Below are 60,948 nucleotides of genomic sequence, written 5' to 3' on the forward strand. Positions count from 1 at the left end.
AAGTTCTAACCTACTACAATCCAAGCAGAGACTCGATACGCATATACATTCTAACCAACTCAACAATAACTAAATAGTCCGTAGATATGTATATTCACACTACATGACCCTCACTGGACTATGGAGAGGGTCTCAACCTGAATAGAAGGCAACATGCGAAAACGCACCCATATGTGAGCATGAGTACCTAGACCTAACAGGGTACACCTCAACCTCTCATATCCAGCTACGCATCCTACTGCATATACGCACCCTAACCGTCGGGTCTGAGACTCAAGCTCATCTCGTGGTACCATAAAAATATATTTAAAATCTATACATATCCATCCACAGGAAATCCAATAAATCGTTCAGCTTATTCAGCTGCACAGACTTATACAAGAGATCCCATAAGTCGTTCAGTTTATTCAACCACACAGACTTAAATATAAGGAGAATTATGTTTTTATAATTCGCACCCTTATTCCAAAATAGGTAGGACTGAGTATTTTGAATCAGTCGGTCCCTAGTATGCCACCATCCCATACCGGTGCATACAATCCACAAAATCCATATAATTGATAGAATAGGTAAAACTGTTCACCAATTAAAATCCATAAGGTAGGAATTAGCGTTTTGAGCTAAACCATATCTAGTATGTCGCCGTCCCATACCGGTGCATACAATCCTCCATATCTGTGTAAATTACAATATATAAATTATAAGCAAGTAATTTACAGTCCTAAACCAAATATTCATACCATTGCAGAAAATTAATTAAAATTTCAGCAATTTAAATCTAAGATCTAAACCATGTATTTGCAAGAAACGGTTTAATAGTTCAACAACCAGCATCCAGAGCATGCATAGATCAGTTTTACTAAATCAACAACTCTATCATGCATTTAAACCAGTTTTATAATCATGTTATAATCCAAACAATTACTAAATTATTTTAAGCAATTTGGTTCTTTCCATCCGGTAACAGCGTACTAAGTGTCATACTCGTATTCTGTTTTATCCTTTAACACGGAGCGATACCCTATGCCCCAAGTCCAATTTGTTAATTAAAAGACTCCACCGTGCATCTAAAACCTAATTTAGAATCATGTTATAGCATCTTCAATTGTCAAATTTAACTAGATAATTAATTGCCTTCTAGTCGTTAACCGTACGCATAGTTGTTAAATAGCTCATTATTAATTCCATTATGCAATTAAAGACCTTGATTACAGGTTAAACTAATTAATGAAAACCCCATTAAAATTCTAAAACTGTTCAAGAACCCCAAGTGCCAAAACAGTAGCTAAAAACATTACAGTACGCGTCAAATTCCATCAAATTGGAAAGAGCCTGCTCTTGGCAAAGTAGAGCAGGCTCCAAAACAGCCTAGAGCTGGCTCCATACAACCTTGGAGCCGGTTCTAATCAGGTGGGAGCCGGCTCTTGGCATTCCAAAGCCGGCTCTCCTTCCCCCTGTGAGCCTTCTCTCCGTTCTGCTCTGTTTCATCTTCTCTGCTCCTTCACCGGATCATTCCTATCTCTCTATTGGTTTTTAAAACTAATCATAGGAGTCTAATTTACACCCAATAGCATCCCATCAGGTTGTTATAGCAGTAGGAATTTAATACGACATCAAAACAACAATCGACTTAACATGCCTTTATGCTCAAAACTGAAACGAGTTAAGTTCTATATAACAGTTAATCCATAGCTAGCAATAATTAAAGCTTAGGCATACTTGTTCCTAACACAGTTCCATGTTTAACATGGTGTAACCATCCTTAGTAATCTGCTAGATTAGATTAAAGGCAATTAAACCTCTACATCTCCAAAAACGGTAACCCGATTTGCCTCTAACAATTTATGCATTGTTTTACTATAAACACTAGTGTTTTAATCCAGTTAACCAACCCTTAGAAACTTTAATATGGCCTTAGAACATACTAAAAACCCCAATTATAACTTCTAACAGGATCTGAAATTTCCAAAATCCAACCCTCGTAGCCCAAACGGTCGCCGAAACATCAAAAAACTGGAAAAACCTTGAAGGAGCCTGCTCTTCTGAAAGAAGAGCCTGCTCTCCTTTGCTAGGATCCGGCTCTCCTAGTCTTGGAACCGGCTCCAAGTCCCCTAAGAGCCGGCTCTTTAATTTTAAGAGCCTGCTCTTTGTTTCCAAAGAACCTGCTCTTTAAACTTTGAGCCGTCTCTCTTCCTGTGTGTTCATCGTCTCCACGTCCGGTGAATTTCTGAGGAACTGTCTTCCAATCCTAAGGTTCTTAGATGTTTAAACTAAGTTTCCACATGTTCCAGAATCTATTGAATTCTCCGTTCAATTACCAAACTCAATTTAATACATGAATTTTGCAAAAAGAATTTAATACGAGCAGTTTAAGCATTCTTGAGCATCGACTGTTGTAGCAAATCAAACTTGCAACCTAAATTAATTCTAGTGCTTCCCAACATGTTATAGAACTAATTAGAATCATTACTCATTAGATTACACAAATTAAACAGAAGTTACACAAGGAAGAAAAATTAAAACAACCAGTACACACATTACAACTATAATCAGTTTTAAAACAACAGAGGTACAATAAATCCAGTTTAATTTTAGTCCTTAACAGTTCCCTGGAGTTGTGTTAGACATGCAAAGAACACGAATCAACGGGATAGAGTTAGGATTAGAACTTGCCTTACACCGACGTCGTCCTAAAGTCTCCGACCAACCCTCTGTTTCTTTCCTCTCTGTTGCTTCCCAGACTTCTTCCAAATTGCTTCTACCTTTTCTATATCGTTAATACAACCCTTAACCCTAGGCAGAACATCACTGGTATATTTATAGACCACCAATTCTAGGTTCCATTAAACCCTAAATGATTTATCCGGCCCATCGACCAACCTATATTATACTAACGTCGGCTGCATAATTGAAGGTGATAATAACACTAAAACCCTAACCTAATCCTACCATAGTGGAAATTAAATACAACAAATACAAATTCACAATTTAATTAATTCAAATAATTCACATAAAACAATTAAATCCATTTAATTCAAATCGCAAATAATAAATGCAAATCAATGATCAATTATTGTAATTAAACCCATCAACACCTAGCCACGTAAGCACCTCAAACATAATTAAAAATAAATACTGAAAACAATAAAATAAATAATAAAATTTTGATTATATCCTTTTTAAGTTTTAGGGGTATTACAAGATTTGACATTTGTCATCCTATAGTAGTTGTGGATTTAGAGCAAGTATTATGTGGTTACAAACTACTTGTGCATGGGATGTGGTTTCGTATATATATAAGTTGTTAACTTATTTATTTTGGAGTCACTTAGGACATGGTTACTATGATATGGCTAAAGTTCGGCTTTAGTGCAGGAGGTATGAGTTCTCCCCAATTGAGATAGTGCGCACTTAGGGTGGTTTTCCCTGCGGGTTAGTGCCTGGAACAACATTGATCTCGGCAGAATTCCGAGTCTAGATGTCCAAGTCTTCTATTATTTATTTTTGCATTCAATTCCAAGTTAGCAATCATGTTTATATTGTGACTTGTGGTTTTGGATATTGGCGATTTTGATGTTGTTAAGTACATCCATGTTTTATAATCTTTGTAGATTTTGATGTTGCCAAGTACATCCATATTTTATGATTTTAATAAATCATTTTAAATGTTGTTAAGTACATTCATGTTCATGGTTTTTAATAAATCATTGTGAGCTTTTAATGTTGTTAAGTACATTCTTGTTTTATAATTTTAATGAATCATTATAATCTTTTGATGTTGTCAAGTACATTCATGTTGTGTTGTTCAAATGTAAAGTAGGAATGATCTTATAGATTCATTTGGAACATAAACGTTAGGTGGCATGATCACTTATGTCGTTTTCGTTCTTTAGATTTCAAATCGATGACTTTGAGAATCTATGTTAGTTGCTTTGTGTAAGCATGACCCTATGTTGCTAAAATTGTATGAATGAGGTGATTGATGCTAGAAATGATCTTAGATAGCTAGGATGCTCCTTGAGTCTCACTTTGACATAGACGTTAGGTGGAATGAACCACAATAATTAATTATGCAAACTTGTAAAACGTAGGTCGATGCATGCTCATTTCCTACGAGTAACTTTATGTTACTCACCCCTACGATACTGGGGCATATTTCAGGTACAGGATTCAAGGTTAGAGATTCTTGCCATGTTTGGATGATTTGGGAACTTGAAGGGTTCAATTCTTGTGAAGGTTGGCTTGAAAAGCCATTTGTAACCTTGTATGTCAAATGTGTATATTTGCTACTAGACTTGTAATGTGTACCTAAGCACACTTTTTGATTCTCATTTTATGTATATGACATGAGGCCAATGGCCAAACTCCTTTGAAATTACATTTATGTCATGGATGTTAATTTTTGCCTTCAATGAGAAACATATGGAAAATCATGCGTTTTAGTATGCTATTTTGCATCGGAGCCTGCATTGTGTATGAACTTCTTCCATTAGCATTCATTTAACATGCATGAAGTGTGGCCAAGGGCCAAACGGCATTTCGAAATCATTTCATGATTTTAGGTTTCAAGTTTTCATTCCAAACTTCATTTTGTCATTTTGGCCGTTGGGGGGTCAAATTTTGTATCAGCCATATTTTTGAGCCTTAGACCATTGTAGCACATCATATTAGGTAAGTTACGTTTGCATGCATGGTCGTTTCCGGGCAAAGCTTCTTCTTTGGTGAAATCAGCCTCCAACGGACTCATTTTACACTTTTGTTGTATATTCTGACCTAAGGGTATTTTTGGAATTTTTTTTGGAAAATAAATTCCGTTCTTCACATGTTCACTTAGAAAATGTGATTTTAGGGGGGGTTTCTTCTTCGTGTTTTTTCAGGAAATGTCGTCTTGGCATCGGAAATCGATCCCGAAGTTCAGCTCTCAGTTTTTAAATTTAGCAACTTTTTGGACCCTCTGGACCAGTTTTCTTGGGAGGACATTTTGGGCATTTGACAGTACGTATTTTTCGATTTTCCTCTTACGTCACATAGAAAACTGAATTTTGAGGGTGGGTTTCTTCTTTGTTTTTTTCCAGAAAATGTCATCTAGGCCCTCAAATTTCCATTTTTTCCCGAAAAACCCCTGCTGCCAGGTTTTTGGGTCGCACCTTTACTGCCCCTTCACATCTAAACGTTTAGATGGGGTCTCGTAACCGGTTAGATCAGTGTGGGTAGTGTATTTCTCGTGATTTTTGGCCTCCTAACTGGTTAGGAAGGACTCCTAACCGGTTAGATGATTTAGGGTTTGCACTTTTTGACCGTTTTGCCCCTTCTTCTTCCGTTAACCATATCTTCTTCATTCGGACTCCCAATCAAGTGATTCTTGAATCTAAATTCATTAATTTTTCGTTGTCTTTTTGTTTGTTTTTGAAACGTTGTTTCTGCATTTGATTCTTTTGGGTTCCGTGACCTCGTTGAGGGTCACATTGGCATCTTAGAGTCATGTTGTATCTCTAGAGACCATTGTTTGTCTTTTGCTTCCGCATTTCGGATCCATTATCGGGTCATCTTTCGATTCATCACTGACGCACCGGGTTGAAAAACTTGGGCTGTCACAAAATCTGACATGTTATGGAAGGCTCGAGCTTTAGGAACAAAAGCTCGAGCTTTAAGGTTCAAGTTCGAGCTTCCCTGGATTGATGCTCGAGCTCCAAGAATTGGTGCTCGATCTTCACTTTTACACTTAGAATATTTCCTTCAACTATTTTCCGAAGCGTTTTTTTCTTCAATATTTGGAATATTTTTGGGATTGTAATCATTTAATATTACTCGATCCAAGCTTCATGGGCTCGAGCACAAAGTACTAGGCTCGAGCTTAGGTACTCAAGGCTCGAGCCTTAAATAATACTGCTCGATCCTGGAGGTGAGGCACTAGACTTGGGAGCATGGCCTTTCAATTAAATTCAACTCTTCAACTTTCGATGCCTCATGCTCGAGCTTGAGGGTCAAGCCTTGAGCACCCTAGGTTGGGGCTCAAGCACCAAGGTACAAGGCTCGAGCTTCAATGCCTTGTTGACTTTTTTTCTTTTCTTTGTTGCAAGGCTCGAGCCTCAACACTTGGGCTTAAGTTCTGGGGCTTGAATTTCTTCAAAGTTCACCATTTAAGCTCTCGGGTTGCTCTGAATGACTAGCAACAACTCTGTAAGCTTCGATATCATCATAAAGTTCCGGTTTTAACCATTTCTCTAGGAAAGTACCTATAAACACACATTAAACATAAATCAGTCTAACTATGGATAGAAGTATCACTTTAGGCCTTAACATACATATATGTAGGGGCTCGAATATGCATATATTCAGCGCTTATCACACCCCCAAACTTACATATTGCTAGTCCCTTAGCAATACAAAACTAAAAAGCCACTTTTGTGGGAATCAAGGTTGCATTTAGCCTATGCAACAAGCCTTTAAACACCTAGGTAACCCCTAGTGGATGAGTTGTAGTCTCGTGAGGGTTTCCAGTGAAGATACCCACAAACTTCTCAAAGTAGTGCCTTAATTGCACAGTAAGCTAATTCAAGCCTATTTTCAAATCATATCATCCCTGCAGTTCATTAATCAGTTAAATACAACAAGTATACCAATCATGTAATCAGAATAACTTTCAACTTCTAATTTCAATTAAGCAATCATGGTCCCCACATATCAGTTTAATCATTCATTCAACAATCTTAATCTTTAAAACATTTGTTTAAAGTGATTTTACAATCCAACGCGTGGTTTACTGTCCATCCTTGTATTTATTCCTTGCTATTCCTCAATTCACATGTATACTTTTTCAAATTCCAACTCCCAAGGCATTTTTAGTTTTTTCTATAAGTATGCATTATTAAAAAAAGATACTATGCAATGTTCAGGTTTATTAAGCTTTCTAAATCACCCATGTAATGAACTTTTAGCCAATGACTCCCAGACCAGATGGTCTTAAGGTATTAAATGTTGAAACACCCCTAAGGACTTAATTGTTCAAGCAATCTAGGCACCCTAAACCCCTTATGTAACAAGCTTTCAGCCAATGACTCCCAGACCAGATGATCTTAGGGAATTAGGTATCAGAACACACCCCTAAAGACTTAATCACTCAAGCAATCTAAGTACAAACCTGAACTTGATGCTTTTCTACTTTTTGTCATCAATTTTTTTTTTTTTTCTTTTTCATTCACATTGGTGAAGTATTCTTTCTTTTATTGTATTACATACATACCAAACTATTTTTCTTTTTTTTTTTTTAATTTTTTTTTATGCATTGGTCATCAAAATTATCAACTCTACCTGCTCATCTCAGTCTAACTCAAAACAAAGCAAGACTTCCAATTTGTACCCTACAGAATTCATGTAAGTGTGAATATATGCAAAGTGTAGTATCTCAGAGATCAACATTATTAAATAATAACCAATATAACAAAGTGGACCACAGGCCACCAACTGATTTCAATTTTTTTCAAGGAATCCCTTTCACAGTATTTTAGCATACAAACCATTTTTAACCAACATCAGACTGTAAACAGAGTATATGACCATCAATAGACTCAAATTCATGCTCATAACATCAACTAACAAATCATGTCCTTGCGTAAGCAAAAATTGAAAATATCCCAACACAACCTTACCCCCAAACTTAGTGTGCACATTGTCGTCAATGTGTGAGAGCAAAAGAGAGTGAGAAAGATATTACCATACAAGCAGACTAGCAAAGATATGACAAATTAATGCATAGACATGTAAAAATGAGTTTCCAGCATCGTCTCCTTCAACATAGTGGTTCCTCTCAAAACCACCCAATGGTGCTTCCCGTCAAATTAACCCCAAATTTAATCTGTAGTATCTAACAAAATCAATAAACTCCAACACACATCAGAGTATCAAGTATATGGAGTAAGCATAGAGAAATATCACAATAAATTGAAATATCAACACAAGGAGAATATAATCAAAAAGCATGTATATATATCAGAAATCAGTACAATGCTTTTGAAAGAAAGACTTAAGGCAGATAGATATCATATAGAAATATATACATCAAAAATACTACCTGAGTCAACAAAAATACAGAAAAGCCCTAGAAAGCTAATCCGTAGAAGGTAGTGGTGGATCAAAAGAAGTAGATGGAGCAGACGGAGTACGGCATAATAACTCTTCCAATATGCTCTGCTGCGCAGTCAGCATCTGCCGCAGCACCGTCTAGCCATCCTGTAACTCAGCCACCCTTGCCTGTAAAGCTCTAATCTCAGCCTGAGAAGAACTCTCAGGCTGGGCTGCTAGAGCGGGGCTCCTCCTAAGTGAGGGCTGGATATCGAAGAGATCCATTCTTTCATTCCAAACTGTGCCGGCATATGTTTCCACACCTTATCCCATTCCTTCATTCCAAACTGTGGCGACTCATTACAAGATTCCTCCTGGTGACCTATCACAAAACCCTGCAGCTCTAATAGCCTGGTAATCATATATGGAAAAGGTAACACATGTGTAGGAATATTCTAATGTGGCCCATTCTCGGACCAAAACTCTAGTAGCTGGCAGAAAATCATCCTAGGGAACGAATACCAGTGCTCAAACTGAATAGCATAAAGTGCTCGGAGAAAATCAATATTCCTAATATTCTTATGCCCAAAAGAATGAACATTAGCTGAGATAATAGAATCTAGAATCCACAACCTCTTTGGAACTTTTGCCTTAGTAGTACTACTATGTTTTTTCTTGGCAAATCGGCCATCACACAGCTTTTGAATTAAATTCTTTGCAATTGGTACCCTAGGAAAAGTTGTGAAAATAGGATAGCTACGCCTCTCATCTACTACCTCAGGAAGTGTATGATAACATTTTAAAGCTGCAGTGATAGCATCAGGATTAATAATCAACTCATACCCATCAATCTTAGTCCTAAGCTCCCAAGGGTCATCCTCACTATAAATAAGATTGAGGTAAAATAGTCGAATAAGACGAGGATAAGCAATCTGAGTGACAGGGACCATAAGATGAAGAAGATGCCTATAACTGAAAGACTTCATAGCCCATCTAGTGTGAGGATCATTGATGAATGCCTGATAATCAAAGGTCATTTCATAAGAAATTGGAATCATCTTCCAAGCACTCGGCAGAACATCTTTAATCACCCTAGCACACTTAGCAGGAGTAGGACAAGCCATCCTCAAGAAACGCCTTAAAATCTCCCAAAATTCTCCAGTTTCTGTAATATGCTAACTGAGGCTCGAGCTTAATCTTTTGGGCTCGAGCTTCAACCAATGCTTGAGCTTAAACTTGCAGAGCTCGAGCTTCTCCTGAACTTCACCAATCAGATCGCAGAACTTAGTTCAATAATCAATCAAGAGTTGATCTAAATGACTAATCTCTGTGGATGATGTAGAGACAAAATCCAAAGAATCATGTATTCAAAGAATAACTCATACTCTCCTTCTTTAGATCTAGAAAATTAATGAACTAAGGAAAAACCAATGGAAAGAGGATGAAGAAAGAGAAGTTTACCTCTATATTTCCTGCAAATCTGGGACGAGATTGTGAAGGATCACCGAATATAAATATTGAGAGAACTTGGAGAGCCTATATAGAGAATGAATGTCCTTTATGTTGTAGGAGACGGAGTACTCAATTTCATGATTTTAAAACTTTTAGAACCTCAGGCTCGAGCTTTAAGGGTATGAACTCGAGCCTGCCACCACCAATCCCTAAAGTCACGATGATGGAGGGCTCGAGCTTAGCGTATGCACGCTCGAGCTTTTAGCTGCTGATGCTCGAGCCCCAACTTTCAGGCTCGAGCATGGAGACAAATTTTTGGATTTTTTCAATTTTTTATTTTCTTTTTCTTATTTAACCTAAAACTAAACCAATAAACCAAAAAATACTAAAACCTAGAAAAATAACTAATTAAAACACGCACGAAAATAACTAAAAATAAAAATGAAACAAAACTAAGGTACAACATACAAATGCTAAGTTTAACATCGACAGCTCGACAACATGCTAAGTTTAACGTCGATAGCTTGACGTAAACTGACTCTCTAGTCCAAATAAATAGGATTATGAAGTTCTACTGCCTCCACTGTGCCTCTCTGAACACTACCCTCTATGTAGGGTTTAAGTCTCTGTCCATTGATCTTGGACAATTATCTAATCTTGTAATCTTGTATCTCTATTGCACCGTAAGGTGTAATAGAAATAACCATGTATAGACCTTCCCAACGTGACTTTAACTTTTCGAGAAAAAGTTTCAGTCGTGTATTAAACAACCAAACCTTCTTCCCAAGCTCAAAAGTCTTACGCAAGATATGCTTATCTTGAAATGCCTTAGTCTTTGATTTGTAAACCTTAGCACTCTCGTGTATTGATATGCTTCCTGTTAGAACCAGCAGATGTCATATCAAAATTATGCTTTTTAATGGCCCAGAAAACTCTGTGTTCTAACTCTACAGGAAGATGACACCCTTTACCATAGACTAGATGGTAAGGTAATATACCAATCGGAGTGTTAAAAGCAGTACGGTAAGCCCACAAAGCATCATTCAGTCTATAAGACCAATCTTTACGATATGGCTTAACCGTTTTCTCAAGGATTCTCTTAATTTCACGATTAGATATTTCTACTTGGCCACTTGTTTGGGGATGATAGGCAGAAACAACTTTATGAGTGATAGAGTATCTTTATACCATGGTACGGAAATACCTATTATAGAAATGAGCACACCCATCACTAATAATAGCTCGTGGCATACCAAACCGACTAAAAATGTTCATTTAAATGAACTCAATCACGACTGCGTCATCGACGGTTTTAGTAGCTACTGCTTCAACCCATTTAGACACATAGTCAATAGCCACAAGAATTTATTCATTTTTATTGGACTGAACAAAAGGATCAATAAAATCAATACCCCAAACATCAAAAACCTCAATGATTAAGAATGGAGTTAAGGGCATCATGTTCCTTCTGGAAATTGATCCTAACTGCTAACATCTAAGGCATGATCTACAGAACAAGTATGCATCCCGAAAGAGTGAAGGCTAAAAGAAACCACACTGAAGAATTTTAGCGGCAATTTTCTTTTCACTGAAATGACCTTCACATACCAAACTGTGACAGAAGGTCAGAATATTATGAAACTCACTCTCAGGAACACATCTATGAATGATTTGATCTGCACAATATTTGAATAGTTGGGGATCTTCCCAATCGTACAACCTAATTTGGGAAAAGAATCGATCTTTTTCCTGCTTTGACCAAGACAAAGGAATTTGCCTATTGCAAGGTAATTCACAATATCAGCAAACCAAGGCAAATCCTTATGAGAAACCTCAAATAGTTGTTCATCCGAGAAAGAATCACAAACGGGAAGTGAAGTTGAGGTATCCTCAATTAGAATTCTAGAAAGATGGTCAGCTACAACATTCTCTTACCCTTTCTTATCCCGGATTTTGTAATCAAACTCTTGAGGCAAGAGAATCCATCGAATCAAATAGGGTTTGGTTTCCTTTTTGGAAAGTAGATGTTTCAAAGTGGAATGATCAGAATAGACTACGACTTTGAAACCTAATAGATACAATCTGAATGTATCCAAAGCAAAGATAACTGCAGGTAACTCTTTTTCAGTAGTGGTATAATTCAATTATGCATCTGAAAGAGTTTTACTCGCATAGTAGATAACATGAGGAAGCTTATCCACTCGTTGTCCCAAGACAACACCTATAGCATAATCAGATGCGTCACACATAATCTTAAATGGAAGAGCCTAGTCCGGAGGATTCATGATAGGGGATGAAGAAAGAAGAGAGCGAAGCCTTTGCAAAGCTTCTAGACATGATTCATCAAAGACAAAAGGAGCGTCCTTTGCAAGTAGATTACATAAAGGAAGGGAAATTTTGCTAAAATCTTTAATGAAGTGTCGATAGAACTCGGCGTGCCCAACAAAATAATTGCACTCCCCTTACGGAGGTAGGAGGAGGCAATTTAGAGATCAAATCTACTTTATCTCTATCAACTTCAATACCTCTCTCTGAAATGATATGGCCTAACACAATTCCTTCTTGAACCATAAAATGGCTCTTCTCCCAACTAAGAATAAGATTGGTTTCCCTACAACGCTGAAGCACTAGGGAAAGATTTTAGAGACAGTTTTCAAATGTGGACCCAAAAATAGAGAAGTCATCCATAAAGACTTTGAGAAACTTTTTAACCATGTCTGAAAAGATAGACATCATACACCTCTGGAATGTTGCTGGCGCATTACATACTCTGAAAGGCATCTGTCTATATGCAAACGTACTGAATGGACAAGTGAAAGTAGTTTTCTCTTGATCCTTAGGATCAATGGCCACTTGATTATAGCTAGAATATCCGTCTAAAAAGCAATAATAGCTCTGGCCAGCCAATCGCTCTAGAATCTGATTAATAAATGGGAGTGGAAAATTATCTTTTCTAGTAGTAGAGTTAAGTTTCTGGTAATCAATACACACACACACACCATCCAGTGATGGTGCGTTGTGGAATTAATTCACCCTCGAAATTCTCAACTACTGTAATACCTGTCTTTTTAGGTACTAACTGAGTAGGACTCACCTACTTGCTATCTGAGATGCGGTAGATTATTCCCGCATCTACCAACTTCACAACTTCTTTCAAAACTACCTCCTTTATATTAGGATTCAATCTTCGTTAGAGTTCCCGAGATGTTTGAGAATCTTCTTCTAAATGAATCTGATGCATGCAAATTGTGGAGCTAATTCCTTTTAAATCAGCCACACTCCACCCAATAGCCTCTTTATTTTGTTTAAGAATTTTTAAGAGACTACTTTCTTGAGAACTTGTAAGATTGGAAGCAATGATCATCGGGAGGGTGTCATTTAAACCCAAGAAAGTATACTTAAGCTTTTTCGGTAGTGGCTTAAGCTCAAGCTTAGGTGGAGACTCTAGGGAAAGAATAGGTGGAGTACTAGAAAGTGGTAGAAGAGGCTCTAACCTAGATTTCCATGGAGGAAAATCTATAATAGGAGTGGAATTGAGCAAAGAATTCACTTCAGCTATTGAAGAATCGATATCGAAATCTTCATAATTAAAGTGATTCAGACAAGCTTCTAAAGAATCCTTGGATAAAATAGTTGAGAGTGATTCCTCAACCAACTCATTAATTACATCAAGAAATAAGCATTTACTATTATCGTGGGGATGATAAATAGCATTGAAGATGTTTAGTTTGACTTTCATATTTTCGAAAGATAAATCCATGGCTCCAGTCCTACAGTTAATGCAAGCATTTGCTGTGGCTAGAAAAAGACGCCCAATAATAACTGGAATATACTTTTTGGAATCATGGACGGGTTCTGTATTAAGAACTAGAAAATCGATCGAAAAATAGAACTTGTCCACTTTTATGAGTACATCTTCAACAATACCTCGTAGTTGTTTGACAGAATGGTCAGCAAGCTGTAGAACAACCAACATAGGTTTTAACTCTCCCAAACCTAATTTCTTGTACACCGAGTAAGGAATAAGATTAACACTTGCTCTAAGATCAAAAAGTGCTCGCTTTATCACATTGTTCCCAATGACGTAAGAAATTGTAGGAACCCCAGGATCTTTAACCTTTAGAGGAGTGTTATACTTAAAAATAGCACTAACTTGCTCGGTGAGACAAATTTACTTAGAAACTTGGCTTTTGGATTTTCTTTTAAGAGTGCACAAGTCATTTAAAAATTTGGAGTAGGCTGGAATTTGCTTTATAGCATCAAGCAGAGGAAGATTGATTTTGACCTGTTTAACGACCTCTATCATATCTTAAATTTTCTCCCCTTGTTTACTAAAGTGAGAGGGTTCCTTGATACATTCAGGATAAGGCGCTTTTGGCTCATAAGCTGTCTTTGGGTTAGGAGTAGATGAAGAAGTGACTCCACCTTTAACTCCTCTTATGGATTATGGAATAGAACTTGAGGAAACATCCTTGGGATGTGGATTATGAATGATAGGAACAATGGGAATCCTAAGTTGTTCTTTTTCCTCCTGTCCTTTTTCAACTTGGTTATCAACCACTTTACCACTCCTCAATGTAGTGATAGCCTGAACTTGCTCATGATGAATACCTAAGGAATTGGTTTCATCAATCATGTAAGTCTACCCTTTCGGGTTGGCTATTGGTTGACTAGGCAGCTTTCCATCATCTCTTCAAGATAGAGTACTCGCTATTTGCCCAACTTGTGCCTCTAACTTCGCTATGGCTTGAGAATGAGAATTAAGAAGTTGGGTATTGGCTTTAAGATTAATTAGAGCATTGAGTACTTGATCCTCAAAAGCAGAATTTCTAAGAGGAGGTGAAAGATTAGGAGCTTGAGTGGGTTGATTCCTAAATTGAGGTGGACGGTAAATACCAGATTGGTTGAAAGAATTATTTTGTGGCATATGATTGGATGAATTTTGATACTACCTTGTGATTGAGGAATAGTGGTTCCTTGATTTTGATTATGCCATGATAGATTGGGATGATCTCTTTAACCAGGATTATATGTAGAAGAATATGAATTATAAGCTGGTCTAGAGAATGCAGCATTCACTTACTCCTGTGGGATCTCAGATAATTGTCCTAACATAGTGCAAGTGTCAACAAAATGATTGGGATTAACATAGATTGAACAAACTTCCTTAGGTAAGGCAGTTTGTGGATTAGCAACAAGAGTAAATTTAGATGATAAGATTTGGTCGAACCTACGGTTCAAGGCTTCTATTTGAGCGGCTAACTCACTAGATTTATCTACCTCATAAAATTTTTCAACCTTATGCATTCCAGGTGAAGACCTAGACCTAGAGGAAGAAATATGTTGCACTGAGTTTTCACTTAGGGCCTCAAACAGTTCCCAAGCGTCAGCCGGACTCTTATGTAAAAAAAACTCCATTACTGGAAGCATCAACCATGTTTTTATAAGAATCTGTAAAACTATCATAGAAAATCTGTATTAAGTGCCATTGAGCAATATCATGGTATGGACACTTTCTCAGAAGATTATTATATCTTTCCCATGCATCATGGAGTTGTTCTCCCGGGATTTGGGAAAATGCCATGATTTCTCTTCTCATTTGTGTGGTTTTACCCACAGTGTAGTATTTCTTCAAGAACTCCTATTATAATATATCCCATGTAGATATGGAATTTGTTGGAAGGGACTGTAACCAAGTTCTTGCTTTATCCTTGAGAGAGAATTGGAAGAGACACATTCTAAATGAATCGTTGGTAAGAGTGTTCAACTTGGTAGTCGAACATAATTCCAAGAATACATCCACGTGCATATAAGGATCCTCTGTTGCAAACCCATGGAAGGTAGGAAGCATTTGGATCATAGCAGGCTTGATCTCAAAATGGGTTGCATCAACATCCAGAAAAACAAAGCACGAAGGGGAAGTGTACGTGGTAGGAATAACGTGATCTCTCAATTGTGGGTGTGTGGAGGAATAGGTGGAACTAGGGGTGGCAAGAATTGACATGACATGCTAACATGGCACGAACACGACACGAGTTAAATGGGTTTGGGTTTGGGTTAATCGTGTTCATGTCGTAATCGTGTCGACACGAAATGACCCGCCAACTAATCATGTCGTGTTCGTGTTTGAACCTGCTAACCCGATTATGACACGATTAACCCGATTAAATATACGTGTCATGTCGTGTTAACATGGATAAGACCCATTTAGACATGTTTACACATTAACACATTTATACCCATATTTACACAATAACACATTTATACCCATATTGACACGTTAAATTATAATGTAATATTATAAAAGATAAATGGGTAGTTTTGTAAATTCATTGAAAGATGCCCTAACCTAATGCTTCCTATTTAAGTGTTGTTAACTATTTTGAGCCTTAGAACTTCATAAGTCAGAAATACAAAAGTAACAAAACCAAGAGGCGTGCTTAGCAAATCGTCTCTGAGTCTCTCATTTGTCATTTAATCTTCTACGATTCCGAGCAAAAAACACTTGGTTGATCGGCGATTGTGATACATCACTACTCTCTAGTCACTCTAGATTCTCCTTGTCTCAAATTGGAAGGCAAGTTAAATCATAATTCGTAACCCTAATATATATATATATATATATATATATATATATATATATTTTTTTTTTTCTGATTAATCTCATATCTATCCATGTTTGATGTTTCTTTTTTCTTCTATGGACATCAAATTGGACCCTATTTGTTTTAATTTTTTTTAAAAAAATTTTGTTCACCTTCAAACCGTAATTTTAATTTCTTAAACTAATTTTTTTTTTTTTTTTTACCCTTCATTGATTGATTTATTTTTTGAATCCATGTTTGATATTTCTTTTTTCTTCTATGGACATCAAATTGGACCCTATTTGTTTTAATTTTTTTTTTAAAATTTTTTTTTCACCTTCAAACCGTAATTTTAATTTCTTAAACTGATTTTTTTTTTTTCTCTTTTTTATTTTTTAATTTGTTCTACCCTTCGTTGATTGATTTATGTTTTGAATCCATGTTTGATGTTTCTTTTTTCTTCTATGGACATCAAACTGGACCCTATTTGTTTATATTTTTTTTAAAATTTTTTTTTGTTCAACCTTCAAAGATGCCGCTTCCTCCAGCATCTCCATCAGTTCTTCCATCCTAAAGAAAATCCCAGGCTAGGGACACTTTTTGTTGAGAATTAGCTTCATAAAACAGACCTTCTATCGGAATGGTGAGCACTTACAGCTTCAAAATTCTCTTTTGAAAGCTTACCTTGAAAGTACATCATGCACTTCACCAAACCGATAACGTAATTTTAATTTCTTAAACTGATATTTTTTTATTTTTATTTTTATTTTTATTTTATTTGTTCTGCCCTTCATTAATCGATTTATTTTTTGTTGTACTGATTTTTTTTTCTCTCTTTTTTATTTTATTTTATTTGTTCTGCTCTTCATTGATCAATTTATTTTTTGTTGTTCTTTGAGGAGGTTCTATAATCTGATTACCTTGAGGAGGTTCTATAATCTGATTTGTGGCTTGTGAACCATGTGGCTTGTGAACAAATCTCTGAGGTATTATATCTGTGGGTTATTACTTCTGCGGCATATTATTATTTTTATTCTGTTATTGTGATTTTTATTTTTCTTACTTTAGTTTTATTTTTTATTTTTTATTTTTTATTTATAGATGGATTCAAATGATGTTCTAGAAAACTTAAAAACTCTTGATGGAATCAATGATGAAGATGATGTGGTGGAAGTAGATACTGCAGACGTGAAATCAAAGAAAGGAAAAGGAAAAAAAAAATGCAACCGGAGACTCACTTCTCCAGTTTGGTTGTTTTTTGATTTCCTTCCTTTAGGTGCAGACAAGATACTAAAGTGCAAGTGCAAAGAGTGTGGAGTAGTTTATGTTGCTGAAAGCAAGTATGGAACTGGTAATATGAAGAGACACATTAATTCATGTGTTAGGAGGGACATACACAACGCAGGTCAGCTTCTTTTATCTCAATCATCTGGTGCTATTACCATGCAATCAACTAAATTTGATCCTGCAAAATTTCGTGACATCTTAGTTGCTGGTCTAATAATGCATGATTTGCCTTTTCAATTTGTTGAGTATGAGGGCATTAGAGCAGCATTTCGTTACTTAAATGAGAATTATCAACCTATCTGTAGGAATACTGCTAAGGCTGATATCTTGAAAATGTACAAAAATGAAAAGGGTAGAATTCGACATTTGTTAGGATTAGTGCAAGGTAGATTTTGCCTAACATCTGATATGTGGTCATCTATGACCACAGATGGGTATTTATGTTTCATGGCACATTTTATTGATGAAAATTGGAACTTGCAAAAAAGAATTGTGAACTTTTCGTACATGCCAGCTCCACACAATGGTGTATCCATAACTAAAAAGATTTATTCTTTGTTGAATGAGTGGGGGATTGAAAAAAGGCCGTTTTCAATTACTTTGGATAATGCTTCTTCAAATCTTGCAATTGTTGACTTGTTGAGGTCCCAATTGAATTTGAGTGGTGCATTGCTAAGTGGTGGTATGTTTTTTTCACATTCGTTGTTGTGCTCATATTTTGAATTTAATTGTGCAAGATGGGTTAAAAGAAATTGATGAATCTGTTCAAAAATTCGTGAGAGTGTTAAATATGTTAAAGGATATCCAGCAAGAAAATAGAAGTTTGTAGAATGTATTACTCAGGTTTCTTTAGATATTAAGAAAGGTTTGAGGCAAGATGTTCCTATAAGGTGGAATGCTACCTTTCTTATGCTTGAGACTGCCATCTATTTTTGTCATGTTTTTTGTCACTTGGAATTGAGTGATTCAAACTACGAGTGTTACCCAACTCAAGAGGAGTGGACCAAAGCGGGAAAAATTTGTAGTTTTTTGGAAGAATTTTACACTGCTACAAAAATATTTTTTGGAACAAAGTATCCCAAAGCAAATCTATACTTTCCGCTTGTGTTTTTAGTTCAAAGAAAATTGGTAACGTAATTGAAAAGCAAGGATGCATTTGTGCGCAAAATGGCAGGTCAAATGTATTTAAAGTTTGAAAAGTATTGGTCGGAATTTAGCACAATCCTTGCTTTTGCTGTCATTTTAGATCCTCGCTACAAGTTTGCATTTGTGGCTTTTGCTATAAGAAGATTCATGGTAGTGATTCTAATGAGGGAGAGGAAGTCCGTGAGAAGTTGTTTTATCTTTTTAATGAATACATGGTTGATTCTCCTATATCTGCTAACACATCAACTTCTTCACAACAAGTTGGAAGTAGCTCTCATGAAATGGTTGAGGAATAATTTTTAAAAGCAAGTAGGGATGTTACGGAGGTAATTTGCTGCTACTTTATTCATATTTTTATGTTGTTCTACTTTGTAGCATTACAAAACATTCTTTGACTAATTACTTGCTTTCATTTATATATATATATATATTTTAATATTTAGGAATATGATACTTTTCAAAGTGGTGGGTTCCTTAATACTGCCCAAAAAATAGAATTGGAATTGTATTTGGATGAACCAAATATTGATAGGAAGGCAAACCTTGATATACTTTCATATTGGAAAGGTAACCAATATAGGTATCCAATACGTGCTCGCATGGCTCGTGATATCTTGATTATTCCAGTGTCTATGGTTGTTTCTGAAGTTGCTTTTAGTGTTGGTGGTCTAGTTCTTGACCAATATCATACTTCTCTTTTGCCCGAAAATATGGAAGCTTTGGTATGCACTAGAGATTTTAATTTGAAAGGTAAATAATTCATACTTACAATGACTGAAATGAATTTGGTTATAAATTATTTTGATTTGTTCTAATCAACATTTTTTTTTTTTTTTTTGTCTAAATGAAGAGAGTTCGGAACTTGAATTGGAAAAGCTTATTGTGGATCTTGAAAATGTTAATATCAGCAAAGGGGATCCTACTTCAACTGAATGTTCCAACGCTGTTAATATGGTGGAGTAGTGCCCAGTGAGGTATCATTATATTTAGTCTCATGGCATATTTGATTCCTTTAATTAGGCTTTTATATTTTCTTCCATAAGTTTTGTTGATTTACATTGTGGCTGAATGGGTATTGTTTTCTAGGTGTTTGATTGTTTGTGCTTTTGTTTTTTTTTTTTGTTTTTCGCTTTGATTTTTATTTTACAAGTTTGTTGCCTTTCTCTATTATGTATAACCATTTTTTTTTTATTTCCTTTTTTTAAGCTTAATCTTTATTAAAGTATTTCTGTGCTTGGGTTCATTGCAGACAACAAATACTTTTGGGTAATGTTGCAACTTAAGGAATGCTAGTTTTTGGGTAATGTTGCTGCTTAAGGAATGATAATTTTTGGGTAATGTTACAGCTTGAAAAATGTTATAATTATATTATGTTCAGAGTACAACACACAATTTGATTATCTTGTGTCATTTTTTTTTGTATACATTTCAATTTAATTTACTATTAGATTATTTACTCTTTTCTGGTTTTTCTTTTCCAGTTTCTCCAATGGTGAAAGGTTGACATTTGACAATAGTAGATGATGATGCTAGGATGTTCACAACTATCCCCAGATGTTCTTTAGCTTCTTTTGTGACTTTAAGATATTTTGGTTTATTTTGTTATGGGATTGTATTTGTGAATTTCTTACTGAAGGACTTGTAATTTCTGTTGGTAAATTCTGTTGGTGTGGATTACTAGAAGGACTTGTAATTTCTTACTAAAGGACTTGTAATGTTCCTCAGTTCCTCTTTCTGGAATTTATATTTGAAGTCATATTTATATTACAAAATTAAAAATAAAAAATAAAAGCAGGTTATAACTGGGTGACTGTCAAAAATGAGTTGTGTGGGTTGTGCTACCCAAATGAGAAAAATAAAAGCAGGTTATAATTGCGTGATAGGTGAAAAATGAGTTATGTGGGTTGTGCGACCTAAATAAGAAATTTCGTGTCGTAGCGTGTTGAATTGTGACTTGTTTATTAAACGTGTTAAATGGGTCGTGTCGTGTTAGTTGAATTTTGACCTGTTTATTAAACGTGTCAGACGTGTCGTGTCATGTTAATATGGCTTATAATAGTGTCGTGTTCGATTCGAGGGTTTTAACACGATTAATAATCGTGTCGTGTTCGTGTTGACCATAATCGTGTTCGTGTCGTAATCGTGTTGACATGAACACAACTCGCCAATACGAATTGCCACCCCTAGGTGGAACCCGTTCTCCATTACCATTACCATTACCATTATTACCCGGGCATCACGTTGATCAGCCATATTATCAAAGGAACTTCTTATAGAATTCAAATGTCTTTTAAGCTTCCTTAATTGTTTAAAATTTCTCTCTATTTCAGGATCATGCACTAAAGGTGTTGTTTGATTATGGCGAGTTAACATGCACTGGTTTCACTAATCCTAAAGTAACAAAAATAAAATATTCCAAGTAACAGTAAACAGTAAAAACTCATAAAAGGTTTAATAAACCGAAGTTTTCTACCCCTTAAGCATTTTTGTCCTCACTGCGAATTTGTACCTAAAAAGAAAAAGAATTAAGGTGAGATATCAGAAAGTCCGAAGACTGGTAAACCAAAATAAACTAATTAAAAACTAAACTAAAAACTGATCTCCCTGGCAATGGCGCCTGTAATACCCCTAATTTTAAAAGGATAGTCCTGACATTTATTTAATTGTTTAATCCTTTATTTAATTGTTTAATTGGTTTTTATTTGATTTAATTAGTTTAAATTGTTTTTTTTTAATTGTGTGTTTATTTCATGGTTATATTAAATTTGAATTTTGTTTTACTTAATTGTTTAATTGGTTTTTATTTGATTTAATTAGTTTAAATTGTTTTTTTTAATTGTGTGTTTATTTCATGGTTATATTAAATTTGGGTTTTGTTTTACTTAATTGATTAATTGTTTTGTTTAATTTAATTGTCTTAAGTTAATTATTTTAAGTGACTGGTTTAGTTAATTTAAATTAGTGTTCATGATGACTGTCTTATAGATTTATGTGCCAATAGTGAGTATAACCTAGGTTTTATGGGCCGAGTTATAAATGGATTAGGGTTTAATCACTAAGCCTATAAGTATGTGTGTCACGGTGGTTTAGGGTTTTAGAACAATTAAACGTAATTTTTTTAAAAGCAGAGACTGTGGGATACAAAGGGAGAATAGAGAGAGATAGGAGAGGAAGGATAGGTGGGAGCAAGGTAGAAGGAACGTGGGTTTGTGGAACAGCAGTGGGGAATTGAACGCGCAATACAGAAACTGGGAATTTAGAGTTTCAAGTTTGAAACTCAAAGGCAAGTTCTTTTCTTTCTCCTTCCCTCTGCCTGTGTTCTGTGCACCTAGATAGCCTTTAGGGGATTAATTGGACAATAATTGAACCATGTATAATTGTTGTATGATATATTTGATTTCCTGTTGTCGATGAAATTAATCTGAAATTGTTCTGTCATATATGGTTTTGTATGTCTCTGTTTCTGCATAAAAACGTCCATCGGTTTTAAATTTTTTGTTGAACCTTCTGCACTAAACCAAGAACTTAATCATCACTAGATGTAAATTAAGACCTGTAAGCTCAAAGTAGAGGAAGAACAAGAAGGTTCAAGTAGCCGGAGATGGAGGGGATAAGCTGAAACGGAGCAATAGGAGACCGGAAGCTCTCAAAGAGGGGTGAGAGCCGGCTCCTTAGATGTGGGAGCCGGCTCCCACATAAGTAGAGCCGGCTCCAAGGACCTTGGAGCTGGCTCCAAGCATTCTAGAGCCTGCTCCCACAATTTGGAGCAGGCTCTTTCTCAAATACACTTTCTGAATTTTTTTTTTATGAGTAATTTGAGACTGTTGGTGTTGGGGACTATTTGGACTATGCCTGGACAACGAAACAACATCATAAAATTTATTGGGTTGTCTATACTGTTAACGGAGGAAGGATGGATTAAATTGTTGAATTAAATTTTAGCAATGTATTAGGAGACTGGATGTTTACAAAACCTGTTTTAAATGCATTATAAGGTCCCTTATTTATTCCTTGTGATCTATACATGCTTTGGGATGCTACTTGTCAAAATCGTAAGTCTTTTCTACAATTAAGTAGATTACGGTTGAATTTTAATTGCTAGATTGTTAATCTTCTTACTGCAATTATTTGGATATTAGTTTTGGATTGTAAATTACTAAACTGTTATATATATGATATAATTTACAAGGATATGGAGGTTGGTATGCACCGGTATGGGACGGTGACATACTAGGGACGGTTTAGCTCAAAATGCCTAAACCTAACCTAACGGATTAAAGAAATGAATTGAAAATATATTGAATCCTAATTGGAATTAAGTCAAATCAACTGCAATTAAGTTGAGTGGCTTCCTGGATTAATGGACGGTAGTTAAGTCACATCGACTGAATAAGTTGAGTGACTAACTAGTGGGTTTGTTGTATGTCAGTTTATTAATTATTTGAACTACATACCCTGGATTTGGACGGACTTTATATATATGTTTATGGTACCACGAGCTGAGCTTGAGTCTCAAACTCGTCGGTTAGGGTGCGTATATGCAGTGGATGCGTAGCTAGTTATAATAGGTTGAGGTGTACCCTGTTAGGTCTAGGTACTCATGCCCACCTTTGGGTGCGTATTCGCATGTTGCCTTCTATTCAGGTTGAGACCCCTATTATAGATTAGTGAATGTCCCTTAGTGTGGATATATTTATACGTATGGACTAGATGGATATTGTGAGGTGTCTACGGTGTATCTGTGTATCAGGTCATTGTATGGATTGCAGTTAGATTAGAACTTGCTCGTGGGTCTGACCCACTCCTTTATTATTCTTTTCAGGTATAGGACTGTTCCAGCCTTAGAGCTTGATCGTGCTTGTCGAGGACAGTCTCACATTCATTTGATTACGTAGGTTTTTTCTCGATGTTTCTAGCATTTTCTTTTTTAAGTTTTCAGTTTCAGTTGAACTTTTGGTTAGGGGTCCACTAGCGGATTCCCAAGTTGTAACCTTGAAGTTTTGGAAGATGGTAGTTTTATTTTTCAGTTATGCATGTAGGGGTTTTTTATAATTAATGTTTTTTTAGTTTTATTCGAACTTTATTATTTCATTTTGTCATCTGTGTTCGCTTTAAAATACTTCAATTGTTTGATATTCCCTCGGGTTTGGGCCTAGGCCTGATCAACTCGTGTCTCGGATTCGAGGGGTATCTCAATTGGTATTAGAGCACTCCAGGTTCAAGTGTCTCTAGGACGTTTCGTATTAAGACTTCTGCGTAGCATTTTTTTTATAGAGCTTATGTTTAGGATTCATTGAATTCTTTTACAGTTCGTTTAAACTCGTACTGATGTCTGTTTTTCTATGTTAACAGTATGGTTAACACTGGAAGAGGACAGAACATGAATAGTCGACAGAGGAGAGCGGCACGTAGACAGCAGGAACGTCTACAACGTTGGCAAATAGAAGAGGAACAACAAATGCCAGGGTTTCAGGAGGAGCAGGAGGAAGTTCAACAGACTCAGGGTTGGGTCAGAGATCCAGAGATTCCTCCACACCTCAATGACCTTGTTGCTCGAGCTATAGAGGCTGGGGTAACAGCTGCACTCCGGAACCAACCACAGGTTCAGCAGGCACCTGTACCAGCACCAGTGGTTCAGGCGGATTCTTGGGGAAAAGCTAGGAGCTCTTTCACAAAGGGGAGTCCACCTGTGTTTTCAGGTTCCACCGATGCGAGAGCAGCTCACCAGTGGAAACATGATATTGAGCGTCATCTTCGTTTGGTTCAGTGCACGGAGGTTTAGAAGCAGATGCTTACTACTTTTAAGTTAGTTGGGGATGCACTACAGTGGTGGGAGTCAGTTACCACCCCAGAGGAGAGGATGACATTGACTTATGATGAGTTCAGTGCTCGCTTTGACGAGAAATATTTTCCCTATGCAGTCAGGGCAGTTATGAAAACCGAGTTTCTAAATCTGCAGCAGGGGAACATGATAGTGGCGGAGTATGAGCAGCAGTTCACGCGCTTATCACTTTTTACACCGGAGGAGGTGGATACAGAAGAGAAAAAGCGTAACAGTTTCATCAAGGGACTGATGTGGTTTATCAAGAGAGCTATTACAGGTAGTCTAGCCTAGACTACCTATGCTCAGGTGATAGACGCCGCGCTATAGTAGTATCAGTTGACTGTGGATATCAGACAGGCCAAGGGTGAGAAGCGGGGTGACAGAGACTCTGCTAATCAGTCAGCTGAGAAAGGGAATGGGAACGGTCACCGACAGAATGACAAGGGCAAGTTCTAGAGACAACAACCTTGGAAGAAGCATAAGGGTGGATCAGATGCTCCCAAGGATGTGGCACCTGTTCAGCGACAGCAGAATGGGGGACCACAGGCAGGACAGGGTCAGCCACAGGCTAATCGACAGAGGAGGCCATTCGGTACTTTCCATGGTAGTTGCTATACTTGTGGGGAGTATGGTTACACTTCCCGGCAGTGTCCTACAGTCAGACAGGGACAGAGACAGGGACAGGGACAGCATGTACCGCAGGGAAAGAGGGCACTAGTGCCTTTACCAGCTCCACAAGTTCCACGGATTCAGGGACAGACACATCTGGCTTTACCGGCACTGCCGCAGACTCAGGGACAGGCACCACAGCAGTTGCACTATGGCAGGGTGTATAACCCCATGCCACAGGATGTTCAGGCACCTCAGACTATTGAGGGTAAGTTTCCTATTCATGGTTTACATGGACGTGTTTTATTTGATACGGGTGCTACATACTCATTTGTAGCTAAGACTTTTGTTACTTTATCTGGGATGAGGACGAGGGTATGCACTAGACCTCAGGGTATTTCTACACTATTGGGCGATACAGCTATTATACATGAGAGTGATTGGCCTGTGACACTAGATATTGGCAGACTCAGATTTCTAGCCAACCTATTGGTCTTAGACATGCACACTTATGATGTGATACTTGGGATGGATTGGTTGTCTCACTACCATACCCAAGTTGATTGTTATGATAGATTTATTATATTTACCATACTTGGTCAAGATATGTATGTAGTAGCTATGCCACGTTCTAAAGGGGGCGGTAGCACCTATTTGTTCCATGTGGAGGAAGAAAAGGAGGAGGGGATTACTGTGTCATTGGACAACATACCGATTGTACAGGATTTCCCGGATGTATTTCAGGAGATTCCAGGATTGCCACCTAGTCACGAGATCAATTTTATGATAGACTTAGCTCCAAGCACTACGCCTATTGCTAGGGCACCCTATAGGATGGCACCGGTAGAGATGAGAGAACTGAGGGATCAGATTCAGCAGTTACTCAGCCAGGGTTTTATTCGTAGGAGTACATCACCTTGGGGAGCACCGGTTCTATTTGTGAAGAGGAAGGATGGTTCGTTTCGCCTGTGTATAGATTACAGGGAGTTGAACAAGGTTACAATTCGTAACAAGTATCCTTTGCCCAGGATTGATGACTTGTTTGATCAATTAAAGGGAGCCACATATTTCTCCAAGATTGATCTGCGTTCTGGGTATCATCAGCTGAGGGTTAGGGAGCAGGATGTTCCTAAGACAACATTTCTCACAAGATATGGTTTTTATGAGTTTCGTGTTATGCTGTTTGGGACGACTAATGCACCTGCAGTGTTCATGGACTTAATGAACAGAGTTTTCTGGGCTTATTTGGATCAGTTTGTTATTGTTTTAATTGATGACATCTTGATCTATTCTCGGTCGGAGGACGATCATGCTCGACATCTTTGCATAGTCTTGCAGATGCTTCGTGAGCACCAGTTATATGCCAAGTTCGAGAAGTGTGAATTTTGGCAGCGGGAAGTGAAGTTTCTGGGTCATGTGGTGTCAGAAGGGGGGATAGCGGTTGATCCAGCCAAGGTTTCAGCTGTGGTGGAATGGGGTCAGCCTACTTCAACTACCAAGATTCGGAGTTTTCTCGGTTTGGCAGGATATTATCGTCGGTTCATCCAGGGGTTCTCCAAGATAGCAGGACCACTCACTCATCTGACCAAGAAGGGTGTACAGTTTGTATGGGATGAGCACTGTCAGCGAGCTTTTAATGAGCTAAAAAGGAAGTTAACTTCTGTACTAGTTCTAGTTACTCTACAGAGTGGGATAGAGTATCTTGTCTACACGGATGCTTCATTGCAGGGTCTTGGATGTGTTTTGATACAAGAGGAGCGACCGATTTCTTATGGATCTCAGAAACTTAAGCTTCATGAGCTTAATTATCCAACACATGATTTGGAGTTGGCAGCAGTGGTCTTTGCTTTGCGTATTTGGAGGCATTATCTGTTGGGTGAGTCCTTCAGATTATTCAGTGATCACAAGAGTCTGCAGTACTTGTTCACTCAGCGGGAGCTGAATATGAGGCAGCGCAGATGGTTGGAGTTTGTAAAAGACTATCATTTTTCTATACAGTACCATCCAGGGAAAGCGAATGTGGTGGCGGATGCACTCAGTCGCCGACATGTTGGTAGTCTTTCTGCTCTATTCACTACTGAGTGGAATGCTTTGAAGAGTGTGGATGAGTTATCGGATGCTTTTATGGCTTATATGGTGGTTACACCTTCCATCATTCACAAGGTTTTACAAGCACAACTTACGGATTAGCAGTGCATTGACAAGGTTGCAGAGATAGCTTCTGGAGAGGTTCCATTTTACTAAGTTGTGGCTGACGGAGGTTTGAGGTACAAGGGACGTTTAGTAGTACCTTTTGCTGATGGTTTGAGGAAGGATGTGATGACTGAGACTCACCACTCTGAGTTCTCTGTTCATCCAGGAGGCGATAAGATGTATCAGGATATGAAGCGGCAGTTTTGGTGGGCAGGTATGAAGAGGGACATTGCTCTTTTTGTTTCTCAGTGTAGTACTTATCAGATGGTTAAGATTGATCATCAGAGGCCGCTAGGAGCTCTACAGCCATTACCAATTCCGGAGTGGAAATGGGAGAGCATATCTATGGATTTTGTGGAAGGGTTGCCCAATTCTTTCAAGGGGCATAATTCTATATGGGTCATTGTGGATAGGTTGACCAAGTCAGCTCATTTCTTGCCTATTTGCACTGATTTCACTTTGGAGCAGTTGGCAAGGCTTTACATTTCAGAGATTGTGAAGTTACACGGCATTCCATTGTCTATTATATCGGACAGGGATTCGAGCTTTGTGGCTGGCTTTTGGAAGAGTTTTCAGCTGGCTTTGGGTACGGAATTGCACCTTAGCACTGCCTATCATCCTCAGACTGATGGACAGACTGAGAAGGTTAATCAGATCATGGAAGACATGCTACGGTCGTGTGTTCTTGACTTCAAGGGACACTGGGAGGATTATTTGCCACTTGTGGAGTTTACTTATAACAATAGTTTCCAGAAGACTATTGGGATGGCACCTTTTGAGGCATTATACGGCCGACCGTGTCGATCGCCTGTTTGTTGGATGGATATTGGCGAGAGCCGATTCTTGGGTCCTGAGTTCATCAAGGATAGTTCTAAGAAGATAGCAAGATCGCATGCGTACTGCCCAAAATAGGCAGAAGAGCTATGCGGATTGTCGCACTTGTGCTTTGGAGTTTCGGGTTGGGGATCAGGTTCTTATTAAAGTATCTCCTATGAATGGTGTTATGTGCTTTGGGAAGAAAGGGAAGTTGTCTCCGCGGTTTGTCGGTCCATTCATGATTACGGATCGAGTTGGAGCTGTGGCTTATCAGTTGGCACTTCCGGATAACTTGGATCGCATTCATAACGTGTTTCATGTTTCCATGTCGCGAAAATTTCTGCGTGATGAGGATCGGTATCAGCATATCGATGTTGGAGAGATTGAGTTGCAGCCGGATGCAACTTATTTGGAGCCACCGTGTCGTATTGTTGACTGGCGGGATCAAATTCTTCGTAACAAGGTTATTCCATTGGTTCGTGTTCAGTGGAGTCATCACAATGAGGTTGAGTCTACTTGGGAACGGGAGGATGTCATCCGCTCACAGTTTCCTGAAATATTGGAAGAAGGTAAGAGCGAATTCCGAGGATGGAATTCCTTTTGTTAGGGGGGAAGAATGTAATACCCCTAATTTTAAAAGAATAGTCTTGACATTTATTTAATTGTTTAATACTTTATTTAATTGTTTAATTGGTTTTTATTTGATTTAATTAGTTTCATTTTTTTTTTTAATTGTGTGTTTATTTCATGGTTATATTAAATTTTGGTTTTGTTTTACTTAATTGTTTAATTGGTTTTTATTTGATTTAATTAGTTTAAATTGTTTTTTTTAAATTGTGTGTTTATTTCATGGTTATACTAAATTTGGGTTTTGTTTTACTTAATTGATTAATTGTTTTGTTTAATTTAATTGTCTTAAGTTAATTGTTTTAAGTGACTGGTTTAGTTTATTTAAATTAGTGTTCATGATGACTGTCTTATAGCTTTATGTGCCGACAGTGAGTATAACCTAGGTTTTATAGGCCGAGTTATACATGGATTTGGGTTTAATCACTAAGCCTATAAGATTAGGGTTTAATTACTAAGCCTATAAGTATGTGTGTCACGGTGGTTTAGGGTTTTAGAACAATTAAACGTAGTTTTTGTAAAAGCAGAGATCGTGGGATACAGAGGGAGAATAGAGAGAGATAGGAGAGGAAGGATAGGTGGGAACAAGGTAGAAGGAACGTGGGTTTGTGGAACAGCAGTGGGGAATTGAACGCGCAATACAGAAATTGGGAATTTAGAGTTTCAAGTCTGAAACTCAAAGGCAAGTTCTTTTCTTTCTCCTTCCCTTTGCCTATGTTCTATGCACCTAGATAACCTTTGGGGGATTAATTGGACAATAATTGAACCATGTATAATTGTTGTATGATATATTTGATTTCCTGTTGTCGATGAAATTAATCTGAAATTGTTCTGTCGTATATGGATTTGTATGTCTCTGTTTCTGCATAAAAACGTCCATCGGTTTTAAATTTTTTGTTGAACCTTCTGCACTAAACCAAGAACTTTATCATCACTAGATGTAAATTAAGACCTGTAAGCTCAAAGTAGAGGAAGAACAGGAAGGTTCAAGTAGCCGGAGATGGAGGGGATAAGCTGAAACGGAGCAACAGGAGGCCGGAAGCTATCAAAGAGTGGTGAGAGCTGGCTCCTTAGATGTGGGAGCTGGCTCCCACACAAGTAGAGCCGGCTCCAAGCTTGGAGCCGGCTCCAAGCATTCTAGAGCCTGCTCCCACAATTTGGAGCAGGCTCTCTCTCAAATACACTTTCTGAATTTTTTTTTTTTCGAGTAATTTGAGACTGTAGGTGTTGGGGACTGTTTGGACTATGCCTGGGACTTCACAGGATGTTTAAAAAGGTAGTCTTAGGTTTTAATAAGACCTTTAATTGATCAAAGTTTAATTCTAGACAACGGAACAGCAACATAAAATTTATTGGGTTGTCTATACTGTTAACGGAGGAAGGATGGATTAAATTGTTGAATTAAATTTTAGCAATGTATTAGGAGACTGGATGTTTATAAAACCTATTTTAAATGCATTATAAGGTCCCTTATTTATTCCTTGTGATCTATACATGCTTTGGGATGCTACTTGTCGGAATAGTAAGTCTTTTCTACAATTAAGTGGATTACAGTTGAATTTTAATTGTTAGATTGTTAATCTTCTTACTGCAATTATTTGGATATTAGTTTTGGATTGTAAATTACTAAGCTGTTATATATATGATGTAATTTACAAGGATATGGAGGTTGGTATGCACCGGTATGGGACGGTGACATACTAGGGACGGTTTAGCTCAAAACCCCTAAACCTAACCTAACGGATTAAAGGAATGGATTGAAAATATATTGAATCCTAATTGGAATTAAGTCAAATCAACTGCAACTAAGTTGAGTGGCTTCCTGGATTAATGGACGGTAGTTAAGTCACATCGACTGAATAAGTTGAGTGACTAACTAGTGGGTTTGTTGTATGTCAGTTTATTAATTATTTGAACTACATACCTTGGATTTGGACGGACTTTATATATATGTTTATGGTAGCACGAGCTGAGTTTGAGTCTCAGACTCGTCGGTTAGGGTGCATATATGCAGTGGATGCGTAGCTGGTTATAATAGGTTGAGGTGTACCCTGTTAGGTCTAGGTACTCATGCCCACCTTTGGGTGCGTATTCGCATGTTGCCTTCTATTCAGGTTGAGACCCCTATTATAGACTAGTGAATGTCCCTTAGTGTGGATATATTTATACGTATGGACTAGATGGATATTGTGAGGTGTCTACGGTGTATCTGCGTATCAGGTCATTGTATGGATTGCAGTTAGATTAGAACTTGCTCGTGGGTCTGACCCACTCCTTTATTATTCTTTTTAGGTACAAGACGGTTCCAGCCTTAGAGCTTGATCGTGCTTGTCGAGGACAGTCTCACATTCATCTGATTACGTAGGACTTTTCTCGATGTTTCTGGCATTTTCTATTTTCAGTTTTCAGTTTCAGTTGAACTTTTGGTTAGGGGTCCACCAGTGGATTCCCAAGTTATAACCTTGAAGTTTTGGAGGATGGGAGTTTTATTTTTCAGTTATGCATGGAGGGGTTTTTTATAATTAATGTTTTTTCAGTTTTATTCCAACTTTATTATTTCATTTTGTCATCTGTGTTCGCTTTAAAATACTTCAATTGTTTGATATTCTCGCGAGTTTGGGCCTTGGCCTGATCAACCCGTGTCTCGGATTCGAGGGGTATCTCAGCGCCAAAAATTGTTTGTGTTCATTTGTGTACCGATTATAATTTATTATTTAACCACTCATAATAGAACGAATCCTTGTAGGATAGCACTAAAGAGAAGGTGTCAAACCCACAGGGAGATGCGAGTTTATGTTTAGCCTTTAATTACTTCTTATTGGTTCACAAGTAACTGGTTAAGTTGTTAGATTTGTTGTCACGATTATAAATTATTGAAAAGAAACTAAATTAAGCTAATTTAAACTAGAGTGAACAAAGAAAGAGATCTTCGGGCTTTGACTTCACCTCAATCATCATACTATGGCTAATTGTTTCAACTTTGGGGATTTAAAAAATTATATTTTAAATGAATTGAACTTAATAACATTCGTTTAATTCGAGTTTTAAAGAAAGATGTTTTACAAAATTTAGTTAACTATAACCTATCTACAGTTAGCATGGACTATCCACCTACCTACTCTTACTACATTAACTACTTTGCAAATAATCCATCTTTCCTAAGCATAGACTATGAAAACATTCTTTTGTTAAAACGTTTGAACACCATTATACGATCTCTATTCTTATGTTCGGTAGGGCTCCGCCAGATACCGTACAGTAAGATAGGTTGAGAATAGAAAATAAACAGTTATATCTAAGACAAGATAATAACGATTTGAAATCTATTTAAAGCATAAAAACCAATTGAGTTGTCTCAATTGCTCATAGTCATATAATTGAGAAAATATAATATACATTAAAATAATCCCAGAGTTAAGAACAGTCAAACTATAATACTAGATTGGGTTACATCAGTGCCTTAAGAGAGGAATTAGCTACTCATGACGATGTCAGATATCATCTGTGTTGGGTTCATCTCCATCGTCACGGACGACACTTCTCTTCTCAGGATCTTCACTTCTAAGGTTGTGAAAACCCTAGAAACCACCACAGTACCAGCCTTCTGAATAACACCATAAAAAGAACTTGAAATTTCTAACTTCTTCTATCAAGGCTTATGCCTTCTTTTATAGAAGAAAATAAGGATTTGGTGGGCTTTTAGGTCTTCTGGCCCATCTGGAATAAGATACGGCTGGGAAAAAGAATAATCCCCGTACTTTAAATCTGACATGTCATGGAAGGCTTGAGCTTGAGGAACAAAAGGCTCGAGCTTTAAGGTTCAGGCTTGAGCTTCTCTGGATTGATGGTCGAGCTCCAAGAATTGGTGCTCGATCTTCACTTTGACACTTAGAATATTTCCTTCAACTATTTTTCGAAGTGTCTTTTTCTTCAACACTCAGAATATTTTTGGGATTCTAATCATTTAATATTGCTCGATCTAAGCTTCATGGGCTCGAGCACTAGGTACCATGCTCGATCTTTAGGTACTCAAGGCTCGAGCCTTAAGTAATAGTGCTCGATCCTGGAGATGAGGCACGAGATCTAGGAGCATGGCTCTTTAATTAAAATCAACTCTTCAACTTCCGACACCTCATGCTCGAGCTTGAGGGTCAAGGCTCGAGCACCCTAAGTTGGGGCTTGAGCACCAAGGTACAAGGCTCGAGCTTCAATGCCTTGTTGTGCTTGAATTTCTTCAAACTTCACCATTTAAGCTCTCGGCTTGCTCTAAATGACCGGTAATAATTCTATAAGCTTCGATATCATCATAAAGTCCTGGTTTTAACCATATCTCTAGGAAAGTACCTGTAAACACACATTAAACATTAATCAGTCTAACTATGGATAGAAGTATCACTTTAGGCCTTAACATATATATATTTAGGGGCTCGAATATGCATATATTCAGGGCTCATCAGATAGTCCATGATAGAACAAAATGTGATAACTCCTTCACGAGAAATTCTACAACGAAAACAAGGGGAACACGGCACTTGCTTGTGTTTTCCCAAAATGAACCAAAAGGACTCCAAGAGATAATGCCCTAGCATTAGTCTCACCCAACCGAGCATGAATAGTGCAAAAAAGTAAACGAGATATGAAATAAACAGAAAGCCACTAAAATCATATGCATCACATGATGGAATCTCAAAATAAATCACCTTACTAGACTACAGCTCATGCTATTACTACAATCAGGTTAAACTCGTAGAATACATCCACATATATACATAGCTATACCACATAACAACAAGATCACCTTCTTATACCAATAGCGAACAATCCACATACGACATGTTCAGTCACTTAGCAAGCAGATATAAATCAAAGTAAATAGCGCAAGTAGAAACTAATATGCTCACAACCTATTGCAAGTTAGCATAAATGTTCAATTCTAAATCAGGCTCAATACTTAGCACACACCATAAGTTTAAGACATGTAACATGTAATGTTATAAAACCATCAATTAGTATACTTTTGCAAAAGTTAACTCAAATCCTAAGTGCCTAACCAACTGACATCCAATCATGTTAAGCCACATAGTAGAGGTATTTAAAAAACTTGGTACATAAGTCTACATGTCATGAATGCATAAATCACATAGCGCATAGCAAAATCACGAAAGGTATGCGACATACAGTTATGCTATCATAAACAAGCACATACAACATGTTAATGCCGACAAACATATATAACATGCTAAGGCAGAAAAACATATACAACATGCTAAGGCATAAAAGCATGTACAACATGCTAAGACAGTCAAAGTAAAGCTTCTAAACATTAAAGTACATAAGCTCGTTGTGGAGGGAAAAAACTCCCTCCAATAAGAAGCGTACACGTCATCACTATACATATCTACATTCCAAGGACATGTAAGGCCCGTCATGCTCAAGCCCAAATTGAGTGTATTTTTAGCCCAAGACCATTGTTATTTGTCTTCCAACCTCCATCAAGGCCGAATCAAGAGGTCATCAGCCCAACTTGTTAATATTTAACATCCGGTCCGTTACTCAAGCCCAGCCTGATCAAAGTATGTTCAGCCCAATTATTCAAGAATGCACAAGTCCTACCAATTGAAGGATTTACCGTAGAAGGAAAATTCTGAGATAGGAAGTTCTGTACAAGGCAAGTTCTATGTATGGAAAATTAGACAATGGAAAGATCTCTATTAGTAAATAATGTTTATATAGAAAGAATTAGAGGACAAGCAAGGCGAGTCCTATCATAATTTTACAATCTTTTGTATATAAATAGAGGCTTAGACCTCCAATAAAGGGATCAAGCAATTCTACGCTTCGACATATATTGTTCTTGTTTATTTTTACTATTAATTGAGTGAGTTGTTCTATTTTTCTTAATCATTATTGATTGAGCAAAATTTTGCACCTACACTTTGGCGCCATCTGTGGGAAGCGTATAAAAATATACTCCCACTTGTTCTTCAAATCAAATCCTTAGTCGTATCTGGAATGTCAAACGGAGAGTCAGCAATGAATCAACAGATAGAATTGATGCAAAAGATGCGAGAGGAGTTCTTGCACCAATTTGAGACACTCCAGCAAGCAAACGATACGAGTGTCGCCCAGATAGCTGCGCTTCAGCAGCAAACTCATACGCTGCACACGGCAATGGCCAGGCTAACACCACAACCACCACCAGGCGATGCTGCAGCACCACCCCCCACCCAGAATTTACCTCCAGTTCACGAGCCTCCGGCCAACGGGACACCAGCCAACGGGGCTCGACCTAATGAGGTTCAGCAACAGCAAGGGACAAGGTCCGAGGCGGTTGCTTCGGATAATCTCCCGCATCGCACACAGGACGAATAGGCCGAGTCCAGCCATAGGCTTACGGTATGGTCCAATGGCGTTCCAGATGGCGCACGCGTACAAGATGCCTTCGACAAAAAGAAGCTATTAAGAGTTCAGACCCCAGCCGAGATAGCTAGAGAGCACGAGAACTCTGTGGTCGAGACCCCCTTTACTGACGATGTGTACCTTGTGGAGAGACCAAGGAAGTTCACTATGCCATCCTTCACCCAGTTCGATGGGGCAGGAGACCCCTCTCGGCATCTCAATCATTATGCGCAAAAGATGGCACTGGACGATCATAACGATCCGTGGATGTGTAAGGTTTTTCCTACCAGTTTAACCGGAGCAGCGTTAGAATGGTTCAGGAACAGGCCACACAAGTATATCCCTAATTATGAGACCTCATGCACTATGTTCTTAGCCCAGTATTGCGGAAATAAGAAGCAGAAGAAAAGTATCGCCAGCCTTTTCACCATAAGGCAAAGGAAGGGAGAAACTCTGCAAGATTTCTTATCCAGGTTTAACATGGAAGCCTTGGAGATAGCAGATTGCCACCCTGCCATGGCAATCGAAACATTTAAGTTGGCAATGATCTAGGGAACCAAGTTTCACACATCCTTGATCAAATATTCCCCCCCCCCCCCCCCCCGGATATGCAGACTTTGAACGCTAGGCACAAATCTACATTCGGTTGGAGGAAAACGTAGCCCACCGTGCACAGCACGCTACCCTCGTCACAGTGGAAAACAAGTCTCGAGAGAAAGCTACAAGCACAAGGATGCAGAAGGTTCCTCATGCTGCCACATAAGTCACCCAAGCGCCTGAGAAGAGGCAAAGGACAGAGGACAGGCTTACCCCTCTTCGTACTACCTTAGCGCGCCTATTCCAAGAGAATAAGACGAGGTTCGCAACTCCTCAGCCCATGAAACAACCCTTGGAGCAGAGGGACAAAAGCAAACATTGTGCCTACCATAGAAACTATGGGCATACCACCAATGACTGAAGGTCCTTTCAGCGACAGGTAAAAAGCATGATAGCGAGAGGAGAGTTGGTGGAGTATCTCGCCACGAAGGAGTACGTAAAACCTCGGGAGGTTAACCCTCGACAGGTAGAGGGCGGTCAGGTAAAAGTTATCCATGCCATACACGGAAGGTCAGAGAATGATGAAGAGTCTAAAGAGTTGTACAGATCCAGGCTGAGAGAGGCTTATAAGTTACGAAGATTGTCTTCGGTAAACATGGTTGCACCAGGCAGCATCAACATTGGATTCGGTAACAATGATCTGTCTAGAGTCCAGCGCCCGCATGAGGACCCTTTGGTCATTAGCCTCCTAGTAGCGAGTTATATGATCAGGAGGGTGCTGATAGATCCGGGAAGTAGCGCCAACATCATTACAAAAGCAGCCTTCGATCAGCTGGGGGTTTCACCATCGTCCATCAGGCCAACTTGCAGCCCCCTAATGGGGTTTGATGGTACTAAGGTGAATCCGCTTGGGGTGATCGATCTATCCGTTACTGCAGCAAAGAGGACTCTAAAGGAGAACTTTGTCGTGACGGAGATTCATCCATTTTATAACCTCATTATGGGGAGAGGTTGGATCCATCGTATGAACGGAGTCCCCTCTACCCTTCATCAAGTAATGAGGTGTTTATCCCCAGATGGCAGGGAGGTCATCGACCTCTGGGGAGACCAGGTTACTGCAAAAGAATGTTACATGCTAACGCTATATGAAGCAAAGAAGGCGTCGAATTCACCTCAGTCAGAGGTGAATCCTAAAGACGCAATCAAATAGCAGTTACAGTACCCTCTGCCCAAGTATCTCAAGGCAGAGGAAGAAGCCGAGGCTGAAGCACCTATCAAGGAGTCCCTCGAAGCTATAGAGGTAGTCCTCGGAGACCCTCAGAAGGTCACCTACATTGGCTCATCTTGCACAGCCGAAGAGAAGGAAGCATTAATCAGGGTCATTCGGTGCAATTCGGATGTCTTTGCCTGGGATCACTCGGACATGGTAGGGATCGATCCTACGGTCTCATGCCATAGTTTGAGGGTTAACCCAGAATTCAGGCCAGTCAAGCAGAGGCACCGATGGTTCGCACCTGAACGGAATTGCATAATAGCCGAGGAAGTAAATAAACTATTACAAGCAGGATTCATTCGAGAGGTGCAATACCCACAATGGCTCTCAAATGTAGTAGTCGTTCAAAAGAAGAATGGGAAATGGAGGGTATGCGTAGATTATACCAACCTTAACAAAGCTTGCCCAAAAGATAGCTTCCCATTGCCCAAGATTGATCAAATGGTGGATGCTACGACAGGCTATGAGAGGCTCACATTCCTCAATGCATACTCCGGCTATAATCAGATTTCTATGAATCCTAAAGATGAGGAAAAAACCGCTTTCATCACAGAGACGAGCACTTACTACTACAGAGTGATGCCCTTCGGCCTAAAGAACGCCGGAGCCACCTACCAACGACTTGTCAATAAAATTTTCAATAATCTACTGGGGAATACAGTTGAAGCCTATATCGATGACATGGTGGTCAAAAGTATACGGAAAGAGGATCACCCGAAGCACCTCCAGGAGGTCTTTGATACTCTCAAAAGGTACAATATGAAGCTGAACCCCACCAAGTGCTCCTTCGCCGTCTCTTCAGGACAGTTCCTCGGGCACATTGTAAATAAAAGAGGAATAGAAGTAAGCCCAGCTCTGGCAAAGGCACTCATACAGAACCAAGAGCCAAAAACCAGCAGGGAAGTGCAAGTTCTAACTGGCTGAGTTGCGGCCCTCAGCCGGTTCATATCCCGATTATCTGATAAGTATAAACCTTTCTTTGATGCTATTTGATCCAAAAACAAAGATATGTGGGGACCTCAGCAGCAGGAAGCTCTCAATCAATTGAAAAGCTACATGACAAAACCCCCAATCCTTTCTGCTCCAACGCCCAGAGACACTCTCATCCTGTACTTGGCAGTATCAGCTGTAGCAACAAGCGCAGTGTTGATCAAAGAAGGAGGCAAGATTCAGCATCCAATCTTTTACACAAGCAAAACAATGACGGATGCCGAGACACGGTATAGCAAGACGGAGAAGATAATCCTGGCGTTAATTTATGCCAAGAGGAAACTTCGACATTACTTCGAATCTCACAGCATAGTGGTACTTACAAACCACCCTATACGGGCTATCCTAGCTAAACCAGACTTGTCTGGTCGAATTACAAAATGGGCTATTGAACTTAGCTCTTTTGATATCACCTATGCACCAAAGGTATCTCACAAGGGGCAGTCAGTAGCGGATTTCCTACTGGAATATGAAGATCAATCTGAGGAGCCGACACTTCAAGAGCCGTACTGGGAGTTACGGGTTGATGGCTCTTCCAACCAAAAAAGGGCAGGGGCCGGGATTGACATTACAACACCCGAGGGTACCAAGCTGCAGCAGTCAATTTGGCTAGATTTCCCAGCTACTAATAACGAGGCCGAGTACGAGGTGTTGCTTGCTGGACTTCGGCTAGCTAAACAGCTACAGGTACGGTGCTTAAAAGTTTTTAGTGACTCACAGCTTGTGATCAATCAAGTGACAGGGCACTATTATCCCAAGGAGGAACGTATGAAGTCATACAAAGATGCTGTAGAGAATGCCATCCGGGAGTTCGATCAAATCGAATTCCATCAGGTACCACGAGATGAAAATGCCGAAGCAGATCGATTGGCCGCAGCCGCATCATCTTCAGACGAAGAGTTGATTCGGCTTGTTCCAATCGATGTCCTCGAAGAACCTAGCATTAATCCCCGGCAAGAGGTGATGGTGATCCCGGAAGTTCCACGCGAGCCATGCTGGATTGATCCAATTGAGGCCTACCTCAAGGAGGGAGTTCTCCCAAATCAAAAAGCTGAGGCAAGGAAGCTTAGGCTTACCGCGGCTAAATACTCAATCATCAATAACCAGTTATACCGAAGGTCATTCTCCGGTCCTTATCTCAAGTGTTTAACCTCTACTGAGGCTCTCACAATTCTAAAACAAATTCATGAAGGAGATTGTGGAAATCACTCGGGAGGAAGATCCCTGGCACACAAAATTCTAACCCAAGGCTATTTTTGGCCATACTTGGCTCGGAATGCCGAAGAATACTCAAGAAGATGTGACAAGTGTCAGCGCCATAGTCCAATAAAGCATCAACCTGCAGAAGGTTTGCACGCCATGGCTAATCCATGGCCGTTCGCCCAATGGGGGATTGATGTAGTAGGACCGTTACCCAAAACCGTGGAAAAAAAGGAGCATGTGCTTCTGGCTACGGATTACTTCACCAAGTGGGTGGAAGCTGAAGCCTTCTCTAGCGTCACCCACGAAGAAGTAAAGCATTTCATTTGGAGCAACATTATTTGTCGGTTTGGGGTACCAAAAGTCATCGTAATGGACAATGGTAAGAACCTCGATAACAGAAGTACAAGAAAGTTCTTTAACGAACATGGAATCCTGCAAAAATTGGCTGTAGTTAGTCATCCACAAGGCAATGGGCAAGTTGAAATAACTAATCGCACGATATTTGGGTGCTTAAAGAAAAAATTGGAGAAATTGAAGCCAAAATGGTACGAGAATCTCCCCCAAGTGCTCTGGGCCTATCAAACCACTCCAAGACGACCCACGGGAGAAAGCCCATTTGCTATGGCATATAGATCCGAAGCTGTCATTCCTACCGAGTCAATAATCCCAACCCTTCGGACATCCTTGGTACTGGAAGGGAACAATGAGCAACAACTCAAACATAGCCTTGATCTTGTGGACGAGAAGAGAGATGCCGCAGCAATTCGGCTTGCGGCATACCAAGAGCAGGTGTGTAACAGTTATAACAAGTGTGACCGGTACCGTAGGTTCTTGGTAGGCGATTGGGTTTTGAAGCAAGAGACAGCTCACGTAAAGAAACTGGAACCTAATTGGACCGGACCCTATAGGGTTACCGAAATAGTGGGGAAATGAGCATATCGTTTGGCCGAAGTTGACGGACGTCCCATTGCGCGTCCTTGGAACGCAATACACCTTAAAAGGTATTTCCATTAGATAAGTTTGTCAATTTTGCTATAAATTCTTTATAAATAAGGCTGAGTATGTCCACAGTCAGCCAAACTTTTCTTTATTTTGCTTCTATATTCTACTCTATTTATTTCTTTCTATAAAAATGGGGGCCATACTACTGATCATGCAACTTTTATGCATGCAACTTTTAAGCATGCGTCGCATTAGGCAATTTTTATGCATGCCAAGTCGCACTATGCAATTTTTATGCAAAGCAATGTTAGAAGCAAGCTGTTAAAAAACATTCGTCACAATGATTTTTAAGAAAAAAAATATGAGTTATGGCCTATGGTTAAAACTTTCTATCCCACATCGGATAGAAATAGAAAAAAAATGCGGTTAATATATGCGTAGTCCACTACATTTGGTTGCCAAGAAGGGAGTCTCAATGGAGGAGGAAAGTCTCCAAAGTCAACAAATAGGAAACTTCACAGCCACTGTTACTCGTTTTCTTGGCCTCTTATCATTTTTGAATCCTCGGCCTCATGATAAGTTGTTTGAGAAAAAAATATAAACAAACTTCCCCTCAGGCTCAGTGCTGGGGAGTAGTTCATTTGCCTCGGACCCTAAGTGTCCGGCTCGGCAAAAATCTCGCCTCAGACCCTAAGTGTCTGGCTCGGCAAAACCTCCCCTCAGGCTCCGCGCCGGGGAGTATTTAATTCGCCTCGGATCTAAGTGTCCGAGAACAGCTTCGGACCCTAAATGTCTTATTCAGCAATATTCCTCCACGACTCAGTGCCGAGGAACAATTCACCTCGGATCCTAAGTGTCCGAGACAGCTTCGGACCCTAAGTGTCCTATTCAGCAATATTCCTCCACACTCAGTGCCGAGGAACAATTCGCCTCGGATCCTAAGTGTCCGAGACAGCTTTGGACCCTAAGTGTCCTATTCAGCAATATTCCTCCACACTTAGTGCCGAGGAACAATTCGCCTTGGATCCTAAGTGTCCGAGACAGCTCCGGACCCTAAGTGTCCTATTCAGCAATATTCCTCCACACTCAGTGCCGAGGAACAATTTGCCTCGGATCCTAAGTGTCCGAGACAGCTCCGGACCCTAAGTGTCCTATTCAGCAATATTCCTCCACACTCAGTGCCGAGGAACAATTTGCCTCGGATCCTAAGTGTCCGAGACAGCTTCGGACCCTAAGTGTCCTATTCAGCAATATTCCTTCACGACTCAGTGCCGAGGAACAATTCACCTCGGATCCTAAGTGTCTGAGACAGCTTCGGACCCTAAGTGTCCTATTCAGCAATATTCCTCCACACTCAGTGCCGAGGAACAATTCGCTTCAGACCTCTGGTGGCCGGATCAGAACTTTTTCCTCCGGACTCCAAGTGTTTAACACCCTGTGGATATGGATATCATGATCCACCCCACATCAGGAACACACGAGAAAGAAAGAGTATGTATACGTCTACTGCAGGCAAGTCAAAGGCAAGAAGAGTTCACTTAACAGTTAGATCATTGTCCATATAAATCATCCTTAGATATCAATCAAACTGTCAAAAGGATCTCCTTCTTCCCATCATCCTTACTTTTTTTCGGATAGCATAAATCCGAAGCATAAAGACAATGTGTTTTGTTTGTCATAAAAACATTACCAGTCAGAAAAGTATGAACAATATCAAAAGCATACAGCAAAAACAAATCAGGTATTAAAAGCCTAAAAATTATATTTATTATCCCAAATATACTGTCAATAAAAACAAAATACATGGTTCTACTTCCTCTTCGGATCGAAAGGAGTAGATTCAAAAGCATCCACTACAGTAAGACTTGGGGTAGGAGGAATTGAAGCCGCAGGGGCAGAAGAGCTAGGAGTACCCTTCACGTGCGCCTTCACCATCTCGGCAAAGCGGATTTCAGCTTCCAAAGCATGTGGCCCTTCATTATATGGGAAGTGCACCCCCACCTGCTTGTCAAAAGCGTCTGGATCCATTGTCCTAGGACCTGAGCCCTGATTATAGCCAGACCGGAACGCTTTAGCACTAGCCAGGTGTGCCAAACAGGAGTAGCGCCCCTGCATTTGCTTCCCTGCCTTGAAGCAAGTAGTAAGAGCCTCGGTCAAGCATTGAATTTCAGCCTGAAGAGAATCCACCTTAGCCTCAGAGGCAGCCAACTGCCTCTTATACACATCCTTGGCTTCAGAAACTATCTTCAGATTGGTAGAGGCAGTGGTGGCAATCTTCTCTGCATTGTCAAGATCCTTCTCCAGCTTCTTGATGGAGAGGGATTGGGCTTCAGCAGTGGCGCAGAGGGCCATGGTGTGGTATAGACCCTGTATAACAGAGGAATAAATATGAGCATAAATGGAAACATAAGTAAGCAAGAGTGACATAATTCTGAAAGAGTAATACAAACCTCTATGGCCCGGACCGGGGTAGAGGGGAGTAGCTGTTCCAATCCCATTTGGCTGATGGCTTCCTCATCCTTTGGGAGCCACATCCCTCGGGCCACAGCTAGTGCAGCTGAAGGGTCTGTGATCACAGAATCCCCTGAATGCAGGACTAACTTGTCAGCCCTGGTGAAGGAAGGAGTCCAAGGAGCCCCAGTTTCAGCCAGAACATATGCCCTGACTTCATCTTCAGGTTCGGCCTCTCCAGCCTTTTTCCCTCTGCTTTTAGAAGGGACCTTGCCCTTGCTAGAGGATGGGGGGTTGGGGCGAGATTTCTTCATTGGTGGTTCCTCAGCCTCCATCTCACCCTCAGTAGACCTAATAACGACCAAGGGTTGGGCATCTTCAGCTTGCTTTTTTAAAGCCTCAGCCCTCCGTATCTCCTCCTCAGTCATGGGGAAACTATCAAAGGATGGTAGAGACAGATCCATGAGGTCTGCAGCAACAGCACTGGAGGCAATATCCTTGAGGTTTGAAGAAGTTAGCAGGTCCTCGATAGGCGAGGGGTCACTCCAGACTCGTTCCTCAAGAAAAGAAAGTCTGTTCCTTGCTGCGGAGGATGGAAATGTAGCTGAAAAAACACCAAGAAACTCATAAGTACAGCGAAACATTAAGACTTGGCAAGGAAAATAGCCAGAACACTTGGTATGAAGGGAGGTTAAGTATTCTATACCTAATTTCCCGAACTTGTGCGGGATGGGGAGCGTAATTGATTGGGGCACGAACCATTTTCCTTTAACTATAACCATCATTTCTTTCCACTTCTTCTCGGATGAAGGAAGGTTCGTGCATATCCTCTGATGAAGGGGAAAGGTAAAAAAGAAGCGACCAGGCTCAGTCCCATGCTTAGATATATTATAAGTAAGCAGAAGGTCGGCAAAGGTCAAATCCAGAGCCTCTAATTTCCGGCGCACCAATAGTGCCGAAAGGATGCGAAAGAAATTAGGATTTACCTGAAGGGGGGCAAGACCTAATTTGTTGAAAACTAAATGATAGAAGGGGTGAAGAGGGAACCGGAGGGCGCTAAGATGCCCGACCGAAAGAAGCAACTCACTCTCTTCAATTCCCTCACCGGAGGTAAAATCAGCACCCTTGGGATATTCTACAATTTCTACTCCCTTAGGAATATCAAATTCTTCCATTACCGAAGCAACAGAGAACTTGATGCGCGAATAGAGATGATTGCTTTCCTCTCTTCATGAGAAAGAACATTATCAGAGCCTGAGGTGGATGTCTCGGCTGGAAGGGAGGAAGTACCTAATTGATTCAACGAAAGACGATCTGTAGAAACCCTAGGAGGGGGAACCCTAATGCGAACGGGGGAAGATGAAGGTGTGGATTCAGAATCCCCAATGTCTATACGTTCGGGAGTAGATGAAGTACTCATAATGAAAGATTGAAGAGAAAGATGCGGGAAAAAACTAACCTGACAAGGCGATGGAATGAAGAACGCAGGAGTGCAGTTAGGGCGAATGTAACTCTTGCAAAATCTTATATGATGGAGTAATAATGAAATTCCTCGAACCGTCTCTGAAGCAAAGTAAAAAACCAGTTCCAATTCCCTCTTTAATGGGAGCCGTCACCCAATTAAAAATGAAATTTGGGGCAAAGTGTGGAGGGAAAAAACTCCCTCCAATAAGAAGCGTACACGTCATCACTACACACATCTACATTCCAAGGACATGTAAGGCCCGTCATGGTCAAGCCCAAATTGAGTGTATTTTTAGCCCAAGACCATTGTTATTTGTCTTCCAACCTCCATCAAGGCCGAATCAAGAGGTCATTAGTCCAACTTGTTAATATTTAACATCCGGTCCGTTACTCAAGCCCAGCCGGATCAAAGTATGTTCAGCCCAATTATTCAAGATTGCACAAGTCCTACCAGTTGAAGGATTTACCGTAGAAGGAAAATTCTGAGATAGGAAGTTTTGTACAAGGCAAGTTCTATGTATGAAAAATTAGACAATGGAAAGAACTCTATTAGTAAAGAATGTTTATATAGAAAGAATTAGAGGACAAGTAAGGCGAGTCCTACCATAATTTTACAATCTTTTGTATATAAATAGAGGCTTAGACCTCCAATAAAGGGATCAAGCAATTCTACGCTTCGACATATATTGTTCTTGTTTATTTTTACTATTGATTGAGTGAGTTGTTCTATTTTTCTTAATCATTATTGATTGAGCGAAATTTTGCACCTACACTCGTAAACATGTTATCATACCAAAACATGTAGACATCGTTGGTTACTATGCTTAAGTCTTATGTTATTAGTTATCTTCTTTTTTTTTTTTTTTTTTTTTTTTTTTTTGGATTTCAGGTAGACGTTGTTCTTCCTCTGAGGAGACAATTGATTTCCTGACCTCCTTGGGGCCTTAGGGTACCATGCTTTTGGTATTTGGGATGCGTTCCCCTTTTGAACGCCTTTTATAAATGATTTAATTATCAAAAAAAAAAAAAAATACCAAAACATGTTATCAATAAGCACGTGAACACATAGAGAATGTCAGCACAAGCATGATATGCACCCAAAACCCATTGCCCTAAGGTTTTTGACCTAGGAGCTCAGATACCACCTGGGACGACTTAAGTTTTACAAAACCCGGTGCGTCAGCAAGTGACCCGAAAAACTGATCCGAAAACGGATCCAAAACGTGAAAACAATGAAAAGAAAGTGGTCACTAGGGATTGATACTAACCCTGAGACCCAAAGTGGGCTTCATCAAAGCCATGGAACTCAAGAGAGAAACTAAAACGGAAACAAAGGTCAAAAAGGGCAAAATCCATTCATCAAGGGTAAAATGGTCATTTCATAAATAAAGGGAGAAATTTAACTCCAAGCAATTCAAATGAGGTCCATACAACCTAATCTAATCATTACACAACATTCCAAGAGATTCTAAGAACTTTGGCCAAGAATCCCACAAAACACCCATTCCCGGTTTAAGTAAAATCTGATATTGTCTTACTAAAACATGAATAGCTTCCATTGTGATTTGAATCTGAGAATGAATTGGAAATATGACTCAAAATCCTTGAATTTAGGCTTAAGAATGACCCCATTTGGATTAGAAATGAAGGAGATATGTTCGTTCGAAGTCTTAGCAACAAAGTTGTTCCATAACTGAAGAATAGTGAGCCTGAGGCATTTCGGTGGCATTTCGGACGTTCAAAATGAACCCAGTCTCACTAAAAGTCCAAAATTTGAAGAAAATGCACTTCGGTCGTCCGAAATGAAGAACCAGCCATCCAGTTGTGACCTAAACAGGACTTTAGCTATTAGAAAATGAGTTTTTACTGTTTAATTGATTTCAGAAAGCAACCAGTCATCCGAAATGGTATTTTGGTACCTTGAATCCTGCAGAATACTCTACTAAACACCAGAAAATGCAATGGAACCCATAAGACTCATTCTACCCTTATACATAGGTCAAAAACTAAAATTTAAAGAAGTATAAGTATGTGAACATGTCAACAAATATAAAATGCATATTGAATTATGTTGTAATGGTTCAAGGCCTCGTTATAAGTCAATTATCCGATAACATAACCCAAATGTCCATAGTTACAAAAATACATCAAAACACATGTTAAACACTTTGTACATTAACAAAAAGGGTGTGTCCATGACACGATGTCCAAAACAAGCCAAATGGCTAACCATCCATGAAAAGCACTTTTTTACCTGAAAATATTCCAAACAACTAGGATGAGTAAACAAGTTACTCGTAGGAAGAAGAGCATGTGCATACCCTAAAGTTTCAAATGTCATACAAGTTCAATATAGATCAATACAATGGATCGTTCCTCCTAACGTCTATGTTATAAGGTTGACTAAGGGATCATCTTAAGCTACTTTAGCAATTGAAATGAAATACACAACATACTAGCATACTAGGCACAAGTATACTAAACAGAATTGAAACATAATATAAACATTCACTATAAGTGAACTCGACAAGTTACAACTTCAAAAGTAATGTTAACTTGTAAATGAAAACGAAATTAAATGATGGAATACTCGGTTGCCTTTGTGGATGAAACCACGCAATGTAGTTATTTTTGGTACTAACCCACTAGGAACCACCTAAGTGCGCATTATATGTGAAGAGCTCTTATCTTCCGTACTAGAGCTGTGCTCTAGCCAATTCAAGGTCGATGCCCCAAGTTTCCAAAATCAACAAGAAATGCATAACTTAAACACTTTAAGTAAAAATGCATTTAAACACCTTCCATACACAACCATACATGGATTCAGACTAGTCATGCACTATAGTCTCCAACTACCATGGCATTCAAAATGTCGAATCTTCAACGTGTGATTCGCTACACATACATTCAATGTGCGATTTGTTACACCAAAAATGATATCACACACAACTAAATCAATTTACCAAGGTAGCTTAAATACTAAATTAACAACAAGATAGGAATAAGCTTGCAAGGTAAACAATAATAGTAATCCACAAGAATTTTCACATTACAACAACATGAAATTCTAGAATTTAGTAATCTACCAATTTAATTAACATCTCTACACAAGACATATAAACTATTCATGCTTTAAATCATAAAATCCTAAGTCGAGCAAATGTAATCTCAATTAATATGCAATTCAACAATTTCATAAGCATATAATCAACATATATTAAACCATAAAAACACTAAAACATTTCAAATATAAACATATAACAATCCTCTACCTCACTAGAGAATAAAATCTCTAGATCTAAGGCAACCAAAGGTAAAATGAAAAACCGAGCAAGGGTGTTCTAGAAGAGGATGAGGGGAAGGTATTGTCATCCAAGGGTTAAGCCAAAAGGTGAAGGCAAATGGTTCAAAACCAAAGTGCAAGGTCTAGGTCTAAGCGGTTCTTCAATGGAGGCAAGAGAGGAAAATGTGAGAAAGAGATGAACACTTAGTGGAATTTAGTGTATTCCTCCACTCACAAGGATGTAGATAGTTAATAACACACTTCTACACTACCTCTCTCTCACACACACAATGCAAGACTTAATATAAAGCCTACACTTGTCACCATCTTAGGCCCCCTCTCAAGGCCTAATCCAAACCCTCCACTTATCACCATCCTAAGCCTCCTCACAAGGCTTAATCTAAGCACTACACTTGTCCACATCCAAAGCCAACAAGTGGACCAATTCTAAGCCAACAAGTGAGTGAATCCTCACCCTCCACATGTCATCATCTAAGGCTTCCAAGTGTCACCATTAAAATGCTTACAAGTGGACTAATGAGAGTGTGACACTTGTCACACTTTTTCAAAAATTGTAAAAAGGTCCCTCCCCAAAATATCTCATAAATTAAATTGCAAAATGGTCCCTAAGACAAATATCCTAAGAAAATTTAATTACGCATAACACCACATAAAACAAAAATGTTTCCAAAGAAACTATGCATCTATACCCATAAGGAAAAAGTAAACAAGTAGCATGTTTTTCTACAAAAGTAAGACTATGCATTTAAAGGATATCAAATGGAATGTATGCACGTGAAGTCGAAAATCCAATCCGAACACAAACCGAACTCAGAGTCCTACCTCGGGTCTCCAAAACCCTAAGGTTACGCGAAAAGGAAAACGCCAAAAAAAGAGAGAAGATGACACGGTCCTCACAACGATGATATCAATCTCCAAAGGAAAGAGTGTCGGAAACCATTCCTGAGCACTCAAGATGACTAGAACTCAGAAAATAAACATTAACGGAAAAATGAAAATCCGTAAAAAAAAAAAAAAAAAAAAAAAAAAAAAAAAAAAAAGAAGCCCCTGGTCATTACACACTAGGACCGTAAGACACGTGTCACAATGAATGCCCAATATTTGCAAGGACCAAAATACCCTTGTGAAGTACACTTATCAATAGCCACATAATCCTATAGCTGCAGTTGTGAACACTTGATCAAAGTGTGATTTAGAGCAATTTAATACAATGCATTATCTTAAACAAGTATATTGTGATAGAATACAGGTGTAAAAAGATTCAATTGCCCTTAAATGTCACTAAAGCTAAATAACATCTTCTGAACAAGGGCTTGAAACCTTAATTGGCCTTGTAGTGAGAATTGTCAACACAATGTACCTCTCTTAGGCCATTTGAATAGTCTTCAAAAGAATGTATGTAGATCAATGTAATACAGTGTGCATGCCAGCATCACTTGAAACATAATGAAGTGGACTTGTGACAGCTTTTTGACATTTAAAAGGGCCAACCCTAATTCAAATGTGGGACCAACAATCTCCCCTTTTTGCATTTGAATGTCAAAAATAAATCATGCTTGAATATCACACAGACACTTAAACTATCAATAATGTACCATTAAGACAGTATAACTTTTATGCAAAATCTGACATAAAGTAGTTGTAATATGCCCATTTTACCCTTTTACCCTTCCAAAAATGTCCACGGGGTATTCTGTCACGCCCCGAAAATTTTAATAAATAAATTTCTCGATTTATTCAAATCTAAATACATCAGTATTACACCCAAGATCTCCAAAAAAAAAAAAAATCATTTTATTGATACAAAATTAGTTTCCTCAAATAAATAATACAACATCTCTAAAATAAATAATAAATCCTCAACACCAAATCTTCCACCTAAGCCCGCTACTAGCAATCCAAGTTCATCCTCAGTACCTGAAACTGTAGGGGGGTGAGACAGTAGGAAAAACCATAACAAGAATTTCAAGGGGTTTCATAAAAATTAGCATCACAAAATAATATATATGCTTTTAAACAAAATAACATATATGCAATTTGAAAGAAAAAAGTAATCACAAAATATTTGAGATAAAATCACCCAGGTAATCCAAGGTATAAAGAACCCTACCCTGTAAAATAAAAATATTAATTAATGGAGCCTCAAACCTTCAGCCCTCCCTGCAACTCGGCTCTGTTCTCAAACTCTCTATTTGTTTCCTCTACCTTTCTCTTTGTACTTCTCTAAATGCTCTATCTTTCAATCCTTCCAAGGTCACACAATTGATACAATTATATATAGGCAATTGCACAGACATTCAACAAATATCATGGGACAATAATTCAATAGTGGACCCCGCACCAACACCTTATCACTTCGCTGCTCCCTTATCTTTTTATCTTTCTTTACATACATCTGAATACACAGCACACACTTATCTCTCTTTCTAGAATAACATCAAGTGCAAAAGCCAAAGTCAAAGGAACCTTTGCAAAACTAAAATCAAACGGGTTTCACGCTCACCAATTCAATCTTCTTTTCCCTTTCTATCTCATATCGGGTGGTGTATCACCTTTGCATGAAATATATATATATATATATATAACAATTGAAAATAAAACCCATTAACATTTCCGAATAGCCACACAAAATATCATTCAATCACTCTCTCTCCACTCTAATTCGGCATCTGATCATTGCTTTTTATCACCTTCTATCATCACAAATTAATCACTCCATTTCTCTTCTTTCTCTATTTAATTCGGCTGGCAGGTGCACTCTTTTTCCTTATCAGACAATATACTGCATGCATCAAATGATTCAATTCATTAACCTCATCTAATGGGCCCCACAAAAATGTCATCACCATTTTCTTCATTGTCCTTCAATTTCGCTGGCTGCCTTTTCTCTATCTCACAAACTGACACAAGATATATACATATAATGTGTTATAATGTATCAAAACCAAAATCAACCTATTAACACCATTTAATGGGACCTGTACCAAAATCACTACACAATTTCTTTATTTCCTCTCTTAATTCGGCAGCTTGGTGCATCCTCCCTTCCATCAGAATATATATATATACAACAAAATATTAAATCAACTCATTAAATCTCCTTTCACCAATTTGGTCCAAAAATCAAAACCAATTAAAATATCAATTAGATAAATCTCAAATTTAAAATTTAAATACTCAAATCTTAACAACTAAAAATCATGGAATAAATTAAATTTCAACTCTTAAAAATCCAGGTTGTCACATATTCATTATCTATATTTGCTTTATGTAGGGTGTTAAGTGCATATCAACCCTATTTAATCCACTTTTAAGGTTTTTTTCTTTCTCTCTACAACTTGTTCTCTCTATGTATTTCCCCTACAACTTGTTCGCTCTTTTTATATTGCATCTACAATAGTGTATTCTCTCTGTAAGCTCTCACTCTCTGCAATAGCCTGTAAGATATTTTCTTATATTGTATGGCCCACATGTTTTGGACATGTGATATATTTCATTAATTAGTGGTTAAGTAAATAGGTATCAGATTAATATTATATTATTTGGTCAACTTAAAAATTACCTTTATGGCAATAAATTATTAGAGAAGTGTTTTCCTATTTATTCCTTACTTTGATGGAAAGTAGAATTAAGGTTACTAAAAAGGAAAACTGGTTCTCTCTCTGCCTTTATAAAAGTGCATATATCCCATCAATTATGTACGCTAATGAATACAACACGTATAATATTTATGTGTGCAAAAGGCCAAGAGAGAGAAACCAATTTCCGCCTTTGCCTGTTGATCAGAGTTGCAGATTGGTTCGTGATTAAAGGATCTAGACATTGAATTTAATCTCAACAAGGTTTGATATCATGAATCGAGGTATGTATATCTAACTAGTATTTATTTATGTGTTATAGACTGTGTGAAAATAATGAAGTTCTAAAATTATGGGATTCAAATTTATTTGTAATGAATGGCTTAATATGAATAAGTATAGTTTGCATGTGGTATCAGAGCCCGTTGTTTTGGAACTCATTATTTTTCATTATCTTTGCATAAATAATATATGTAAGTTTAAATTAAAATTAAATAATTTAATTTATGAGATTTGGATTTATATGATCTATTGGATTAAGATACACTGTAATTGACCTCCACACATGTGTCAATAGTTATGAATAGTTATGACGCGATCCATTCATTTAAAACTGTTAAGTCTGCTGGTATATTATGTTGACTTTGGATTTATCAGTTTTGTTGACTTCATTAATTGTGTTTCTTGAATTCTAAATTTATAGTTGAAATATATATATATATATATATATATATATATATATATATATATATATATATATATTACTGTCCAGAATCTATTTGTATATATAATGATCAGATTTGTTAGCTTCACACTTGATGTTATATGTTGTGTCTCGTTTTACGTACTTATGTGTGTGTGTGTGTATATAATAAGACAAATGAATGTACAGAATGAAACTTTTGATTACATAATGAGACAAATCAAGATACATAATGAAAAAAAACAAGTCAGAATGTTATTTTCGTGCATAATAAATTTACAGAATGAAATTTATTATTTTTATTCTGCTGCGCAAATCTGGCTGTTAATTGTAATGATGTTGTTTTGTATATGATTAAATAAAATAAATAAATAAATTATTAAATACATAAAGTACGTGTATTTATTTATTTTATTGAAAATCTGAATTTCTAGAATAATATGTGAGTCTAGAAATTTAATTTAACCGCATTGGACATACAAATAAATGATTGTTTTGTACCCAAACATATATATAAGATGGAGAATCAATTTTAGATTGATTCAATTCTGATCTCCAAGTCCGAAAATAAAAATAAATGTTTTATTATATATATAAAGTAAAAGGATTTTTTTTTTTTTTTATTGAATTTTTGAACTATTAAGTTTCTGGGATCGAACCTTTTTATACTAGGATCGATCAGTATAAGTATGTGTGCATAATATTAAATGGGTAAATTAATGATTAATTAGTTACTAGCTAATTTAATATTTATATTATGTGATGGTTAGTAGCTACCAAAGTGGCCTAACCGTAATGGTCGATGAATATTAATTTTAGTAGTAAATATTACTTACTGATGAATTAATCTCTATCTAATTTAATATTCATATTATATGAAGATTGGTAGCTACCAAAGTGGCCCAATCATAATGATTGATGAATATTAATTTTTGTAGTGACATAATTGATCATAATTAGTTACTATCTAATTTAATATTCATATTATGTAAAGGTTGGTAGCTACCAAAGTGGCCTAACCATAATGGTTGATGAATTTTAATTTTAGTAGTAAACATAATTACAATATTTCATGAATTATGATATTTATTATTTTTTGTGATATTCATGAATATTGAGTTTATTTAATTATGAGAAATAATTCCTCAAAGGGAATTGATTTTCAAGTGATTAAATGAACATTAAGGGATTGTATGTATTTTTTTAATTTGGTAGATATAGGATATCTAAAGGTAACTTATCTGTTTAATTAAAAAAAAATGTATCACCAATAAAGGTATACATATAAATATATATAAGTATCATAATTAATATTTTATAGTTGCCACCCAAAGGGGTACTATAGTTGTTCATTGTATTTATATTTTTAAGTTATACATACGTGTTGTTAACTTAAAGCATTATTGTTGTGAGTATTTTATCTTAACATGTTTGTTTTATTATATCCCTTAATTCGCATGCTACATCTGTTATGATCCTTGATAGGACTAACTTTTCATAATGGAATGAGTAAGTTGGGTTTAAAATTTAGATGTGTTAAATCTTGATTTAACATTTTAAATTGAGAAACCTATTGTTATTACTGATAAAAACAATGAGGAAGAAAAGATTCTCCATAAAGCTTGGGAGAGATCGAACAGATTAAGCATTATGGTTATTCGAATAATTATTCCCTATAGTGATAGTGCTAAGGAATATTTGATTATAAGAATATTTTCGTATTGTAGATAAATATCTAAAACGAAAATTATTAATTGAAATAACTACTATGCATTTTTTGTTAGTACTTGTACCATGTATGATCGCATTTTTAGATGACTAATGTTGCTGCAAAATTAAGAACCTTATAGATGATTGTGAATGAGAATTTTCTTATTCAATTTATTCTCAATTTCTTATTTATTCAGTATGGGTCATTTCGAATTAACACTATTAAGACAAGTGGAAAGTGATTTAATTGACCATTATGTTAATTTAGGAGGAGACAAGACTTAAGTAGCAAAGTAATCATTATGTTCATCTGATGACTCAAGAAGTTATAAATAAATTTTGGGAATAAGCCTGAAGAGGCATTAAGTGAGCAACACCCAATATTAAAAGATTTAGGTCAATCTACTAAAAGAAATGAATGTAATAATGGAAAAGTGGCATTGATGTATTGAACACTTTTAGAAAGATTACATAAAATATAAAGAATAATTCAAAAAAGAATGGTAAGCTTTTGGCTTTTGTATATTTCGAATTACTTATTGAAATTATTTTTAATACATGATAGGTTGACTTAAGTACTAATGTTTATATTTCTAATAGATGCAAGAATTTCTTATGGCCTAAACTACAAATTCAAATAAGAATTTCTTATTTATGATAATTGGGAAAAAAAGTTTTGTTGAAACCATTGTGACATTATGTTTAATGTTAGACAGTGGATTTTATTTAAATTATTTTAAACTTTATAGGTTTATTAAATTTCCTATAATTTGATTTTATTTCAAAATTTTATGTTAATGGTTTTTCATTTAAATTTGATAATGATGTTTATTTAAGAAATTCTAATTTGTGAGTTATTGTATTATTGTTGATAATTTCAGTAAATTCAAACTTGTTAGTTTATTTATTACGAATTTTTTGATCTTGCAACATAATGTTAGAATTAAGCGTAGCTAAATTAATAGAAAATTTATATTTCTTGTGACATAAAAGACTAGGTCAATATCTAGTAAAATGTTAGAAAAATTAGTAAAGGATGTGATTCTTCTGAATCTAAATTTTACTAATTTTGGTGTATGTGTAGATTGTATTAAGGGTAAACAAACCAAACACACAAAGAAATGAGTCACAAGAAGTACAGAGCTTCTTGAAATTATTCATACAGACATTTGTAAACCTTCTGATGTTCCATCTTTTGGAGGAGAAAAGTATTTTATCGCCTTTATAGTTGATTTTTCACGTTATGGATATATCTATTTGTTGCATAAAAAATCTCAAGCAGTGGATATTCTTGAAGTATACATAAATGAGGTTGAAAAACAACTAGATAGAAAAGTGGAAATTATAAGTTCATATAGAGGTGGTGAATATTATGGAAAGTATGATGAAACGGGTTAATACTTTAACCGTTTGCTAAACTCCTTGAAATGTATGACATCTGTGCTTAATACACTTTGCGATACATGCTACAACAGAAGCTTGTAGCTATAAAGCATAATCGTACTCTTATGGATTTGGTTAGGAGTATGTTAAATAATTCCTCGTTACCCATAATATTGTGGATATTAAGTAATCTAAATGGTACAAGTTTTACTTTCCTAAACACAGTACGATAATTATTGAAACTAGTAATGTCAGATTCATTAAGAATGGTGAAGTCAGTGGGAGTGATAAAAATAAGAATGTGATCATTTAAGAAGTTAGTGTACAAATTTCTTTACCCATAATTTCTAAAGAAATAATTGTTCATTCAATTGTTGAACTGTATAACACCGAAGAATAATTGAATGATCAACAACTCCATGATGAGATTGTTATCAGTGAATATATCATAAAAGAGTCATAAGGAATAACATTAAGACGATCTCAAAAAGGAGATCTATTATTCCGGATGACTATGTGGTATATCTATAAGAATTTATTTTTGATTGATTTTCTGAATGGGAGTTTAGAAAGATGAAGTCTATATGGAACAATCTAAAGGATTTACATTAAATAGTAAAGAATACATGGTCTGTAAACTTAAGATGTTAATATATGAACTTAAACAAGCTTCCTGATAATGGTATATTATGATACCATTATTTCTTTTTGTTTTAAGTAAAACACTGTTGATCAGTGTATATACTATAAGGTTAGTGGGAGTAAGTTTATATTTCTGATTCTATATATATTGATGATATTTTGTTTACTTGTAGTGATCTTAATTTATTATAAGAAACTAAAAGTTATCTTTAAGAACTTTGAAATGAAATATATGGATGAGGCATTTTACGTAATAGAAATATAAATATTTTATAATAGATCACGTGAATTTTTTAGAATTGTCTCATAAAGCATATATTAAAAGAGTTCTAGAAGATTTGGCTGGGGAACAATATTATGAAAAGTGCAAAGTAATTTATTATTACTTTGTCTATTATGAATTTATTAATTTGTAGCATGCTTTGAGGTTATAATTTATTGTTGCAGAATTTATTTCAGGACTTGGAGTTATGTGTACTATTTTCAGATTGTTAAAAATTTATGCTGCAATTGTTGATTTTCTTGTATGAAAAATGATAGGTACTCTAAAGTTGAAATACTTTATCATTAAATAAGATGTTTAGAAACAAAGAATGTCTATTGAACATATAAATACACAATTTATGATTTCAATCCATTAACAAATGAACTATCACCCAAGACATTTATGGAATGTGTTGAAAGAATGGGTCTTGAATGTAGTCAATGATAATTATTTTTTAATTGTGGATTGCTTAACAGTGTTTATATATATTTGACATTTTGCGCTGATTAAATGTGTTTCTGATATTTCCTATTAGTTAATGTACATGTACGTATTGCTTTAATAAATGGTAATAGGAATAGTCTTGGAAAAGACATTATTGTTAGATCATTATTGATACTTTTCATTTATAGACTATGTTGAATAGATTACTAGTGTTGTGGTACATGGAAGGGACTGTCTCATTTAAGGACAAATAACCACCTTGACTCGCATTAGTAGTTTATTTACCATGATATTTATGATGATCAATTTAATGAGTCAATCTGATTTATGGTGCACACTAATGACTATTTTACTAAACCGCTACGAAAGTTATCATATGGGCCAAGTGGGAGACTGTAAGATATTTTCTTATATTGTATGGCCCACATGTTTTGGATATGGGGTATATTTCATTAATTAGTGGTTAAGTAAATAGGTATCAGATTAATATTATATTATTTGGTCAACTTATAAATTACCTTTATGGTAATTAATTATTGGAGAAGTGTTTTCCTATTTATTCCTTACTTTGATGGAAAGTGGAATTAAGGTTACTAAAAAGGAAAATTGGTCCTCTCTCTGCCTTTATAAAAATGCATATATCCCATCAATTATGTACACTAATGAATATAACACGTATAATATTTATGTGTGCATTAGGCCAAGAGAGAGAAATCAGTTTCCGCCTTTGCCTGTTGATCAGAGTTGCAGATTAGTTCGTGGTTAAAGGATCTGGACATTGGATTTAATCTCAACAATGTTTGATATCATGAATCGAGGTATGTATATCTAACTAGTATTTATTTATGCATTATAGACTGTGTGAAAATAATGAAATTCTAAAATTATGGGATTCAAATTTATTTGTGATGAATGGTTTAATATGAATAATTATAGTTTACATAACCCCTCTGCAATAACCTCTCATCACATCATCTTCAACGTTCAGTAATCATTCTTAATTTAATATGTCAGGCAGGACTGATTTGCATAATTTTTCAAATTGGGGGTATTTTGTACACTGTAAGAGGGGCATTAAGTGAAATTCACCCTGTTTAAAATAAGTGCATTATACCCTAACAACTGATTCATGGTACTAGTTAGATACGATGATGAACGCTTATAGGTACAAAAGAGGTATGTATGTTTTTATGTTGAGAATAGATAGAGAAATTAGAGATTTATTTGAAAAGAAAAAAAAAAATGAAAGAAGAAGATGAAGAAAATTCTCCGTGAATTGGAGAGAAAAATATAACAGTGCTTACTGTTAATCGAAGAAAGTAATTCATACTTGATTAAGGTTTTTTTTTTTTTCTTTTCCTTTTCAAGATTTTAATTCTTTATGTTTTTATTTATTTTGTTTTTTATTATTATTATTTTTATAATAGGTCTTGTGAAGAAGAAATTGGTTAGGTTATTAGAAAACTAAAAATAAGGAGAATAGTGATTTTGTTGCATTAGAAAATTTAAAATAAGAAGAAAAGTGAATTTGCAATGTAACAGTTAAATTATAACTAAAGGTGGTCACTATATTTGAAGTGGAAAAGTCTCTCCCTTATTATCTAATCTGATATGTATCTGTCTTATCATCATCACTCCATTCCCAGACATTATCCACTTTAAAATAAAAAATGGTGACCACCACACATATTTGTTATCCATTCCCAGACATTATCCACTTTAAAATAAAAAATGGTGACCACCACACATATTTGTTAATTTATTCTCCACATGTATGTATGCAAAATCAAAACAAGAATATTAGTTGGAAAAGAAGTATGAAATTAAGAAAGAAATAATTGAATTTGCCTCCATCTTGTTAGTGAATGGTCAATTGAAAAATCAGTCAAAATAGATGTGCTCTTTAATTAATTAGTAATTTGCAAGATAGCCCACTATGGATTACTAGTATAAATTAAGACAATCATGCAGCCCCGGCCTCTACCTAGCTCCTCATCAGTCAATCTTCTTCTTCTACTCTTATTCCTATTATTAAGGAATAAGAATGAATAGTTCGTTAGAAAACCTGCAGATGGTAACCTCCTCGTCCTCCCCTGAAGAAGAGGAGGACAACCTTTGCCACTATGCCATGCAGCTGGTAAGTGCATCAGTGCTGCCTATGGTGTTGAAAGCAGCTATAGAGCTTGGTTTGCTGGAGATTATGGAGAGAGCTGGCCCAGGTGCCCTTCTTTCCCCCTTTGACATTGCATCTCAGCTTCCCACCGCCAACAACAGCCCGGAAGTCCCTATCGTGCTCGATCGGATCCTTCGCCTTCTTGCTAGCTATTCTATCCTCACTTGCTCTCTTAATATTGTTAATTCCAACCATGACATTGACAAGAGTGACCATCATCATCATCTGGAGGTACATAGGCTTTATGGTTTGGCACCCGTCTCCAAATACTTCATCCCCAACAAAGATGGAGCTTCATTAGCCCCATTATTTGGTGTAATGCAGGACAAGGTTATGATTGATATGTGGTAAGTACGTAATAATTAATTAAATTTTACTTAATTTCCTATTATAACATGGCAACATATATATAATCATGTTCTGTATATAGTATATATATAAGTTAATTTGATGGGAAATCGATCGCAGGTATCACACCAAAGATGCCGTTTTGGAAGGAGAAGTCCCATTTAACAGGGCCTATGGGATGAACTCTTTTGAGTACATTTCCAAAGATGCCAGGTATCTCCCCCTTTTCAAGGCTTCCATGAGAGACTACAATTCCATGTTCATGAACAAGATTTTGGAGACATATAAGGGCTTTGAAGGCTTGAAATCATTGGTGGATGTGGGTGGTGGCGATGGTACCATCCTTAACATGATTCTTTCCCACTATCCCACAATCAAAGCCATCAACTTCGATTTGGCTCCGATTATACAAAACTCACCTTCCTACCCTGCAGGTAATAATATTCAACAAGTACTAGTGCATTATTTGATTTGAATTCATAAATAAAAACCCTCTAATTGATTAATTCCTGAATATAAATATATATATATATATATATATATATATATATATATATATATAACTCACTATATATATTGTTGCAGGTGTTGAGCATGTTTCAGGAGATATGTTCTTAAGCATTCCAAAAGGAGACGCCATTTTCATGAAGGTTGGTTCCACTTTAATATGCATATATAATTCATGCACTTTCAATTAATTAGGCAGCTGCATCTGTAATTGTTGGTTTCCATTTATGTGATAGCGCAAGGACAACTGAATTAAAAATGCATGTCAATATGAAGAAGAATTATAGAAGCTCTTGCATATATATATATATGTAGCTCTTGCAATTTAGCTACATTTTCAGAGGATGTATAAGTACTGAAACAGGAATTTGGATGAAACAGTGGATACTTCACAGTTGGGATGATGAACATTGCTTGAAGTTGCTGAAAAATTGCTACGAGGCGTTACCAGACCATGGGAAAGTGATTGTTGTTGATTTGGTGGTTCCAGAATCCCCAGAGAGTAAAGTTTGGGTTAGAAGTATGCTGCAATTTGATTTGTACATGATGAATATGAACCCCGGGGGAAAGGAGAGGACAGAGAACGAATTTGGAAATTTGGCAAAAGAAGCAGGCTTCTCCAGCATAAAACTGATATGTCGTGCCTACAATTTCTCACTTGTGGAATTCTACAAAAAGTTGTGAAATTCAGTTGCAAATTTTTCGTCAGTGATATCTTTAAGCATACAAAATTTCTTCTCTCCTCTCCTGTATGTGACCCTGCAGTGGCTGCTAGTTATGTTTTTTTTTTTTAATTATTATTATTATTATTATTATTTAGTTTGTACAACATCAAGTGTGATGATCCGTGTTCATTGCCATAACTGGGGAGTTAATGTAGTACGTACCGACTTCCCCTCTCTCCTCTTCACTCTTGTTTAACGTTAAATGTGTTGCTGCTAATTTGAATGGCTTGTCTTTTACTCACTGCTTCTATGAAGATGATCTTTTCGTGATGAATATTCTAACTGGGGAGTTAATGTAGTACTTGTACCATGTATGATCGCATTTTTAGATGACTAATGTTGCTGCAAAATTAAGAACCTTATAGATGATTGTGAATGAGAATTTTCTTATTCAATTTATTCTCAATTTCTTATTTCTTCAGTATGGGTCATTTCGAATTAACACTATTAAGACAAGTGGAAAGTGATTTAATTGACCATTATGTTAATTTAGGAGGAGACAAGACTTAAGTAGCAAAGTAATCATTATGTTCATCTGATGACTCAAGAAGTTATAAATAAATTTTGGGAATAAGCCTGAAGAGGCATTAAGTGAGCAACACCCAATATTAAAAGATTTAGGTCAATCTACTAAAAGAAATGAATGTAATAATGGAAAAGTGGCATTGATGTATTGAACACTTTTAGAAAGATTACATAAAATATAAAGAATAATTCAAAAAAGAATGGTAAGCTTTTGGCTTTTGTATATTTCGAATTACTTATTGAAATTATTTTTAATACATGATAGGTTGACTTAAGTACTAATGTTTATATTTCTAATATATGCAAGAATTTCTTATGGCCTAAACCACAAATTCAAATAAGAATTTCTTATTTATGATAATTGGGAAAAAAAGTTTTGTTGAAACCATTGTGACATTATGTTTAATGTTAGACAGTGGATTTTATTTAAATTATTTTAAACTTTATAGGTTTATTAAATTTCCTATAATTTGATTTTATTTCAAAATTTTATGTTAATGGTTTTTCATTTAAATTTGATAATGATGTTTATTTAAGAAATTCTAATTTGTGAGTTATTGTATTATTGTTGATAATTTCAGTAAATTCAAACTTGTTAGTTTATTTATTACGAATTTTTTGATCTTGCAACATAATGTTAGAATTAAGCGTAGCTAAATTAATAGAAAATTTATATTTCTTGTGACATAAAAGACTAGGTCAATATCTAGTAAAATGTTAGAAAAATTAGTAAAGGATGTGATTCTTCTGAATCTAAATTTTACTAATTTTGGTGTATGTGTA

At 37.0% G+C, this 60,948-nt stretch overlaps 1 protein-coding gene and 1 long non-coding RNA gene across 3 annotated transcripts; one reads left to right on the plus strand and one right to left on the minus strand.

Moving 5' to 3' along the window:
• Nucleotides 1–48,831: 48,831 nt before the first annotated feature.
• Nucleotides 48,832–49,405, minus strand: LOC132285135 (uncharacterized). Its single transcript, XR_009472445.1, has 2 exons — nt 49,273–49,405; nt 48,832–49,085 (listed from the first exon to the last, which is right to left on the minus strand). It is a non-coding gene; the product is annotated as an uncharacterized LOC132285135 (long non-coding RNA).
• An 8,288-nt stretch (nt 49,406–57,693) lies between these two features.
• LOC132282783 (caffeic acid 3-O-methyltransferase-like) lies at nt 57,694–59,881 on the plus strand. 2 transcript variants are annotated; one of them, XM_059784571.1, is made up of 4 exons: nt 57,694–58,407; nt 58,529–58,842; nt 58,994–59,058; nt 59,152–59,290. In XM_059784571.1, exons 1-4 carry the CDS (start codon nt 57,932–57,934, stop codon nt 59,164–59,166), a joined length of 870 nt encoding a protein of 289 aa, XP_059640554.1. In that variant the 5' UTR covers nt 57,694–57,931; the 3' UTR covers nt 59,167–59,290. The 2 variants fall into 2 exon arrangements, with proteins under 2 accessions (XP_059640554.1, XP_059640553.1); XM_059784570.1 differs by lacking the exon at nt 59,152–59,290 and adding an exon at nt 59,297–59,881 and having other exon boundaries at nt 57,697–58,407.
• The last annotated feature ends 1,067 nt before the right edge of the window (nt 59,882–60,948 follow it).

The sequence above is a fragment of the Cornus florida genome, unplaced genomic scaffold, assembly GCF_030987335.1.
Source record: "Cornus florida cultivar Cherokee Brave unplaced genomic scaffold, ASM3098733v1 CherokeeBrave_3.0.0_Hap2_Chr11, whole genome shotgun sequence".
In the NCBI taxonomy this organism is placed as follows: Eukaryota; Viridiplantae; Streptophyta; class Magnoliopsida; order Cornales; family Cornaceae; genus Cornus; species Cornus florida.

What these genes read in the sequence shown, in the direction of transcription:
- LOC132282783 (XM_059784570.1), top strand. Translation starts at nt 57,932, where the DNA reads ATGAATAGTTCGTTAGAAAACCTGCAGATGGTAACCTCCTCGTCCTCC. An exon ending in AAGGTTATGATTGATATGTG is followed by an intron (nt 58,408 to 58,528) that starts GTAAGTACGTAA and finishes AATCGATCGCAG; the next exon opens with GTATCACACCAAAGATGCCG. An exon ending in GAGACGCCATTTTCATGAAG is followed by an intron (nt 59,059 to 59,296) that starts GTTGGTTCCACT and finishes TGGATGAAACAG; the next exon opens with TGGATACTTCACAGTTGGGA.